The following is a 72,089-nucleotide window of genomic DNA, read 5'->3' on the forward strand; positions in this document are numbered from 1 at the left end:
ACTGGAGCAGTCCACAGATCAGGCTGCACTGAGAACTTGGAGGAAAGTTCAATGAACTGAAACCTTGACCCTGAAATTTCAGGCTGGCAGTGCTCTCGATTATGGGCCAAAAAGTACAGCCATGGAACCCAAGACTAGATTTTGCAGTCCTCGGGCAATTAATTCCTGCAACCATGGCTTCAACCTCTTCAAGGCAATTGTCACACCCCAAGAATTGCTGGAAACTCAAGGATCTGCAGCAATTCAGTTCCAGCAGCGCCACCAAGATGGCCACTGCTGGTATTGCAGCAGTTCCCAAACCAGCAACAATGGAGGAAATCTTGGGTTAAATAGGGCCATGGATTTCTGATGCAGATCTGACAGGCCCCAGCAAGGGAAGTAGGGAGGGTCCACTGCAAGGTCATTGAGCAGGTTTTTGATCACATAAACAAAGGAATGTCTGATCTGGAGGGTAACCCACGACTAGGGTCCTAGCAAGACTACCAGGTTTCACTGTCTTTAAGTGGCTATTAACCAGCCTAAGGATAAGTGAGCAACCAAAATGTCAAACACAGCAGGAAGGCATAATACTTGCCATTCCATCTGGTCTTCCATACTTGTCCCCTATTCCCTGCTTCCCTGTTGCTTATGGGGAGGTATGAAGTTCTGACCTGGTTCTCTCTCACAAAGGTGCCCAATTGGTTGAGTCTTTCCAGCATTTTCTGTTGTTTCTTTATTGTTTTTGATTCATAGCACCTATCGCAGACTTTGTTGTTGTTGCAGCACAGTTTTTTTGCTTTTGTATTAAATGGCCTCAAAAACTGAGCTCAAATTCTCAAACTACCCGGTACAATTTGAAGTCATGCTGCCAGATACTAGACCAATAACATGTTCATTACACTCCATATCCCATCCCTTGGAAGACATAATTTCTTCATGTTTCTCACAAAGCTAATCGACAGCTACAAACTTTGGCTCCAGCCATAATCCTTCTTCATCTATTGATTGTTTTGATCTCACTATCCCCTCTGATCTCAGGAGCAATTTTTATATTTCCTCAATCATGTTAGCTGCCTCCAGAAAGCTTGTTCTGATGAAAATTTGCTCTCAAAACATTGACCTTTCTATTTACAAATGCTGGGTAATATACTGCCAGCATTTCATTCTTTTTAATTCCATGAAGCTTGGTTTGCTCTCAAGATAAACATTTATTTTCCTGACACCAACCCTTCATTTTCTGGCAATTCAGGGAGGGTGAGAGGATTGAGGCAAGATTTTAACCCTTGCCATATACCTTCATTGCTCACAATCCTTTCTCTGAAAATTGTCTGTCCGTGAAAGACAGTGCAGGTCCTGCAGGTTGCCAAATGTTTGTTAAGTGTGGTATTAAAACTGTGGCAGCTGCAGGATCATTTGATTAAAATAAACACAAAGTGTTTGTGAGCTTAAATGTGCTGGGGATTTTATGCCATGATATCTGAAACCTGAGAAAAGTTTTGAAGCCATTTTTCTTCTCGCATTTTGTTTTTTTAAAGATGCACATTATAAACATTCCTCACAAGGGGACCTCTGCAGGGCTATTGGGAAAGAGTTAGGGAGTGGATTCTCAGTAAGAGAGAAGCCTCTAGTCTGGATTGATTATGTGAAACAAGAGGTATTAGACATTGCACTAGACAGCTGTTTTGAGCATGTAACATGTACATTTCTGTTGAAGATTCTCATTCAGATGTAAGGAGAAAGCAGCCTTGAAAATGTTGTGCAGATATGCACACCTCGAGTAACTCCAGACCGTAAGACCATGAGACCATGAGACATAGGAGCAGGATTAGGCCATTTGGCCCAGTGTCTTACTCCACCATTTTATCATAGCTGATATATTTCTGAACCCCTTTCTCATGTCTTCTCCCCAATAACCCTGATCCTCTTACTAATCAAGAACCTATCTATCTGTGTCTTAAATATACTCAATGACCACACCTCCACAGCCCTTTGCGGCAATGGGTTCCACAGATTCACCATCCTCTGGCTAAGGAAATTCCTCCACATCTCAATTCCAAAGAATCATCCCTTCACTCTAAGACTGTGGTCTTGGTTCCTAGTCTCTACTCATGGGAATATCTTCTTTGCATTCTATCCACGGCTCCCAGTATTCTATTAGTCTCAATCAGAACTCTGCCTCATCCTTCTTAGCTCCATATAGTACAGACCCAAAGTCCTCAACTGCTTCTCATATGGCAATCATTCTTGTAAACCTCCTGTGGGCTCCCTGCAAGGCAAGGCCAGACCAAGGCTGGACTGCCGCAGATGTCAGATTGGCCTTCTTGAGAGTGAACCCACAGAAAGCAGCTGGCACAGCTAGGGTCCCTGGCCGTGCACTCAGATCCTGTGTGGACCAGCTTGTGGAAGTATCTGTGGACATCTTTAACCCCTTCTTACTCTGTTATGAGGTCCCGACTGGCTTCAAGGCTACTAATATCTTGGTGGAAAAGGAGAAACATGCATTAATGACAACGGCCCATGGCTCTGACATCCATCATTATGAAGTGCTTCAAGGGGTTAGTAATGATACATATCAACTCCAGCTTTCCAATTTGCCTTGATCCATTACAACTCACTTACCATCACAATAGTTCCACAGTAGACGCACCTCCTGGCCTTACACTTATCCTTGGAACATCTGGATAATAAGGACACTGATGTCAAACTCCTATTTATTGACTATAGCTTCACCTGTAACACCATAATTCCAACCAAAATCATTTCCTAACTCTGGCACCTAGGTCTCTGCTCCCCCCTATGCAACTGGATCCTTGACTTCCTGACCCACAGACCGTAATCAGGATGTATAGGCCACAACATCTCCGCCTCAGTAATCCTCAACACCAGTGCCCTGCAAGGCTGCATTCTCAGCTCCTTACTATAATCCTTATACACTCCTGGGAGAATGTGAGGACTGCAGATGCTGGAGATCAGAGTTGAGATTGTGGTGCTGGAAAAGCACAGCAGGTCAGGCAGCATCCAAGGAGCAGGAGAATTGACCACACCCCTCCCATTTATCTCGCCACCCTCTTGGCTCGCAAGCCTCATTCCTGATGAAGGGCTCTTCCCCAAAATGTCGACTCTCCTGCTCCTGAGACGCTGCCTGACCTGCTGTGCTTTTCCAGTATCACACTCTTGACTAATGCACTCAAGACTGTGTGGTCAAATTCAGCTCAAACTCCATTTACAAATGTGATAGTGACATCATTGTAGTGGCTGGATCTCAAACAATGACAAGACTGAGTATAGGAAGGAGATGGAGATGGTTTAAAGGCAACAATTACTTCCTCCGTGTCAGTAAAACAAGGAGCTGGTCATCCACTTTGGGAAACGCCGTGGAGGACACACACTTGTCAGTATTAATGGTGCTGAGATGGAGCTGGTTGAGAGCTTCAAGTTCCTAGGAGTAAATATCACCAGCAATCTGGCCTGGTCCATCGATGCTACAGTCAAGAAAGCATGCCAATACCTTTAATTCCTCAGAAGGCTCAGGAAATATAGCATATCCACATGACTCTAACCAATTTTTTCAGATGCACAATTGAAAACATTCTATCTGGATGCATCACAACTTGATATGGCAACTGTTCTGCCCAGGACTGCAAGAAATTACAGAGAGTTGTCAACATAGCCCAATCCATCACAAAAGTCAGCCTTCTTTCCATTGACCTCATTAACACTTCCTGCTGTTTCAGGAAAAGTAGCTAACATAATTAAAGACCCCTTGCACCCCAGTTATACTCACTGCCATTATCTTCCATTGGGCAGAAGATACAAAAGTTTGAAAACACATACCAGCAGATTTCAGAACATCTTCTTCCCTGCTGCTATTAGAGGGGACCTCACACATATTAGAGTTGGTCTTTCTCTGCACCTTCTCGGTAGCTGTAACACTACATTCTGCATTCTATTCTAATACCCTGATGTACTTATGTAAGGTAGGATTTGTCTGGATAGCACACAAAACAATACTTTTCATTGTATCTCAGTCCATGTGACAATAATAAACCAAATCAAGAAAAGTTATTTCATCGAACAGTAACCAGAACTGGGTTAAAGCTCAAGGCAAAGCATGATGACAGGGAGGAAAAAGTAACACCCAAAGTCAGGACCTAATGTTAAAGTGGATGCAAGATGTACAGTTGAACAAGGATAACTCCAAAGGCATGATAGGGCATTAGAAGACTTTGGGTAGGCTGAGGAAAGAAACAGGAAGACTCGAAATGCAGCCAAGGACTTCAAGAAAACAAATAAAAGCTAGAAAAGAAAACTCCAAAGGCAGGACAAAAACAAAAACACCCTGGAAGTCTTTCATTACAGTGCAATAGAGCAGGAAAACTCCAAAGGTCAAGATAAAGAACCTCAGAAGACTTTAAAACCTCGCAACAATCTGACAATACTCTGGTGAGGACAAAACACAGAATTGACTGTGAGAAAGCAGAGCCAAATGACTTCCCAGGTCTGTTCGGCTCAGTAGTCTGTAGGAATGGCAGCTCTGGTGGACACTTTATTGTCTCAACCGTTTGACATCATGGAAGGCCAACAATGAAACCAAGATTAACATCTCTAGAAGCAGTAGTTTCGGGGCTATAGATTAAATACAAAGGAGCACCACCATCAAGTCAGTATGTTTCTATATACTGTAGGTCCAATAGCTGATAATGTTTTGGTGAGATAAAATATGAAAGAAAGTACTACGAGGTATGCATTCATTAAAACAATTGATGTGTACCTTACACTCACAACCAATTTATGACTGGAATGGCAAAATCAATCAGTGACCTCAGCATTTGAAAGAATCAATAGAAGTCTTTTTATTGGATTTGTATCATCAAGAAGGATGTTGTGGGTATGGAACTTTGAAGGGTGATTTAATTGGAACCTAATGATAGTCTGTGCAAACTTTGAGAAGTTTTCTGACTTTCTCCAATCCAAGGAGGAATTAAAATTGAAACAGAAAATCCAATCTGGATGCTGGCAGAAATCAGAATTCAAAATCGGTTGGTTCAGTGATGAAACACTGGGGACTCATCTGACATGGTCAGAAGGATCGGTCCCAAGATGGCATTATCACTCTTCAGAAAGGCAGCACAAATTCCAATAAAACAGGAAACAGCATCATGAATGATATTTGTTTAAATAAAGCAAGCAAACTGATGGAGCTGCAAGCTGACAATTCTCTGGGTTTAGATGAATTTCATCCGAGCATCATAAAACAGGTTGCTAATGAGGTAGCAGATGCATTAGTTGTGATTTTCCAGAAATGTTCTAATTCTGTAGATTCCTAGTTATATTTTATACCTTTCAGACTGATGGAACATTTCCAGAAATTAGAATGTTTCTAGAAAGGGTGGGTCCAGCAGACTGAAAAGTAGTAAATAAAACTGCTACTCAAGACAGGGGGGAAGCAGAAAAAAGGAAACTAAGCCAGTTTATTTGGTATCTGTCATAGAAAAGGTGTTAGAATTGATCATTAAAGAGACTACAGCAAGATATTTAGGGACAGCCAGCATGGTTTTATCAATGGCAAATCATATTTAACAAATGTGTTGGAGTTTTGTTGATGGAATAATGTGCTTGGATAGAGGGGTGCCTGTAGATGTACCATAGCTGGATTTAAAGAAAGTACTTTATAAGGTGCCATATCAAAGGATATTGAGGAAAAATAAAAGCTCATGGAATTGGGGTGGTATGAATAGAAGGTTAGCTGGCTGACAAGGAAGAGAGAATATGTATAAAAGATCTTCATCTGATTGACAGAAAGTAAAGACTAGATTCCCAAGTAGATCTGTGCTCATGCTTCAACTTATACAATTTACATTAGTGGCCCAGGTAAGGGGAGCGAAGGTATGGTAGCTAAATGTATGGATAAAGCCAAGATGGGTAAGAAACTATGCTGTGAAGAAGGCATAAAGAAGTTGCAGACAGATATAAATAGGCCGAGTGAATGTGCAAAAATCTGCCAGATGGAGCATAATGTGAGAAAACGCAAAGTTAGTCATTCTGGCAGGACGAATAAAAAAAGCGGAGGGTTATGTAAATCAGGAGCAACTGCAGAATTCTGAACTGCAGAGTGTCCTGCTGTATGAGTCATAAAAACGTTAGTGTGTAGATACAATCTATAATTTATCATGTCACGAAAGTGCTGCTATTCCCATGTAACTGCAGTTGTTGCCCTTCTCGATGGAAACAACCGTGGGTTTATAAGGTACTAAGGATCTTTAGTGATTTTCTACATGCATCTTGTAGGTAGTGCACACTGTGCTACTGAGTGTGAGTGGTGGAGGGAATGGGTGCTTGTGGATGCAGTACCAATTAAGCTTCGCCCTAGATGGTATCAAGCTTCTTGAGTGTTGTTGGAGCTGCAGGCAAATGGGGAGTATTCAATCACATTCCCGACCTGTGCCTTGACATTTGGGAAGTCACCAGGTGAGTTCCTCACTGCAGTATTCCTAGCCTCTGGTCTGCTCTTGTAGCCATCGGATTTATACAGCTAGTTCAATTCAGTTTCTGGTCTTTCTTGATGATACAAAAATTTTTAGCAGAATTTACCTGAGATAGGAGCAGCTGTATGAATACTGGCAGAAAGCTTGCCATGGTTGAAACCTGTGACACTCAGAGCTGCTAACCTAAGCCTCCATAACGCAGGAGGTACAGATCTTCAGGTTCATGAGCAAAACACTGCAAAGTTTAGTCATGGAAGATGACATGCCAGTGAAATCTTACGAATACTGAGGAATCAGAATAATGCATTGTTTGAGTGGAAATACATGTATTGATCAATGTCTCTTAGAGAGTGTGGATACTCTCAGAATAAAGATTGGAAAGAATTTTGGCAAGAGTTCCCAAATCTATCCAAAGGTTTAGGGATATGAAACAAGAGCATCATAATACTCTGCAAGAAGACTTTGAACCCATCTGCTTGAATACTCCCAGCGTAATTCTGCATTTGTTGATGGGAAAAGTTAAGTCACAATTAGATCGCTTGATTGAAACGTGGGGTGGGGGTGGGGTGGGGGCAGGGGGGCAGTTTGTGTCATATCCCCAGTGACAAAACCAACACAATGGTGCTTACAGCTGGTATCAGTTCCAAGACAATGGGGAACTAACATTGTGTGCAGTTCTCACTTAGCTCAACAAAGGATTAGGAAGGGAAATCCATCCTATTTGATGAACTGTTTTGACCAAATTTTCAACAATCTTTTCACAAAGCTGAATGCCAACAATCCATTTTGGCAGGTATCCTAAGGTGTACATTTATTACAATATTCAGGTGACATTGCTTCAACTATTTACTATTTAGGAACTGCTCTGCACAAGAGATTTTACAAAGGCCAATGTCGAGAATGCTGGAAGAGAAACAGGGAATCATTTGGGTTATATTAGAGGGCAGGAGGAAGCAAAGAAGGAATCTGGCAGGAGAGTCAGGTGAGGTGTTGAAGGCACTACAGAGTCCAACACTTACAGTAAATGTGAAATGTCAATTCCCCTGAATGAGGCTACATTTCTAGGTCACGTTATCCAGTAGTAAGGTATCATGGTTAATTCGAGTGCATAAACAACGCACCTCCTAAATTTGGTGAATTAAATGAGAAAATTTACCTCCCAGTTAACCATCAAACCCATAAGACAGCTTTGGGAAAAAAAACCTCCAGTGATGGAATTGAAGTCAAGAACAGATGCAGCCTTTGAAAAGATGAAAATAAATTCCTTTTAGTCATTTGCAGTACCGTACTTGAGTGTTGCTGCAAAAAGACACATTTTGTCAAAGCTGTTTGCCATGTACTCATCTTTTTGGCAAGAACACAAATTCAAGGGGAAAACCCAAATTAAGAGGGGAGTTTTGATTGTTTGGCAAGTGGACCCTGATTGGTAGAGCTATTAGCATGCCCAATGCAGCCATTAAATCTGATAGTTTGTAAGCAGGTAGGTTTTGTTTAAATTTTAAACCAATCAGGTTGACTTTGATTAGTTAGGGCATTGCCCTGAGAAATGAACCAGCGAGTCACTCTTATGTACTGACATGATAAAGGAGTATTACAGGAAATATGGAGTTGAAGAATTTAAATAGAGATAAGGTGCCAACAGCCTCAGGGACAGTGTATGTGCAGAGACTTACAGCCAGTGATATACCAGTCTGGTATCTCAATGTGCAGGCAGTAGTACTGACTGAAAAAGCAAGGTAAGAATCGCTCTACAACACCAACCAAGGAGCAATACAATTTGCATATATTCCTTTATGACAAGGCAGTCCAACTAATCAGGTTTGCATCACAACACAACAGTAAAAATAAAGCAAAATGAGGTTGCTGATACATCTAGGAGAAAGTGAGGACTGCAGATGCTGGGGATCAGAGCTTAAAAATGTGTTGCTGGAAAAGCGCAGCAAATCAGGCAGCATCAAAGGAGAAGGAGAATCGACGTTTTGGGCATCAGCCCTTCTTCAGAAAATTCCTGAAGAAGGGCTTATGCCCGAAACATTGATTCTCCTTCTCCTTTGATGCTGCCTGACCTGCTGCGCTTTTCCAGCAACACATTTTTAAGTTGCTGATACATCTAACCTGACTATTCCTTTCTAAAGTTCAGATGGAACTGAAAATATCTTTGGAGCACACACACAGCAACATGAACAGAAAGTGATTCCATCCCTTACTGTGCAGAGAGGATTCTCTGTGGCAATGTCCAGTGTGCAGGAAATACAATACTTCACCCTCCAACATTAGGGCCTTCCTGACATGTTGAAGATCAGAAATCAGTTCCACAGACATAAACAATAAGGCATAACCCCATAACCTGTAGCCAATGACCCCAACAAGATCATTTTGGATACTAGCAGAAATGTGCTATGTTGGGTTTGTTGATTGACAAGACCAACATTTTATTTTGAGAACTCATTTGTTTCCTGGCTTTCTGAGGTGGTATTTTCAGTCTGTTCCAGATTGCATGTCCGTCCTATTGGTAGCTTGTTTGCCTTCCAAAGTTGCACTATTCAGGTGGTTATTTTTTGACATGTCTGAGGAGGAAGCCGAATTACTATGGATCCAACAGAACAGATCATCAGGATGGTATACGCTCAAAGGTTGGAATCGTACTGACTGCTGTAAGGTGTATCAAAAAGAGAATTCCTGTGCCCACTTTGCTGACAACAATCCGACCTCCTCCTTCAACATGCAGCTCCTTGAATGCACCTTCTCCCATTGAAGCTGTGGGTAATAACCAGCTTCTTAGTCAATGAGACAGCAGTGTGATTGTTTAGATTATTGCAAGTTTTCCACTACATATCCCATCACGTGAGAAGACATCAACCTCTTTGTTTTGATGTGACTGAGCCAGTAACATTCACTCGAGTGAACAAATCATATCAAATTATTGAACCTTTCATTTATAACTGTAATCTCCGTGATTAGCAAGCTGTCATGTCAATGTGCAGTCTATTCTAATACAATAATTGTAAAGTGCAAACATAGTAAAATGGAACAGTTAATGACCTGGATAAATTTTCAAATTATCACCTAAGTCTACAGGCTTACATTTTTAATTTGGATTTACTTATTTTCATTAACAACATCCTTTCTCTGTGAGACATTCCTAACTGTCCTGGCATTTGGGGATAAAGATTCTTACTGATATACTCCGATATTTAAATGTCAGGTGTACAATGGGGATGAAGTTGATCCCTTCTGGTATTACAAAATAGGTTCACTGCAAATCAAAAACAGTTTTTCACTATTGTAAATATTAGGCAGTACCCTAAGGACATCTGTCAAGTTGGTTATCATTAAAGCTCTTTTGCATACTCAGTACTGGCAACAAAATGTGTTTCTCTAAGAAGAGAAGAGTTATGCACTACTTGTCATCAGTGAGGTCACGCAACTGTGACACATTTTAACCAACCCACACTATAGGGCAACGTTTTATCATAGAATCCCTGCAGTGAGGAAGCAGGCTATTCAGCCCATCGATTCCGCACCACGCTTCTGAAAAATATCCCTCTCAGACCCACCCCATCTCTGTAACCCTGCAATTCCCATGGATAATCCACCTAGTTTGCACATAGTTGGCTTGTGAGAGGAAACCCACACAGACAGGGGGCGAATGTGCAAACTCCTCACAGGCAGTCGCTCAAGGGTGGGATCAAACCCCTGGCGCTGTGAGGCAGCAGTGCTAACATTGAGCCGCCATCCCGCCTGAATAAAAATCCTGTCAATGGTTTTTTTTTCATGAGCAGCATCGGTGTAAGACAAACTTCTCTTCAGAACGTTATGTATTAACTGAAGAAACCTCCACTCAACCTGCTCCTTCCACTTTGCATCTTTTCTTAAAGTAAACAGTTCGAGTTTTGTAGTTCCTTTCCCAATCTCAGAATGCCCCAAAGTGCTTTACAGCCAATGAAGTGGTTTGAATGTGTCCTCATTTTTTTAATGTAATGTAGAAACACTTTATTTAATCTGTGACAGCAAGGCCCCACAAGTAATAATGAGATAATGACAAGTTAATGTGTTTTAGTACTGACGGCTGAGGGATAAATGTGTGCCAAGACACAACAAAAACCAAGATAAATGTAATGCCTAAATGTGGTAAAACCTCCCAAGGCACTTCACAGGAACATTATCAAACAGAATTTGAAACCAAGCCACACAAGGAGAAATTAAATGCTATTGATATATTTGATGGAAAGGTAGGTTTTAAGGAATGTCAGCCTGAATTTTCTACTGGCAGTACAGTTGATATTCCAGTGTGAATGGGAGTTGTGAGTGAGGACCCTGAGGACTCCCCATTGTAGAACACGCTGAAAGAAATGCCCTGGAAATGGAAACTACTGCTGGGCAATTCCCCAGTAGCTGGAACCTCTGAAAGTCTCTATTTAAATCAGAGAATCTGGAGGACTTTGATGAAATTAATATAAAGTAGCTATGAAAAGTTAGACAGTTACACACATCGTGTAACTTCTGAATAACCATGACACTGACCCCATATGTAGCTCACCCACTTGTAACTACATGTTCCCAGAGCACCTAACCCTGGCCTGACATACCCTGTCCGTCATGACCAGACCCTGTCCCCACCATCACACCAGACTAGACCTGACTAAACCCCAGCCAAACCACCCCACCATCACACCAGACTAGACCTGACTAAACCCCAGCCAAACCACCCCAGCCATCTGCCAGGCTAGACCAGACTCCCCTGCTGTCAGACTCAACATGACATTCTCCTGTCCCTAATCCAATATCCTTCTTCCCTTCTCGATACAACACAACCCTCCATACTGGATGAACCAGAGCCACATGCAGGTAAATGTTTAGGCAATTAGTTTAGAATGGCATCATGGTCAGCACAGACATGTAGGCCAAAATGCCTGTTCCTGCGCTGTACTATTCTATGTATAGACCATGTTATATGTGTTGGCATTATATTCCCAGGGTCTGTGAGTCTCGTGTGAGTAGGATAGCCACATTCTAATCTAACTTTAATATACTTTATTGCATTTCTGCAATTATTGCATTTGCATGTTACAAGAATATGATATACATTACTAAAGAGGCAGTCTTGTCTTTGGCCTGACTCCTTCATGTTCCTTAGATAACTTGTTCACTGGTCCTTATGGCATCATCCACAGTAGTGGTGCTATGACTCTCAATTAGTCTTAACCTTTTCAGACAGTTGCAGACCGATATCTCTCCCCCACTGATACCCTGTCCCACATTCTCATTTCTTATTACAGTATTGTGACACCTCTGGTTAGAAAAATAGAGTATGCCATTCAGTCCTTCAAATATACTCTGCTTTCAATATAGTCATGATTGATCATCCAGCACTATACCGTGTTCCCACATTCTCCCCATATCCTTTATTCCTTTAAGTCTGAAAAATTCTCTCAACATCTTTCTTGGAAGTCTTCAATATTTCACTCTCAAACATTTGCAGTGCTTTCCACAGGCTCACCTGGTTGAAGAAATTCCTCCTCAACTCTGTCTTAGTTATCCTTAGTTTATGACTCCAAGATCTGGTCTCTCCAGTCATCATGGAAATTCTTCCTGCATCTACTCGGTCTAATCCTGTTAAAATTTTCTATGAGAGCTCCCCCTCATTCTAAACTCAAATGAATATAATCCTAAGTGATCCAGTCTCCTCTGTACATCAATTGTGCCATCCAAGGAATCAGTCTCATAAGCATTCTTGACATTAATTGTCTCGTAAGACTTCAGAACATCCTTCCTCAGATAAGGAGACCAAAACTTCACATAATGTTTGCTTTTAGAATTGTAGAATCCCTACATAACAGCCCATCGAGTCCTTAAACTCCCCTATTTTGTGAATGGGATTGTGATCAGTACACACGTTGTCACTCAGGAATGAGAATTCCTGATTGTCATAGAAATCTATAACATGGAGACAGACCCTTTGGCCCAACTGGTCCATGCCAACCAAAATGTCTGTCCACACTAACCCTATTTCCCTGAACTTGGTCTATATCCTTCTAATCCTTTCCGATCGTGTACTTGTCCAAATGCCTTTTAAATATTGTTACTGTCCGCCTCAACCACTTCCACTGGCAGCTCATTCCATATGCAAACCACCCTCTGTGTAAAAAAAGATGCATCTCGGGTTTTCTTTTATTCTTTCCCCTCTAACCTTAAACTGATGCCCTGTAGTCCTCGGTTCCCCAACCCTGGAAAAAAGACTGAATGCATTCACCCTATCAAAGCCTCCCATAATTTTATATACCTCTATCAGACCCACCCTAAGTCTCCGATGCTCCAAAGAAAAAAATCCTAGCTTGTCCAACCTCTCCTTATAACTCAGACCCTTGAGGCCAGGTAACATGTTTGTCAATTCCTTCTGCACTCTTTCCAGTTTAATAACATCCTTCCTATAACAAGGTGACGAAAACTGAACACAATACTCCAAGTGCGGCCTCACCAACATCCTGTATAACTGCAACATAACTTCCCAATTTCTGTACTCAATGCCCTGGCTGATGAAGTGTGCTAAAAGCCTTCTTCACTGCCCTGTCTACCTGTGATTTTACTTTCAGAGAACTGTGAACCTGAACTCCAAGATCATTCTGTTTCACTACACTCCTTAAGGCCCTACCATTCACTATGAAATTCCAATCTGATTTGACTTTCCAAAATGCAAGACTTCACACTTATCTATATTAAACCCCATAGGCAATTTCGCAGCCCACTTCCCCAGCTGATCAAGGTCCTGCTGAAATTTCTGATAACCTTCCTCACTGTCCACGATACAGTATCATCTACAAACCTACCAATCATGCCTTGTACATTCTCATTCAAATCATTGATATTGATAACAAACCGCAACGGGCACTGACCCCTGAGGCACTCCACTAGTCACAGGCCTCCAGTCTGACAAGCTTCCTTCCACTATTACCCTCTGTTTCATATCATCAAGCTAATTTTGTATCCAATTTGCCAGCTCGCCCCAGATTCCCTGCAATCTAACCTTCCATAACAGCCTATCATGTGGAACCTTGTCAAAGGGCTTACTGAAAACCATATAGACTGTGTTTACTGCCCTGCCTTTGTCAACCTTCCTAGTCACTTCATCAAAGACCTCGAACAAATTTGTGACACATGATCTCCCATTCACAAAACCATGCTGACTACTTCTAACCAAACCTTATCTTTCCAAAATGCATGTATATTTTATCTCTCTGAATCTTCTCAAGTGACTTACCAACACAAATGTTAAGCTTACTGGTCTATAGTTGCCAGATTTTCTTTGCAGCTTTTCTTGAATAATGGCACAACATTCACTACCCTCCAGTCTTCCAGGATCTCACCCGTGGCTAATGATGATGCAAAAATATCAGCCAAGGCCCTCACAATTTATATTCTAACCTCTTACAGTGTTCTTGAATATATCTGGTCAGGACCAGAAGATTTATTCATCTTCATACATTTTAATAGATCCAACAACTCATCAACTGCGACTATCTCAAAGATATCACTACTAACTTCTCCATGTTCTCAAGTCTTCATGTCTTTCTTCATGGTAAACACGTGAATTACATATATTTCTTTCTGTTACAGTATTTAGTATCCCAGAGATGGGGAGCTGCTTGTGTGTGCTTTGCCATTTGGATGCTGTGTCCCCTGGGTGTTATAGTTACACTACCATTGGCTAATGATATTTTTTTCTCAACCAAAGCTAACTCTCTGACAATACTTTGACACACACTGAGGGGTGTAACTTGAAAATCATGAAATGCCCTTTGGTATAAATATCAGCTCGCCAAAATGTCGGGTCTGAATCATTTATTTCCGATAGAAAAGATTTGCTTTTATTTTCTACTGGGATATGCTTTACCTCTTTATGCAGGTAGTTCTTAGATCTTTTGATTTTAAGTAGCTACGCCCTGCTTCACACATTTTCTGGAAGTGTTTTATTGATCTACATGAAAATCATTTGGTTTGAATAGCTGTGAACTATTTGCACCTGGGAGGTTTTTATTTGCTTTGTTGTATTATATGGTTCTCCTTTTAGGGTTAGTCTGCATTTATTCCAGAGCACCATTTTACATAATATAAATGGCTTTCTTTTCTGGAGTTAGACCTTCTTTGAGCTGTAATAAATTTGACAAAAACTCATCAGTCATGCTTACAACACTTTGGTATTTTTATGTACTCACATCTCTGCAATGGTCATAGGGTCATATACCATAGAAAAAGGCTTTTGGTCCATTGTGTCTACACCACCTAACAAACACTAAACTACACTGATCACCTTTAACTTCACATTTACCACAGTCTACAATGCCCTGGTATTTTAAATGTCGGTGATCTGTAGAGATTATTATTAAAATTATCCATGTTGTTTTTGGATGTTGAATGGTTCTTGTTCTTTACAGACTGCTATTAATTCTTTGTTTGAAATAATTTTTAAAGCTTTTCAGTATCATTTTCAATGGATCTGTTGCTTCCTTTATACCTTGTGAGCAATGGCATCATCTACTGACTTCCCAGTTATGTATAGAAATGCATTTAATTGTCCAGTTTCTGATTTACATTCAGGTTAGAAGCCACAATGTACATCAACTGTTGTTTTCTCCAAGATGTCCAATTTCATGTTATATTTGGCCTAAAGTGACAGGACAGGTAGATACGTTGGTAAAGAAGTCATATGTGATGTTTTCATTGGTGAAATGTTGAATAATAGAGGAAGGACATAATGCTGGAACTTACAGGATGTTTCTGAAATACAGAAGAGTTTTGGAAGAACTCAGCAAAACCCAACTTTATTCCACTCCAATCTAATGGATGGGATAGCTAAATCAGTCTGTCATATCCATTTCTGGCCACACTCCAAGGAGGAAAAATGAGGACTATAACAGGGAAATGGCCAGATAAGACAAAGAAAGAATATTTTTCTCATTGATGTGTGGGTGTGGGTGTGCAAGACAGTTGATGCAGAAATTTGTGGGGAACTGATGGTCAAAGTCTAAATTATTGGAGTTGTAAAAGTGCCACTATAATTGAAATGGAAGGATTGTGGTTGACTCTTTCTTCTGAAATGGCGAAGTGAACTATTCAGTTGGTGTTACACTTATGCAAGAGGAATTCGGAACTTGCCAATGATGCCCAAAGCCCCTGTCTAAATAAATGCAAGGAATTCAATTGGGAATGAGGGACAATAGGGGCAATTCTTGAGATAATGTTATTAATTGCATGGTGGGAAAAAGTTAATGTAGGTAAGGTGGAGTCAGCAGGAAGCATTGACAAATTGTTCTCAATGTTGGGAGAAGTGTGGAAGCTACTTGAAGAGTTGAGTATTGAGGAAACATTGATGGAGGCACTTTCATGGGAACGAAGATTCAGAAAGTGCTGCAGTATAGAAAAAAGGTAGAGAAGGTAAAAATTACTATGAAATCCAGAAATGGCGGTGAAATATATTTCTGTCTGGAAGAATGAAACTCTGACCAAGAACCATTCTGAAGCACAATTTGAAGAATATGTAGTCCAGTCTCAGTCTGTGTAAACAGCAAAGGCCATCTGATCAAATTTACTTTAAAATTTTAACAACTAAGGTTACCATCAGAAATACACTAACTGAGTCCTATAGAAATGTTCAGATTGCCCAGTGCTGAAGCAAAGTCTTGGTGTCTAGAAGTGACACGGAATTTGAAAGCCAAACTTGAGAACAGAGCTGGTTTTCACTGAGGAAGCAGAGAGTCAATGTATTCACAGGATCAGCAATGATGTCTTAATCTAGAAATTCAATAATAGTTAGGGCTGGAGTAGAGAGCTGGAGCAACCTAAACAGTTCAAGAGAGGAAACTGAGAGAGAAAATGCAAGAGAGAGACAACAATTGAGATTCACATTAAGAAGGTACCTAGGCAACTGACCAGTCTTTCATCTGCTTAGAAACAGTGTCTTGGGAACTTTAGTTTTTTTCTTGAAGAACATTGGGAGAATGGAGCCTTGGTTTAACATCTCACTCAAAAGCTGATACCCATGTCAGTGCAACACGCCTTCATTACTGCATACAACTACCAGCCTAGACTTGATGTACAAGATTTTTGAGTGCCATTTAAACTCATGACTCTTGTACAAAGTTTGGAGTGAAAGCATAGATCACAGCTGACAATTAAAAAGAGTTGTTCCAAGCATAGGATTATACAAGTCAGCAACAAGTAGGCCATTCAAACCTTTGATCCTGCTCTGTCATTTAATAAGGTCATCGCTGATCTGCTTGTATTCTGAATTTCATGTTGCCTTCTGCTCCCGATAACCTTTAATTCCCTTGCCATCCGCCTTAAAAATCTATGGCCTAGAATTTCAGCGTTTTACTTTCAACACATGTATAACTGATAAATGATCATGAGCGCGTAAAATGTTATTAACATTGGTTTGATGTATATCTAACCTGTTCTGCCTACCCAACTAGCCCTGCCCCTGGTGGAAACAAGGAATATGGACAAGAGGGTCAAGGGTTAGAGGGGGGTAGGCAGGAAAGTGGAGAGACAGCCACTATCAGATTAGCTCTGATCATATTGAATGGTGGAACAGGCTCAAGGGTCTTAATAGATTCCTATTGCTCCTTTTTTATATATTTTAATTTGTTCTGATTTGAAAAGGCATCTTCATTGTTTTCAGCAAGTTTTGAAAGTGTGACACATTGAACCAAACAAATTAACTAAGAAACTGAGTCTTGTACACTGATGAAAATAGCAAATGGGTCACTGTATATTTTTACAACATTTTCTGTGATAAATATTTTTCAGTGATAGTGTTAAACATGCAGCAGGTTACCAATCTCAGCTATGTCAGTAAAGAGCTTACAGTGAAAAAAAAATTGCATTGTAGCTCATAAAAACATTCTACGTTGTGATTAAGTGAACCAACTTGAGTAAAGATTTGAACCAAATGTCGGTTCAGGAGAAACAGCACAATGCCAAATGCAATTTTGACAAAATGTGATAATGGCACCCAAAGCAGAAGCTCTATCCATAAAATACCAATGTGCATCAAAAGTTCAATATCCTCCTCTCACCAATTCAATATCAGGCCCCAAAGAGAACATACACAACAGTAGACTTTGCATAGAATTATGGTTGATATTTATTTAGGCTGGAGATTCAATGTAATATTGATATGGATGCTTGAATTCCGCATATAGTTCTATTGCAACTGTTCATGTATTATTCATATATGCACTTTATTGATTTTTATGAACTGTATCTTACCAGTCTATTGTTCATTTTGCAGAACAGAACCAATTCACTAATTGCTTTTGCTTTTTTTCATTATTTCATGTCCCCTTCATAATATTAAATCTCTAACACCAGCAACGTGATTATAATTATTTTTCTAATCAGGATTAATTGACTATGTTCATTGCATCTTCAAATCATGGTAGAACAATGTATAAGGGCGTGACATTCACCTCAGATGATGAGAGAGGTAGGAAGAAGAGAAAATAATGGGATGAGTTGACCCAGGAGAGAAACTCAACCCATTCTTGCCGTCTCCCAAGTTCTAGGTGAGAAGGTCTTTAAGAGAGCTTTTTGAAATGCCACCAATTAAAGATAATAAGTGTTCAATTCTTGCCCATTAAGGACCTCAAACCACTACGTTCACGATCACCTGTCTCTTTGATGTGTGAAAAAGCTTGCCAGTTTGCTGGGAAACCATGGTGATTTACTTTCTCAACTCAACTGGATCAGTGGAATTTGGGACTTAGAAGCTGCCAATCTCTGATTTGCCAGCAGCTTCTGGAGACTCGGGACACTAGTCCTGAAGTCTGCGTTCTGTCAAGTAAATCACCTCTACTCTGCCTGTCATCTCTTATAAAGCTGACTGGTGGGCGATCAGCAAACTCTCTTTGGTGTTGGGGGGTAGTGTGTTGATCACTTCCACACTTAAAAAGCAGCAGAAAATTACACCTCAAATCTCTTGAGAACATTTAACCTAAATATATTGCATATCTAATTAATTGAACATGACAACTTTTGATTATCCATGTAAATTAATTTTGCACAATCTAATATATAACAGTTGTCAACCATTTAAATGCCAAAGCAGTATAAAAATACAAAAAAATGCAAAATTGTAATAAATGATAAGTTATATTTCCTTTCAAAATGTCTCTACTAATCAACACTGCCTTGATGTGCTAGTTTTACTCTGACAGCTAACAGGAGGCAGTTGCAGTCACTTTCTGCAATGCGCATAATTTGACAACTGAATATGGCATTCAGTCATGAGGTGTTAAAGCTAACGGTCAGATAACAATTTTCACACTGCCTAGTAATATCATGCATGCACTTAAAATAACAATTTAAAAGCCTGTCAACTTCAGGAAATTGTCATAGGTTTGTCAGAATGTTGAGAGTTTGGAGTTGAGTTCACTCCATTCTAATATCCAACAGGGCAATGAAAGGTAACAGCAACAAAAAAACTTAATTTTGGTTATTATATAACAGAAAGTCGACAAGCCAAAAAAAGGGACAGAGACTGCATGTGATATGGAAGTGTTTAGTTTTAATTGGTTTGGCAAAGGATTCACACAGTGATTATGAGACAGTGTAATCCATCTTGCGAAATTCAATGACCAAAATCAACATGCGCTTGTGTTCTGTGCTGAGCTCATTAGCTTTCCTCTCAAGAATCCTCACTCATTCCAACAGCATTCCATTGAATGAGACACAAGGAGCCCCAGCCAAGCTGGAATCAATAGATATTGGGGCAAACTCTCTAATGGTTAGAGTCATACCTGGCACATGGGAAGATGGTCGTGTTTTTGGAGTCGAGAGTGTGGTGCTGGAAAAGCACAGCTGGTCAGGCAGCATCTGAGGAACAGGAGAATCAATGTTTCGGGCATGAGCCCTTCATCAGGAAACATCCTGATGAAGGGCTTATGCCCGAAACATCAATTCTCCTGCTCCTTGGATGCTGCCTGACCAGCTGTGCTTTTCTAACACCACACTCTCAACTCTCATCTACACCATCTGCAATCCTCACTTCCTCCGTGTTTGTTGGAGGTCAGTCATCTCATCTCCAGGACATTTCTGCAGGTGTTCCTCAGGGTATTGCCTTAGCTTCAACCATTTCAGCTGCTTCATCAATGATGCTCCCTCCATCATAAGATTGGAAGTGGTGATTGCCAATGATTGCACATGTTCAGCAATCATTAGCGACTCATCAGATACTGAAGCAGTTCATGTTCAGATGCAACAAGAACTGGACAATGTCCAGGCTTGGGCTGACAAGTGGCAAATAACATTTGCACGAAACAAATACCAGGCTATGACCATCAACAATAAGAGACAATCTAACCACCACCCCTTGACATTAAATGGTGTTGCCGTCACTGTATCCCTACTATCAACATCTGGGGGTTATCATTGATTAGATATCAACTGGACTCACTACATAAACACAATGGCCACAAGAACAGGTCAGAAGCTAGGAATACTGCAGTGAGTATCTCACCCCCTGACTCCCTGAAGCCTGTCCACCATCTACAAGGCACAAATCACGGTGGCACAGTGGTTAGCACTGCTGCCTCACAGCGCCAGAGACCCGGGTTCAATTCCCGTCTCAGGCGACTGACTGTGTGGAGTTTGCACGTTCTCCCCGTGTCTGTGTGGGTTTCCTCCGGGTGCTCCAGTTTCCTCCCACAGTCCAAAGATGTGCAGGTTAGGTGAATTGGCCATGCTAAATTTCCCGTAGTGTTAGGTAAGGGGTAAATGTAGGGTTATGGGTGGGTTGCGCTTCGGCGCGTCGGTGTGGACTTGTTGGGCCGAAGGCCTGTTTCCACACTGTAATCTAATCTAATCTAAAAAATCAGGAGTGTGATGGAATCCCACTTGTCTGGTTAAGTGCCACGCCAACAACACTCAAGAAGCTTGACACCATTCAGAAGAATGTAGCCCACCCACATGACTGGCATCACATCTACAAGCATCTCCTCTTTCCCCCACCGACGCTTAGTAGCAGCAGTGTGTACTATCTATAAGATGCACTACAGAATTCACCAAAGATCCTCAGACAGCATCTTCTAAACACATGACCACCTCCATCTAGAAGGATAAGGCCAAATTGCCCATAGTGTTCAGGAATATTTACATTACATGCATTAATCAGGGGTAAATATAGGATAACAGGGTAGGGGAATGGGTCTGGGTGGGTTACTCTTCAGAGGGTCAGTGTGGACATTTTTGGGCCGAAGGGCCTGTTTCCATACTGTAGGGATCCTATGATTCTATGATAGCAGATACACAAGAAAACTACAGCCTTCAATCTTCTCTTCAAGCCACTCACCATCTTGATTTGGATGTGCATTACTGTTTTTTTTCACTGTGAGTCAGAACCCTGAAATTAGGTGGTCTGCAACAATTCAAGAAAGCAGCTCACCACCACCTTCTTAAGGGCAACTATGGATGGGCAGCAAATGCTGACCAGCCAGTGATGCCCACATCCCACGAAAGAATATAAAAAGGTGATTGCAGGAGTTTGTGTATGGATTATTTAGCTGTTGGAAGCCTACTTTACTACAAATTGCTCTGCTTGTGTCTCCTGTTTATGGTTCACCTTTATGGTAAATTCACTGTAAATCATGAGTGTTTTGGGGAAGAATGACTGAAGCAACATTACAATATTGTATTTCCTGCACAGGTAGTGGCTGCTAAAGTTTCAGAGGTGACTATGGGTGATTAGTGGTTTGATTACATATGCAAGAATCCCAGATCAACAGACTCCAGAATCATTTCATTCTGTATTATTTTTATTCTATAAAAATAACCACCATTGGCCAGAACTTGTTTTATTTTTTCAGAGTGAATTTCTGCAGATGGAGAAATTGGTTTTCTTTTCACTTTACCTGAGGTGTGCAAAATGTGTTTTTGCATGTGTTTTTGTGTTATGAAGATAGGCACATCTAGAGATAAGAACAAGGTGCAGAAGTACATGTTTTGCTTCCTTGAGTTGACTTCATTAATCAATAAACGAGGGGTACGTCGGCTTCCAAGAGATCAATTGTGTCAGGGGATTCTGTAGTCAGAGGTACAGACAGACGTTTCTGTGGCCAGCAGAGAAAAAGCAGAATGGTGTGTTGTTTCCCTGGTGCCAGGATCAAGGATGTCTCAGAGAGGGTACAGAATGATCTCATGAGGGAGAGGGGCCAGCAGGAGGTCATTGTCCAATTAATCTAATTGTAACCTCAAATCCACATTCTTATCTAGCCACAATATCTTGGCTCATCAAGAATCTATCTCCTCGCAATCCAAAATGGAGGACGGGAAAACTTTCTGGCTGTAACAGCTACTCCTTTTTTGAGATCTTTTAGGTGCGGGAGGTGATTTCCTTGAGTTCCAGGAGCAGCAATTACTATATCATATGCCATTGCATTGTTTTGGAACTTTGGAAAAAAAAGTCAAAATAACAACAGTTTTAAAAGGGAGAAGAACAGAAAAAGGAAGCACATGGTGAGGTTATTGCATGAGAGAGAGAGAGAGAGAACCTGCACAGTTACTACCTTTGCTGTTTGAATTCATGTATCATTGGACATTGGAGTGCATCTGGGAAAATTAACAAACAGCGAAATTCACAACTGATCTTGAAGGAACTATTGGGTGAAGTTCACAGCACAGAATCAGATCAGTTAATCGTTGTTTTAAGTGTGGCCTACAGAGAATCTGCAGTAGTGAGTAGAGTGGGGTCTTTGTTGATTATGTGTTTTTGGAGATATGTCACTTGATTAAACTTAAAATATAAGCTATAACTATTAATTTAACCTGGAGCAGTGTTTGTAGAGGAATAAGATAGTGTTAATTTCTGGGTTTGTAGATTGTGAAGGAGCAAAAATGGCCTTTAATAGAGTGATATGTACTTCTTGTCAGATGTGGGAGTTTAAAGAAAGTTTAAGGGTTACCGCGGATTATATCTGCCATAAATGCTGTTCGATGCGAATCTTATCAGATCGAATGGATCTGTTGGAGAGACAGTTAGAAACAATGAGGAATTTGTAACAGCAACAGTATGTGATGTGATGGAAGGAGGAAAGGTCTCAGATACAGTCACATAGATGGGTTAACTCCAGGAAAGGTAAGAGAGGTAGGCACCTAGGGCAGGAGTCTTTTGTGGATATACCCATTTCAAACAGGTACGCTGTTTTGGAAAATGTAGGGGGTGATGGATTCTCAGGGGAATGTAGCATGAACAGCCAAGTTTCTGACATTGAGACTGGCTCTAATGCAACGAGGGGTACATCGGCTTCCAAGAGATCAATTGTGTCAGGGGATTCTGTAGTCAGAGGTACAGACAGACGTTTCTGTGGCCAGCAGAGAAAAAGCAGAATGGTGGGTTGCTTCCCTGATGCCAGGATCAAGGATGTCTCAGAGAGGGTGCAGAATGTTCTCACGGGGGAGAGGGGCCAGTAGGAGGTCATTATCCACTTTGGAACCAACAACATAGGAAGGGAAAAGGTTGAGATTCTGAAGGGAGATTACAGAGAGTTAGGAAGGAATTTAAAAAGGAGGTCCTCGAGAGTATTAATATCTGTATTACTCCCAGCGCTATGAGCTAGTGAGGGCAGGAATAGGAGGGTAGAGCAGATGAATGCATGGCTGAGAGCTGGTGTATGGGAGAAAGATTCACATTTTTGGATCATTAGAATCTCTTTTGAAGTACAAGTGGCTTGTACTTGAAGGACAGATTGCACCTAAATTGGAAGGGGACGAATATACTGGAAGGGAAATTTGCTAGAACTGCTTGGGAGGATTTAAACTAGTAAGGTGGGGGGGGGGGGGCGGGGGGGGGTTGGGGGGGGGGTGGGGGGGGTGGTGGGGGGGGTGGTGGGTGGGACCCAGGGAGATAGTGAGGAAAGAGATCGATCTGAGACTGGTACAGGTGAGAACAGAAGTTAGTCAAACAGTCAGGGCAGGCAGGGACAAGGTAGGACTGATAAATTAAACTGCATTTATTTCAATGTAAGGGGCCTAACAGGGAAGGCAGATGAACTCAGGGCATGGTTAGGAACATGGGACTGGGATATCATAGCAATTACAGAAACATGACTCAGGGATGGGCAGGACTGGCAGCTTAATGCTCCAGGATACAAATGCTACAGGAAGGATAGAAAGGGAGGCAAAAGAGGAGGGGGAGTGGCATTTTTGATGAGGGATAGCATTACAGCTATTCTGGGAGAATATTCCCAGAAATACATTCAAGGAAGTTATTTGGGTGGAACTGAGAAATAAGAAAAGGATGATAATCTTATTGAGATTGTATTATAGACCCCCTAATAGACAGAGGGAAATTGAGAAACAAACTTGTAAGGAGATCTCGGCTATCTGTAAGAATAATAGGGTGGTTACAGTCGGGGATTTTAACTTTCCAAACATAGACTGGCACTGCCATAGTGATAAGGGTTTAGATGGAGAGGAATTTGTTAAGTGTGTACTCGACAATTTTCTGATTCAGTATATGTGGATTTATCAACTAGAGACAGTGCAAAACTTGACCTACTCTTGGGAAATAAGGTAGGGCAGGTGACTGAGGTGTCAGTGGGGGAGCACTTTGGGGCCAGTGACCATAATTCTATTAGATTTAAAATAGTGATGTAAAAGGATAGACCAGATCTAAAAGTTGAAGTTGTAAATTGAAAAAAGGCCAATTTTGATGGTATTAGGCAAGAACTTTCAAAAGCTGATTGGAGGCAGATGTTCACAGGTAAAGGGACGGCTGGAAAATGGGAAGCCTTCAGAAATGAGATAACGAGAATCCAGAAAAAGTATATTCCTGTCAGGGTGAAAGGAAAGGCTGGTAGCTATAGAGAATGCTGGATGACTAAAGAAATTGAGGGTTTGGTGAAGAAAAAGAAGGAAGCATATGACAGGTACAGACAGGATCGATCGAGTGAATCCTTAGAAGAGTATAAAGAAAGTAGGTGTATACTTAAGAGGGAAATCAGGAGGGCAAAAAGGGGACATGAGATAGTTTTGGCAAATAGAATTAAGGAGAATCTGAAGAGTTTTTACAAATACATTAAGGACAAAAGAGTAATGAGGGACAGAATAACACCCCTCAAAGATCAGCAAGGCGGCCTTTGTGTGGAGCCACAGAAAATGGGGGAGATACTAAATTAATATTTTGCATCAGTATTTACTGTGGAAAAGGATATGGAAGATATAGACTGTACGGAAATAGATAGAGACACCTTGCAAAATGTCCAGATTACAGAGGAGGAAGTGCTGGATGTCTTGAAATGGGTAATGGTGGATAAATCCCCAGGACCTGATCAGGTGTACCCGAGAACTCTGTGGGAAGTTAGGGAAGTGATTGCTGGGCCTCTTGCTGAGATATTTGTATCATCGATAATCACAGGTGAGGTGCCAGAAGACTGGAGGTTGGTAAACGTGGTGCCACCATTTAAGAAGGGTGGTAAGGACAAGCCAGGGGACTATAGACCAGTGAGCCTGACCTCAGTGGTGGGCAAGTTGTTGGAGGGAATCCTGAGGGACAGGATGTACATATATTTGGAAAGGCAAGGACTGATTAGGGATGGTCAACATGGCTTTGTGCATGGGAAATCATGTCTCACAAACTTGATTGAGTTTTTTGAGGAAGTAACAAAGAGGATTGATGAGGGCAGAGTGGTAGATGTCATCTATATGGACTTCAGTAACGCATTCGACAAAGTTCCCCATGGGAGACTGATTAGCAAGGTTAGAACTCATGGAATACAGGGAGAACCAGCCATTTGGATACAGACCTGGCTCAAAGGTAGAAGACAGAGGGTGGTGGTGGAGGGTTGTTTTTCAGACTGGCGGCCTGTGACTAGTGGAGTGCCACAAGGATTGGTGCTGGGTCCTCTACTTTTTGTCATTTACGTAAATGATTTGGATGCGAGCATAAGAGGTACCGTGAGTAAGTTTGCAGATGACACCAAAATTGGAGGTGCAGTGGACAGTGAAGAGGGTTACCTCAGATTACAACAGGATCTGTACCAGATGGGCCAATGGGCTGAGAAGTGGCAGATGGAGTTTAATTCAGATAAATGTGAAGTGCTGCATTTTGGGAAAGCAAATCTTAGCAGGACTGATACACTTAATGGTAAGGTCCTAGGGAGTGTTGCTGAACAAAGAGACCTTGGAGTGCAGCTTCATAGTTCTTTGAAAGTGGAGTCGCAGGTAGATAGGATAGTGAAGAAGGCATTTGGTATGTTTTCCTTTATTGGTCAGAGTATTGAGTACAGGATTTGGGAGGTCATGTTGCGGTTGTACAGGACATTGGTTAGGCCACTGTTGGAATATTGCATGCAATTGTGGTCTCCTTCCTATCAGAAAGATGTTGTAAAACTTGAAAGAGTTCAGAAAAGATTACAAGGATGTTGCGAGGGTTGGAGGATTTGAGCTATAGGAAGAGGCTAAACAGGCTGGGGCTGTTTTCCCTGGAGCATCAGAGGCTGAGGGATGACCTTATAGAGGTTTACAAAATTATGAGGGGCATGGATAGGGTAAATAGGCAAAGTCTTTTCCCTGGGGACAGGGAGTCCAGAACTAGAGAGCAGAGGTTTAGGGTGAGAGGGGAAAGATATAAAAGAGACCTAAGGGGCAACTTTTTCACACAGAGGGTGGTTTTGTGTATGGAATGAGCTGCCAGAGGCAGTGGTGGCGGCTGGTACAATTGCAACATTTAAGAGGCATTTGGATGGGTATATTAATAGGAAGGGTTTGGAGGGATATGGGCCGGGTGCTGGCAGGTGGGACTAGATTGGGTTGGGATATCTGGTTGGCATCGACGGGTTGGACTGAAGGGTCTGTTTCCATGCTGAACATCTCTATGACTAAATGACTAGATTACTTACAGTGTGGAAACAGGCCCTTCGGCCCAACAAGTCCACACCGACCCGCTGAAGTGCACCCACCCATACCCATTCCCCTACATTTACCACTATGGGCAATTTAGCGTGGCCAATTCACCTAACCTGCACATTTTTGGACTGTGGGAGGAAACCGGAGCACCCGGAGGAAATCCACACAGACACAGGGAGAATGTGCAAACTCCACACAGTCAGTCGCCTGAGGCAGGAATTGAACCTGGGTCTCTGGCACTGTGAGGCAGCAGTGCTAACCACTGTGCTACCGTGCCACCCACTCTTAAAACTATTTGAAGACTCTGCTTCCACAACCTTTCTATGAAGAAAATTCCAAAGACTCAAGACACTATGAGAAAAGAATTTCATCACGTCTCCGTTTTAAATGGGTGACATCTGATTTTGAAACAGGAACCATTAGCTGTTGATTCTTCTATAACTTGAAACATTCTTTTCACATCCAGCCTGTCAGAACCCCTCAGGATTGTATATCCCTCAATCACATTGTCTCCTGCTGTTCTAATTTCCGACAAATATAAACCTAGCCTTTCCAACACTTCCTAATAAGGCAAGCCATCAATTCCAGGTATGAATCTGGTAAACATTCTATGAACTGTTTCAAATACATTCACATCCTTTCTGACATGAGGTGATCCATACTGTGCACGTTATACCAGGTGTGAGCTCACCATTACCTCATACAGCTGAGGCAGAACCTCCCAAATTGTTAAGTTCTTTACCCTCATTTTGTTAAATAAATTTGTGCTGTAACAGCATATTGACTTTTACAAATTCACACGCTAGGACAGACAAATCCCTCTTCACCTCAGAGCTCTGAAATCTCTTGCCATTTAGACACACACTTCTGTTTTAATCTTCCTGCCAAAATAGGCAATTTCATTTCTTTCCCCTTTATTTGCTAGCTCTTTGTCCACATATTTAACCATCAATGTATTTTTTGAGCCACCTTATCTCCTCTTCACAACTTATTTTCGAGGCTAACTTTGTGCTATTGACAAATTTTTGACAACCATTTCTTCTGTCCTTTTAGCTTAGTCACTTATATAAATTGTAAACAGCTAAAGGCCTGACACTGATCTCTGCTGCACATCATTCTGACATTGTGAGTGCAGCCCCATAGTTTATACATGAGCGAGGATACTGAAGGGATTTATGACAGGATATAAACTCTCTCTATTAATTGCATTGTTTAATAGTTTAATCACTGCAAGGTTTGTGAAGGTTTGTAGTTTAATCACCAGTAAGTTGTGTTTAGTTTTTACAGATTGGAACAGGTTAGTACTGTTGAAGATGGACTGGCTAAAGGCTTCATAATTTGCCAATATAGGATTAAAATGATTGGCTAAGCTGCATTTACAGGTTTTGAGATATATTTTGATGCTTGAAGGGACTGTGATTGTGACACATGGATGAGTATTAATTTCTTTGTATTCATGAACTTTGAATAGCATTGAAATACTGAAGTCAGTCTCTTGAAAATTACATTCAATGGATTTTGGCCTTGCATTTGCATATGTGCTAATGGCTTACATTTTGAACATTACATTGGACTTTCATTCTTGATTTGTGAGAGTTACTGTAGAAAACACACTAACATCAATAAATGGAATATCTGGCATTGCGAGAGAACATCATTTCTTAGTTACAGAGGTTAGTCTATGCAGTGAATAAATTAACATTGGTGAAATAAAATAAATCGATTGAAAACCATTACCCTATATTAGCTCTACATTAAATAACATGGATATTTCCAACATATTCTTGCAGTGAACCATGTACAGAGTAGGGTTGCACTTAAGGATCAGAAACTGAATGTGTCTAGTCCCATATTCTCTTCCTACTGATGCTGCGATGCCCAGTAGATGTGCCTTCAGCCTCTAAGTTGCCAGGCAGTTGTCTGATACATTGGCTGGTACGAGAATGAATCCAGGCGGATCAGTCACTGCTGGGGCAGAAATGGGGCCTGAATCGTAATCAGAGATTGGATCTTGTTATGATTGACCTCAACATAAATATTTTGTATTTGGGAAGCCTGAGTAATGCAGTTAGCAGTGCTCCGAGCTCTGAGTGACAAAGCCCTACTTCCATTTACTGGAAACTGAAGAGCCCAATGTTGATTTTAGGAGCTTTGTGATCACAGTTACCTAATATAGTCAATGGGTTATTGCAATTTTCTGACAGCTTATGGAGAAGCAGTAGTTTAAATGTTAATTAGTTAACTAGGCAAAGAAAGGTTAAAACAAAAGGTTATGATAGATGACAATACTTTACCAATGCTGGTGCCAAACTGTAGCATGGAGAAGTACAGGTAATGCATTCCCTGATCCCAGTGTTCCAACATCCTCTTGTGGTTGTCTCTGGTGGAATATTATGTTCTCAGTACCAATAATCTTTGTTTTTCCCTCGGGTTAGTGTCGTAAAGATTCCTGGCCTTTCCTCAGGGAGATAGTGCAGCTCACCTCCCTGGAGCATGCCCTGGGGCAGAATGGTGATTGGCACTACTACCTCACAGCACCATCGACCCGGGTTCGATTTCAGTCTCAGGTGACAGTATGTGTGAAGTTTACACATTCTCCCCATGTCGGCATGGGTTTCCCCCCACAAACAAAAGATGTGCAGGTTGAGCAGATTAGCCTTGTTAAATTGCTCACAAAATATGCCCAGGAGTGCACAGGCTGGGTGGGTTAGCCATTGGAATGCAAGGTTACAGGGATAGGGTTGGTCTGGGTGGGATGATCTTCAGACGTCTGGTGTGGACTCAATGGGCTGAATGGCCTGTTTTCCCACTGCAAGAATCCTGTAATTCCCCTTGCCAGTTGCCCCCTCCTGTCCCTGTTAGTATTCCTTATTTTGGTGGTCAACCATGTCCATCCCATGTTTAACCTCTCGGCCAAAATCCATGGGACAACCACTCAGAAGTCAACAACTATTGTCTGCTTGCCCATCTTCATTTGAACGTTAGTTTATCATTCTTCCTGACAACAACCGTGTTTCATCTTTGTTCACAATATTGATAATGGAGTAGGGTGGTGCGTAAGTTAAGGCCTTAATGAATCTTAAGACTTTTCCCCAGTTTTCATATTGAGATTAATGTACAATTACAGAAGGATAGCTAGTAATGTGATGTAGCTGGGTGAGATCTCATGCTGCTCAGGAAATAATAATAGAGAATGCTGAGTTAACACAGACTTAATTGTCAACACCAACTATTGGAGCAGGGATGCTTTCATGAGGAACTAGACTTGCATGACACTCATTTTGTATGCCTGAAAATACAACTCCAGTATGACCAGGATGGTCATTTCCAAATGTTTTTGGTTTTACACTGTTTAGTTCTCACTGATTGGTCAGTCCCCAGCCTGGAAAAATGGGGAGGTCTAATGGCAGGAAGGGCATCTGGCTATAACAGCACCTGTTAAATTGTTTCAGAACATGGCTAATGCAAAGGTGTGATCTATCAGCATTGTGATGACCCCCATTAACATGGGATAAGTGGAAAGAGAAAGGAGGAATGGAGTTGAGTTGTACTTGTGGTATTGCGATGGGGAGGACCTTGTGGCATTCCCAGTCTGGCATGTTTTGGCTGGTGTAAGCAGGCTCCCAATTACTGTAATAGACATTTTGCGGTACGTAAAACCAGAATTATCTCCTGAAGCATTTATACCCAAGTGTCTATAAAGCATGAATAATTAAATACTAATTGTTGAAAACAATGGACTTACTAGAGCAATAACTAATTTGGTTATTTAGTTAAGTGTACAGATTTTTAATTGGTTTAATTATAAACATCCCTGCACTGCTGTATTGTACTGCTAATTGCCCAATTAAAACATCTTATTTCATCTAATGTGTTTTTCCTTCCGCTTATGAAATTGACGAATTCCATTTTAGTTTAATAGAAATAGCAAGAATGAAACAAGAATGACTCAAACCTACATTCACAATGCAAGAATGGGCTGAGTCTATATTTTCTGGTAATATTTTGGTTTAAATAAAGTTAGTTGATTATGGATTTAACAATTCAATAGGACACAGTAATGCCAATGTATTCTAAAAGTAACATGACATTTATTCTAAATATTGCTGTTTGTGGAGACAAAATATTCAAATTTAAGAGTTATTGAAGTTTGCCATTGCAGCTGGAATTTCAGATAAGCTGTGTGCAGTTTATTTCAAGTTTTTGTTTTAGTATATTAAGATTTTTCTTACTAATACGCAAATTTGCAAAGATGTGTGCTCATATATATCTTAACTTTGCTGGTAGTTATCCCACTATATTCCTCTGCTGGTAACAAAGGAATGATTATCTAACCAGGTAAACTCTGTAACAATTAAAGATGGAATATGGTTTATTTATAATAACCAGTCGAATACTGTTTCCTGAAGTGACATATTTAGGATTTACTTTCAATCCACAGATGATTTGGCAATTTTGCAATCTCTTTAATGGATGTGGATTTGACTGATATTTCCCAAATCATCCAGTTTAGTATAACCCCTCTTGAGAGCCTATTCACGATGTCGTACCTAATTAGGCAGCATCCAAGGAGCAGAAAAATCAACGTTTCGGGCAAGCTTTTGCCCGAAATATAGATTTTTCCCACTCCTTGGATGCTGCCTGACCTGTTGTGCTTTTTCAGCACCACACTCAGGACTGTAATCTCCAGCATCTGCAGTACTCACATTCACTAACCTAATTAGCCTGTGATATCTTAAGAATTTTGCCAATGTGTCTTACAAGGCATTTCAGGCCAATATATTTTATAATGTTGTTATTGAGTTAAATTTATCCTACAAGGAGATAGCTCCCAACATCACACACAAAAATTACTGGACATCAGAAGGTGACTGTCCATCCAGTTTGCTTTCTATTATAACGTAATCAAAGGATACAGTGATAATGGGGTTGTAGATTAATAATGCCAAAGAATCTTTACCAATTAGTTCACAACAAACTGAGGCATGAAGCAAGAAATGCACCATTAGCCAGAGTTTTGAAAAGTCTTTTATGTTATTCCATAGACTTCATAAAGATAATGTACCTTTAAAACAGTTAAATAACATGTGACATTCCTGTAGAAATTTCCTTGATCACCTTCAGCATTCCGAGTACAATGGAGGTAATGCAATGAACTGTATTGTCATTGCAGTCAGCCACATCCTGTATTAATGTAGCCTTAGCATTAAGGATAGAACCCAGACTATCTATAAGTCTGAGATCTTATAACAGTGTAAATAGTTATTAGTGTTAATAAGCTTAAAGACAGTTGCCTCAACAAGTTCACAATCTTCATGGTATATGCTACATGAGCTAATACACAGGGAAGCTCTCAGACTGCGTTGTAGTGGCTGTGATGTTTGTCACAGGAAACCACACTAAAGTCTAAAGTTATGTTGTTTTGCAAGCTACACTGATAATATGTCATGTCCCAAATTATGCACACAAGCTTGTAAAAATGTGTTTGAAAGTTGTCTTTCATATATTTGATATATCTCAAATTGCTAATTAGTTCAGTAAGCTGGGAGCAGAATAAGCGGCTAACAGTATTCTGTTTCTCGAACATTATTGCAGTTTAGAAAAAGTGTTTCCAAGATATCTGTAATGAAAAAATACCTACAACAGAAATCTAGGCTCAACAAAGACAAATCACTTGAGGGGAGTGTTAGAGGTTAGAATTGTCTCTCTGGAGAAGATGACCTGCAGGGAGCTTTAGTTTGAAACAGACAGGGAATTAGAAATCCTTTTAAATGAACCATCAGCACTTAGTCCACCAAATACTGATTAATAAAGTGAAACGAGACTCAATAGGCTATGTTTGCTTAACATATTATTTTGATGTAACAAGGCACAATAGAAATTGGAGTGAACATCACCTTTGCCGGAAAAATGTATGCTGTTTCATAATGCGACTCACACAAAATAAACAAGTATGTTGATATTGTCTACTCCAACCTCTTGACTGGTGATCAGATATGGGAAATGCATGCTGTACATACTAGATCATGGAACCCTAACATTCCAGAATTTATTTTTCAATGACACCCAAGTCATGTTATTGTATAAATACACATTGATAAATAAAGATCATAAAGAACGCAAAGTGTGCTTACAGAAATGACAGGTCATCCTGAACCAATAAAAATGTCGGATACACCAAATTTGGAACACAATTCAACCAAATGAAATGTATAGGTAGCAAACCATGTAAAACAGCAAAATATCATTGACACTGTCAATTTGTAAAATGTTTTAATCGTCGAATGAGATGTGTACTGTTATTTTTCCTATATTTAAGAAGTTTTACCATAGACTTTGTTAGTTTCAGGGACGAAGATTAGCTGTCCTGCTGTCTGAGATACGGTGTGCATAATTGATCTCAGTCAATGAAGTATCTTCTGTAAGCAATTGGCAGCTAAATTTATGGAGTATCTGTATATTTTTTGAAGAACTATAGATGTTTCAGCCAAATCAAAATATTTATCCAATTAAGAGTCTCATATCACTGAAAAGCACTAATATTTTGCAGTAATCATCTAAACCACTAAAATTGGATCACTCTCTCAAAGCCATTGAAAGCTATCTATTCTTGTCTATAAAATAATGCAAATTATAAGCAATTTTCTTTGCCATTGTATTGTGGTGCTTTCCTTTTTATTACTGTTCAGTATTGTCCGTCACCAGAGGTCACTGGAGGTATTTATGTTTAATGGCAAAAGATCTGAAGATACAGTCATGTATAATTTGCAGTTTTAGCTACAGTTACATGAGACGAAAAAAAACATAAAGTAAAATGGAAGGGATTCACTTGAAATGCAAAACCTCACATTCATCTATTCAAATAAATAGCTTGTGCCTATTCTGCAAAATGATTTGTTTACATGAGTTACGGAAAATTCCATCGTCTTGGTGACAGTTTTCTTGGTTTCACCACTGGAGAATGGGTTTACCAACTTCTGAGATGCTACAGATTGCATCTAATAAAACCTTTGTTCTCTAAATTATATAGATTCAGGAATTTGTGGTTTTGCATTCAACTTGGCTGCTTGTTGCAATTCTATAATTCAGTTTTCAGGAGATAAGCAGGCTATTGATGGAAGCACAGATGTTTCACATATAAAACCACATCTCACACACTTGTAAACAATTCCTAATTCAAGCATAACTTATAAATGCTTTTGATTCAAGTATCAAATGTTTTCCAATTATCATGTTGTTCTGCTCTCTGCACCGAATCTAATCAGTCTCTGGCACATGTCTGGAGACAAGATATAATTTAAAATGTTCCATGATTTTTTCTCTCTCTGCAAATAGGTTTCAATTTCACTGATATTTGATTCCAAAAAATTGTAAAACTTCAGGACAGAAACTAGAGTACAGAAATTTAGAGATAATTCATTTTTTTATTTAGAACTGACAATAGTTCTGAATATGAATTCAGGATTCAGTGTCAGAATGTGTGATGTTAAAAGAAGAAATTGGTGGCTTTACGTTTGGATTGCTAACAATGCTGTGAACACCAGCAAAGCTGTAAGTATCTGAAGTGATAATTATTGAAAAACCTGCATCCTGAAATTAGTTTTCATACAAAAACTAATACTTGAGTTTTCATTATTGTAAGGTTTACAGAAAATTTTAGTTCAGCACAGGCACAATTTTGATTTGAGTCTGACTACATTAATTCTTTCATGAAAGGTGCAATGCAGTTTATTTGAACTTAACCTGCCACGTGTGAAACTGAAGGGATTGAATACAATGCTGGTTTCATACTGTTCCAAAGTTACTCTTTGTTGCGGTCAATGGACAGTAATGTTAAGGCAGGTGTAAATCAAACATTCTGTCTAATCTTATTGGTTTACAAATCGCTTCTATCCCCTTTGTGACACATGATTCTTCACAGTGAATTTGTATGTTAGTTAGCTATAGATCCATTATTAACAATCCCTCACCTAGAATCCTGCCTTAGGTGGGGTTTGCTGAAGAGTGGACAGGAGGTGATAATCACAATGATTGTTCACAAAAATAAATGCACAATAAATTACACACATCACAAAGCAGCTTAAAACTTTGGTTGTAATAAATTCATGTTGTGGTGCCAAGTGTAAAATATCATTGTATTTGTTAAAAGCACTAATCAATGAAACTTAATTGCTGTGTTTTGCTTCCAGCAAGGTGTCTTTAATTAATACAACAATACAGGGCAACCGCCATATCCGGGGAGTTGGTTTCCACGGTTTCAGTTACCTGCAGTTTACCGCAGCCTGAATATTTTACATGGAACATTCCAGAATCATGGACCAGGGCTGCTAGGGGAGGTAAATTTCCCATTTAAATGAATGGATTTGCTTCTATCCATAGTTTTGGGCTTCCGTGCTAGATCCCCCGCAGGTACAGGGGAGCTACTATACTTAGGTTATCCCATATAGCATTGGAAACTTTGGTGTGAATAATGTGGTATTGATGAATCCAGTAGAATATTTATTATTGTTCATTGTTGGATACAATTATGACATTAGCAGACACATCCATATCTGAGCTAACATTATGCTTCAGGTGGTCCCAGGTAAGATGGAGTCTGCTACCTTTATATCCTCTGGTCGCACGCACTAATGATATCATTAGTCTCTTTCATAAAGGTATGCTCCATATTTACCTAAAGATATAATGCAACACTGATGCCACTCCACCCATGATGTAGCACAGCAGTTACAGGGATCATTTGATGCTGTAATTCATACAGATCCACTGCAGTGCCCATCCATTTGTTGTTACTTTAACAAATGTTACAGTAAACAAATAAACAAAAATCTGAAATTTGGAAATTTTGCATCTGAAACCTAAACCTGAACTTCTTAAACTTAAACTAACTTGAGTAAATATTACCTTCCTAATGCTGGAAAAGATAACAACCCAGGGAGAGTTGTACAAAAGGTAATTGGGCATTAATCATTTAAGTATTGGAAATCCAATCCTCTTCATGCTTTTAATGGAGGCAGACTAGGGAATGAGCACTTCATCTGCTCTCTGAGGTGAGTTCCTCATTTATGTATTTCAGTGAAGTTGAATGTAGCAGATTTTATCTGTGCTTTGTGATGGGAAATGGCTGAGGCATTGAACAAGTGTTTTGTATCAGTCGTCACAGTGGAAGACACAAATACTGCACCAATAATTGATGACAAGGAGGCTATGACAGATGAGGACCTAGAAACTATCATTATCACTAAAGAGGTCATGTTCTGCAAGCTAATGGGACTAAAGTTAGATAAGTCTCCTGGTCCTGATGGAATGCATCCTTGGGTACGAAAAGAGATGGCAAGGGAAATAGCAAATGCTCTTGTGGGAATTTACCAAAATTCACTGGACTCTCTACAGATTAGAAAACAACAAATGTGATGCCACTGCTTAAAAAGAAAGTAGACAAATGACAGGTGACTATAGGCCTGTTCGTTTAACATCTGTAGTAGGGAAAGCACTTGAATTCATAATCAAGGAAGAAATAGTAAGACATCTGGATAGAAATTGTCCCATCAGGCAGACACAGCATAGGTTCACGAAAGGCAGGTTATGTTTAACTAATTTACTGGAATTCTTTGAGGGCATTAGGAGTGCTGTGGACAACAGGGCGGATGTGGTGTATCTGGATTTCCAGAAGAAATTTGACAAAGTAGTGCACAAAAGAATGCTGCATAAGATAAAGGTGCATGGTGCTATGAGTAATGTATTAGCACAGATAGGAGGTTAAAAATCTCGCAACCACCTGATGAAGGAGCAGCACTCCGAAAGCTAGTACTTCCAATTAAACCTGTTGGACTATAACCTGGTGTTGTGTGATTGTTAACTTTGTGCACTCCAGTCCAACGCCGTCATCTCCAAATCACAGATAGAAGATTGGTTAACTAACGGAAGACAAAGTGTGGGGATATATGGGTGTTTTCCTGGATTGATGTCAGTGGCTGGTGCTGTGCCTCAGGGATCCTTGATGGGACCAAAATTGTTTATAACTTACATAGACAATGTAGAGTTGGGGACCAAGTGTAGTGTGTCAAACTTCATGGATGACACGAAGGTGTACAGTAAAGTGTGCAGAGAATCCTAAAAGTTTTACAAATAGGTCAAGTGAGTGGGCAAGGGTCTGGCAGATGGAGTACAGTGTTGGTAAAGGTGAGGTCATCCATTTTAGTAGGAATAACAGCAAAATTGACTATTATTTAAATGGTGAAAGATTGCAGCATTCTGTTGTGCAGAAGAACCTGGGTGTCCTTGTGTATGATCACAAAAGGATGGTCCACAGGTGCAGCAGGTAATTAAGAAGGAAAATAGAATATTGTCCTCCATTGCTAGAGGGACAGAGTTTCAAAATAGGGAGGTTATGCTACAGCCGTATAGGGCGCTGGTGAGGCTACACCAGGAGTACTGTGTACAGTTTTGGTCTTCCTGCTTGAGAATGAATGTACTGGCAATGGAGGGAGTACAGAGGAGCTTCATTAGATTGAATTGAGAGGGCTGTCTTATGAGGAGAGATTGAGTAGTTTGAGACTATACTTATTGGAATTTAGAAGATTGAGGGGAGATCTTTAAGAAACATACAAAATTATCAAGAGAATAGATAAGATAGAAACAGGGAGGTTGTTTCCACCAGTGGGTGAAACTAGAACTACAGGACATAGCCTCAAAATAAGGGGGAGCAGATTTAGGACAGAGTTGAACAGGAACTTCTTCACCTAAAAGTTTGTGAATTGGTGGAATTCCCTGCCCAGTGAAACAGTTAAGTCGACTTCATTGAAAGTTTTTCAGGCAATGATAGATTTTTGAGCAGTAAAAGAATTAAAGATCATGGTGAGCAAATAGGTAAGTGGAACTGAGGCTATGAAAAGATCAGTCAGGTTTATTGCTGGCCACCTGGGTGTCCCATTCCACAGGAAGTCTGAAAACTGATCAGAGACAGGAGTGATCAAACCACTGGAAAGAGTCAATGTGGGAGAATCTGTTCCTGTTGGTGAACAATCAACAGCCTATGGACTTAATGTAATTGGCAAAAAGGGAAAATGACAAAGTGAGCAAAAACTATTTTTACACAATGTATGGTTAGGATGTGGGATCCATTGTCTGAGCACATAGTATAGGTAAATTCCACCCTTCAGAAAAAAAATGACAGAAGTATCTGAGACAGAAAGTCATGCAAGGCTAAGGGGAAAAGATGGTTGATGAACAAGTTTCAAGGGGATGAATCAAACTGGCCATACCTGTAGAGTTCCATCACAAATATATTAGGTTGAATGGCTTCCATTCCATTCCTTCCATTCTGTAACATTTTTATAACTGTTTGATTTCTATATGGGTCAATAGTAACTCCCTACAATTAATCAAATAAGTTTGTTGACTCTGCCTTGACTGAATCACAATGATCAGACCTCTCTCCACAAGGTCAGTTGACACACATTCCAAATCCAATGGGACATCCTCATCCCCATCTCACATCACCATTGATCCAAGTGAACTATCTGACCCGTCTCCACTCACGTTACTCCTCCACTCTTCCTGACTGCTTTCCGATGCTGAAGGTGTAACCCTCAGTCAGCTTCTCAATCTGACTGCCTGCAAACAGATTCAAAAAATGTTCGTAAGACCCTGCACCAAATTCCCTACTCCCTCTCTGTAGCTAAAAAGGCATTAATGTCAAAAATTTAGATACGTGGTTTTTGGTCGTAGCATTAGTCTTCCATCGAGTAGACTGCGGTAATATACATAAACGTGTCCTGTTTGGAAATATATATTATAAATTAAGAGCTTCATTTTCATATATAACTATTAAGATAATGCTAGTCCATGTTGTTTTTACTTGACATACAGTATGTTATACAAACAGATCTCCCTTGATACTGCAAATAATTTGCAGTACTTGCTGTGTTAGGAACCACAGAACCATAACATGTACATTTCAACTCATCAATGTACCTTCACGCTTATGCTTCTTGCCTGAGGATAGCATAGAAATTTGTATACATAACAATGTAAAATATAATGATGACTGTTCTAGATTAGGTAGAGGGTAGAGCAGTGGATGTAGTGTACATGGATTTTAGTAAGGCATTTGATAAGGTTCCCCATGGTAGGCTTATGCAGAAAGTCAGGAGGCATGGGATAGAGGGAAATTTGGCCAATTGGATAGAAAACTGGCTAACCGGTCGAAGGCAGAGAGTGGTGGTAGATGGTAAATATTCAGCCTGGAGCCCAGTTACAAGTGGAGTTCCGCAGGGTTCAGTTCTGGGTCCTCTGCTGTTTGTAATTTTTATTAATGACTTAGATGAGGGAGTCGAAGGGTGGGTCAGTAAATTTGCAGATGATACGAAGATAGGTGGAGTTGTGGACAGTGAGGAGGGCTGTTGTCGGCTGCAGAGGGACTTAGATATGATGCAGAGCTGGGCTGAGGAGTGGCAGATGGAGTTCAACCCTGCCAAGTGTGAGGTTGTCCATTTTGGAAGGACAAATAAGAATGCGGAATACAGGGTTAATGGTAGGGTTCTTAGTCAGGTGGAGGAACAGAGGGATCTTGGGGTCTATGTGCATAGATCTTTGAAGGTTGCCACTCAGGTGGATAGAGTTTGTAAGAAGGCCTATGGAGTATTATCGTTCATTAGCAGAGGGATTGAATTCAAGAGTTGTGAAGTGATGTTGCAGCTGTACAGGACTTTGGTTAGGCCACAGTTGGAGTACTGTGTGCAGTTCTGGTCGCCTCACTTTAGGAAAGATGTGGAAGCTTTGGAGAGGGTGCAGAGAAGATTTACCAGGATGTTGCCTGGAATGGAGAGTAGGTCGTACGAGGATAGGTTGAGAGTTCTCAGCCTTTTCTCGTTGGAACGGCGAAGGATGAGGGGTGACTTGATAGAGGTTTATAAGATGATCAGAGGAATAGATAGAGTAGACAGTCAGAAACTTTTTCCCCGGGTACAACACAGTGTTACAAGGGGACATAAATTTAAGGTGAAGGGTGGAAGGTACAGGGGAGATGTCAGGGGTGGGTTCTTTACCCAGAGAGTGGTGGGGGCATGGAATGCGCTGCCCGTGGGAGTGGTAGAGTCAGAATCATTGGCGACCTTTAAGCGGCATTTGGATAGGTACATGGATGGGTGCTTAATCTAGGTTAGAAGTTCGGCACAACATCGTGGGCCGAAGGGCCTGTTCTGTGCTGTATTGTTCTATGTTCTATGTTCTATTAGATTATGGTCCAGATTTTTCAACTACCATCAGATCAACTCTGACCAACAGTAGTCCTCCAAAAAATTGTGTATCTATCTCATTTGCCTATGATTTCTTTTCGCCTGATGTCTGAATCTGGTCTGCTCTGGATGCTTCTATTCTTGGACAGAAGCTGGGAATTCCATTCAGCACCTTCATCTCTTTTTTACAGCAGTAGTTGCTGTATTCCAAGAAGTAAAATGTTTTAAGGTCCCACTGCTAATTTGATGAAGAGACAATAAGTGGGAGAGGGAGTAGGCTGTCTGTAGCCTGGGTTTCAGTGTCTGTGGTGAGGGGTCTGCATGCCTTGGTCAGTGTGAGGAATTGCAGATCATTTTCATAATTTTCCGGGATTTAGGCAGTTTTTGATCCATCATCTTTTCCTGACTAAGTATTAAGTAGGTTAAAACCTTCCAAAATTACTGACTCTAACAGAGTTGGTGATTTTTCTCGGACGTTTCTGAATGCTAGATAATTTTCCATCAGAAATGTAAACTTTCTGGGTAATTACTGTGTAGTCAATGTGTTGGGATTTCTGAGAGGTCCTTACGCAAATCCTTCAGGGTATTTCCAGTCTTCAATTATCTGCTGGCTTTGACAGAGCACTTGTGAACATGGGCAAACAGGCTATCTCTGAATTTTAGTTCTTGCTTTAACATAATAAGACAGTAGGCACCATATGCCATAGTGCTGTGGAAGTACCAGAGGTGTTGGATGGGTCCCTGCACTTAGAGAGAGTGCTTGATATGGGAAAGTCAATGGGAAGGAATGTGTAATGGGGTGGGGGCAGATCCCAGTCAGACAGGGGAAGAACCAGAGTCAGTACAGGGGCCTCACCATTTCTCATCTCACAGGATTGGCTGACGTCTGCTGAATGCAATTCCGGAAATCTGTATCATTGCAGTTTGGAGATTGGGCCATCATCTCTCCTGGAAGTCAAAAGAATTCTGTCAGGGGTTCTAAAGAAGAATCACATGAGATTCAAAATGTTAACACTGTTCTCTCTCCATCTATGAGGCCAGACATGCTGAGTTTCTCCATCAATACCTGTTTTCATTATGAAAGCCATCTGGGCCTTGTTTGACAGCCCACTGGGGTACTGGCTGTTGCAAAAGGACCACTATCAGTCAGTGTTATCCTGCCAGGTCAATCTGGATGATGGGTCACAGGCAATCCAGGGGTATGGGACACATAATCTGGGAATTTCTCAGCAGGCAATCCATGTCATGGATTTGATCAACTCAACTGAGAATTTGCACTGTTTTATTTGATCACTGAGGGAATGGTTACAGTGATAGGACTGGTTCAAATACCGGGGTGGGTCCTGTAGTGCGTCAGAAGGGTGTCAAAGCAAGTCAAGCTCACTCTGGTCACAATATGGGGAAGACAACAAGGTGATGGTAGTGGATGTAATCAGTGAGCAGCACTGTTTGGTTGTCCTGCTGTGTGCAGGTCTAGATAACAGTTTGGAGAAGCACTGATTGACACTGGAGATGTACCAGCTTGCACCACAATCAATCGGGTGAGGTTGATGCATACACTTTAGATGCCGCCCTGATCCGAAAGGCCACGTGCAGCTTATGCATCATGACCCCCACATCCTGCCAGCTCAATTTCCAGCCCTCAGGATTTCTTTTGTTCTTTTTGAGTTGTGGTGATGCAACCGGGAAAGACAGGATTCATTCCCATCTGTCCCAGCAAGCAGTTTGAGAGAGAGGTTCACCACAAATATCAAAAATGATTGGATTAGCACTGGTTTATAACTGAGTAAGATTTCTGATCCATAAAAAAAACACAGCTATAAAGAGATGAGGCATGCCGCATTCTCCAAACTCAATGCTTGTTCTTTCCTACTGTGGAGGGTATTTAGGCAGTCATAGAGTTATACAGCATGGAAGCTAACTCGTCGGTCTGTCTCATCCATGCTGACCAGATATCCTAACTTAACCTCGTCCCCTTTGCCAACATTTGGCCCAAATCAGTGTAAACACTTCTTATTCATATACCCATCCAGATGCCTTTTAAATGTTGTCATTGCATCAGCCTGCATCATTTCCTCTGGCTGCTGATTCCATACACGGACCATCCTCTGCTTGAAAATGTTGCCCATTAGGTCCTTTTAAAATCTTTTCCCTTTCATCTTAAATCCAGGCTCTTTATTTTTGCACACCTAACGCCAGGGAAAATACCTTGTCTATTTATCCTATCCATGTCCCTCATGATTTTATAAACCTCTATAAGGTCACCCCTGAGCCCCAGCGCTCCAGTGAAAATAGCTCCAGCCTATTCAGCCTCTTCCTGTAGCTCAAACCCTTCAACCCTGGTAACATCCTTGCAAATATTTCTGAACTCTTGCAAGTTTCACAACAAGATGTGTTTGGCTCTTGATAAGTGAACCAGCCTGGTGACAAAAATATTCTGTAAAAGATTTGAATCAAAGCCTTCCTGCTCCATTTTTCCCAATGTCAGAGAGTTATGTTCTCTTGCATAAAGCAAAATAAAAGTAATGCTAATAAAACTTTATTGGTTTAATGCTTGTTGCTAATTTATTTGAACCTTAAAACCAAGCAGGTTTATATTCCATTGCTTCATCCAGTCAGAATCCCAATTTTAACACCTCAACCTAGTGACCCATGTTACTACAGGAACGTTTCTTGGACGAGATCATCTAAACGATGAAAATATTATGGCTGTGGCCTGAGGAGTAGCTTTGTTACTGCCTGTAAGTTCCCACCCACCTTTACTGTCAGATAGGAGTCAAAATCTAATGGCCTCACCACCCTCCATCTTTTATTTATCAATGTGTCATTATAAAGCCAGGGACATGCATCAGAAACTGCACTAAAGAATTTAATAACTGCAAAATGATATCATTTATCTTGGAAATACTGAACGGTACATTTCCCACATGGTGCCAAAAACAATCTAGTAGTCAGTTGGATTAAATTTAAGTCTAAATCATTCCATATCTTTACTGTAAAACCTTCAGGCACGTAAAATTGCTGTGTTGCCCTTCACAAACTAGATTTTGAAACCACGAACTTTCTTGCTTCAGTAGCATTCTGTCACTTACCCAAGGCTGGGAGGCTCCACTTATCATCCAGCACGGAGGGTGTCTTCCAGCTTTGCTGATCTGAACAAAGTGACAAATGGCATCATTTTGCTTCTCTCAATCTCCTTTCTCTCCTTGTGTATTTTAGTATCAAGCTACTCGTCTGCATTACAGGTACATTATGTTCATGATTCACCATTTGTTTTTCTCTGGCTCAAGTTTACTTAACAACTGCTATTCTGACCGCAAAACAATAATCTCAGTGCTGACCAGTTTTGGAGAATGCATTCCAAGCTATTGCTTAAGGGCTTATTTCCCTTGAGACTCATTAGTTCAACCAATTTACAGTTTGGCTGATAACAAGAAATTTAATTTTGGCTTCTCACATGAAGTGTGAGATGGTTACATCTTCCTATTCTTTCCTGGGGAGCTAGTTAGCTGACGTATGGCTTTGTTGCAGCAGGGGCAAAGTAGGTGTGTTGGTTACAGGGATGGGAATGTAACTGGCAGTTTGAGTCATTTTTGTTTATGAATTCAGTTAAAGAGGTTTTTTTTGCCTTTGTTTGGAGCTTATGTTCTTTTGGTAAGTTAAAACACATAGTTTGAAAATGTAGGAACTAGGAAGTTCTGTTTAGTTTACCCTTGCACATTGATAATATTTTAATGCAATAAGTGCCAAATATCACCATTACATGGAAACACAACGCATCGAGTTATAGACTGAATTTTGAAATCAAGACAACTATAAAAGTATTTTTAAAGCTTTAATTTCTGCTCAAATACAAAGCATAAATTAAGATGAATTACATTACGTTCAAACCTGGACAAAAGCACTGAATTCCAGGGGTAAGCTGAAAGTAATTACTCTTGACATCAAGGCCATGTGACAGGGTGTGACATCAAGAAGCTAAAGCGTCTTCAGCTGCTTCATCAATGACGTACCCTCCATCATAAAGTCTAAAGTGAGGATGTTCATTGTGCAGTTATCAATGCTCAGTGCCATTTGCAGCTCTTAAGATACTGAAACAGTCTATATCCAAATACATCGAGAACTGAACAATATCCAGTTTTGGACCGATGGGAAACATTTGCTCCAGACAAGTGCAAGGCAATTACTATTTCCAGCAAGAAAGAATCTAACCATTAGTCCTTGACATTCAATGGCATTACGATCACTGAAACTGTCATTAACATTGGTTTTTACATTGACTAGAAACAGAATTGGATTAGCCACAGGTCAGAGGCTAGGAATTCTACAGTGAATAACTCAGCACCTGACTCTCCAAAATCTGTCAACCATCTACAAGACACAAGTCTAGATTTTGATGGAATACTTCCCACTTCCTGAAGTGAGTGCAGCTTCAGCAACACTCAAGGTACTTGAAGTCATTCAGGACAAAACAGCCCACTTATTTAGCTTGACATGCACATTCATTCCCTTCACTACTGACACACAATAGTAGGAATGTAGATGCACTGCAGAAATTCACAAAGGCATCATAGACATCTCCATAGCCCATGATAAATGCTACCTTAGACAAGGAAAACAACGAAATGGGAACAACTCATTTGTAAGTTCCCTTCCAAGCCATTCACTATTCTAATTTGAGAAATATTTTAGAAGATTGATAACTGGAATGAAGGTATTGTCTTATGAGGAAACATTGGGCAGACTGGGTTGTTTCTACTGGAGTTTAGAAGAGTATGAAGTGAATTGATTGGAGTATATAAGATCCTAATGGTGGATATGGAAATGACACACTCTTGTGGGTGAATCCAGAATTAGAGGGCACTGATTTAAAATTAGGAGTCATTGTTTTAGGACATAGATGAAGAGAATTCTTTTCTCTCAGACAACTGTACAATATTGAAACTCTCTGCCCTAGAATGTGGAGGAAATGAGATAATGAAATATTCTGAAGGTGGAGATAGAGAGATCGTATTAGGCTAGAGGATAAACAGTTTTCAGGAGTTGATGCGAATGTGGAAAACAAAACACTTACAGATCAGCCACAAACTTGTCAAATATCCAAATGGCTTAATTCTGCTCTCACTTCGTGCTTTTCTATGTTGGTACACACCTCTACAGCACTGCATGTGGGTCAAAAGAAGGAGTAATTCCTCATAGCTCAACAATCTTACTCAATTATTCCCCTTGCAACCACTGTGATGTGTGTGTTGCTGTCTCACAATTGTATTTTATTGACTAGCATCTCCAGTGCTGCCCAAGATATATCCCTTCACCACCTCTCACCTTTGTCCCCCACAATCAGACAACCTACTCACCAATGCCACACCACCACAGTTTCTCTCTTGAATATCATTCACACATTACAATGTTTACATTACCTGAACACAGCATTCCCCAACAATAGAATCTCTAACAGCTGTTTCTCCAACATTTCCCCCCATTGCATCTTTTCCTTTGGTAAGTCTACAGATGCTGGAAACCAGATTCTGGATTAGTAGTGCTGGAAGAGCACAGCAGTTCAGGCAGCATCCAAGTAGCAGCGAAATCGACGTTTCGGGCAAAAGCCCTTCATCAGGAATAAAGGCAGTGAGCCTGAAGCGTGGAGAGATAAGCTAGAGGAGGGTGGGGGTGGAGAGAAAGTACATAGAGTACAATGGGTGAGTGGGGGAGGGGATGAAGGTGATAGGTCAAGGAGGAGAGGGTGGAGTGGATAGGTAGAAAAGGAGATAGGCAGGTAGGACAAGTCCGGACAAGTTATGGGGACAGTGCTGAGCTGGAAGTTTAGAACTAGGGTGAGGTGGGGGAAGGGGAAATGAGGAAACTGTTGAAGTCCACATTGATTCCCAGGGATTGAAGTGTTCCGAGGTGGAAGATGAGGCGTTCTTCCTCCAGGCGTCTGGTGGTGAGGGAACGGCAGTGAAGGAGGCCCAGGACCTCCATGTCCTCGGCAGAGTGGGAAGGGGAGTTGAAATGTTGGGTACGGGGCGGTGTAGTTGATTGGTGCGGGTGTCCCGGAGATGTTCCCTAAAGCGCTCTGCTAGGAGGCGCCCAGTCTCCCCAATGTAGAGGAGACCGCATCGGGAGCAACGGATACAATAAATGATATTAGTGGATGTGCAAGTAAAACTTAGATGGATGTGGAAGGCTCCTTTAGGGCCGTGGATGGAGGTGAGGGAGGAGGTGTGGGCGCATGTTTTACAGTTCCTGCGGTGGCAGGGGAAAGTGCCTGAATTGGAGGGTGGGTTGTTTGGGGGCGTGGACCTGACCAGGTAGTCATGGAGGGAATGGTCTTTGCGGAAGGCAGAAAGGGGTGGGGAGGGAAATATATCCCTGGTAGTGGGGTCTGTTTGGAGGTGGCGGAAATATCGGCGGATGATTTGGTTTATGCGAAGGTTGGTAGGGTGGAAGGTGAGCACCAGGGGCGTTCTGTCCTTGTTACGGTTGGAGGGGTGGGGTCTGAGTGCGGAGGTGCGGGATGTAGATGAGATGCGTTGGAGGGCATCTTTAACCACGTGGGAAGGGAAATTGCGGTCTTTAAAGAAGGAGGCCATCTGGTGTGTTCTGTAGTGGAACTGGTCCTCCTGGGATCAGATCCAGCGGAGGCGGAGAAATTGGGAATACGGGATGACATTTTTGCAAGAGGTAGGGTGGGAAGAGGTGTAATCCAGGTAGCTGTGGGGGTTGGTGGGTTTGTAAAAAATGTCAGTGTCAAGTCGGTCGTCATTAATGGAGATGGAGGGGTCCAGGAAGGGGAGGGAGGTGTCAGAGATGGTCCAGGTAAATTTAAGGTCAGGGTGGAATGTGCTGGTGAAGTTGATGAATTGCTCAACCTCCTCGCGGGAGCACAAGGTGGCGCCAATGCAGTCATCAATGTAGTGGAGGAAGAGGTGGGGAGTGGTGCCGGTGTAATTACGGAAGATCAACTGCTCTACGTAGCCAACAAAGAGACAGGCATAGCTGGGGCCCATACGTGTGCCCATGGCTACCCCTTTGGTCTGGAGGAAGTGGGAGGATTCAAAGGAGAAATTGTTAAGGGTGAGGACCAGTTCGGCCAAACGAATGAGAGTGTCGGTGGAAGGGTACTGTTGGGGACATCTGGAGAGGAATAAAACAGAGGGCTTGGAGGCCCTGGTCATGGCGGATGGAAGTGTAGAGGGATTGGATATCCATGGTGAAAATGAGGCATTGGGAGCCAGGGAAACGGAAGTCTTGGAGGAGGTGGTGGGCGTGGGTGGTGTCTCGAACGTCTGTGGGGAGTTCCTGGACTAGGGGGGATAGGACAGTGTTGAGGTAGGTAGAGATGAGTTCAGTGGGGCAGGAGCATGCTGAGACAATGGGTCGGCCAGGGTGGTCAGGCTTGTGGATCTTGGGAAGGAGGTAGAACCGGGCAGTGCGGGGTTCCCGGACTATGAGGTTGGAAGCTGTGGGTGGGAGATCTCCTGAGGTGATGAGGTTCTGTATGGTCTGGGAGATGATGGTTTGGTGATGGGGGGTGGGGTCATGGTCGACGGGGCAGTAGGAAGAGGTGTCCTCGAGTTGACGTTTGGCTTCAGTGGTGTAGAGGTCAGTGCGCCAGACTACCACTGTGCCCCCTTTATCCGCTGGCTTGATGGTGAGGTTGGGATTGGAGCAGAGGGATTGGAGGGCTGCGTGTTGTGAGGGTGAGAGGTTGGAGTGGGGGAGGGAGGTTGACAGGTTGAGGAGGTTAATGTCCCGGCGGCAGTTGGAAATGAAGTGGTCGAGGGCAGGTAATAGGCCAGACTGGTAAATCCAAACCAAACTAGAAAAAAGCTGAGCTGGGAGAAGTGGCTTCTCCCCTTTCATTCTACAATTTTTTTTAACTTGAAAGCTTTTTGCCTGAGACAGTATCTATTAGCTATAATCAAATTGGCCTTAAAACCCATCCAAGCCAGACTTTCCGGAATCAATGCTTTTCCAACCTCTCTGAAAAGAAAAGCCAAGGACATCATTACCTTGTTAAAAGAACAGCATTATCACACTTTCCCTCTTACAAAAAATGAACCATCAATATCGAAAGATGGATTTATTTTAAAACCTTTAATCCTAAATTGTTAGTACACTACAACTCCCATATACATTACATTGACAATAACCATGCAAACATGCTTCAATCTGTTTTACTACTGCCAACGAATGCCTTCGTTTCTCATTGAAGTCTCCACATTGCAATGGGAATCATGTTTTCTTATCCTGCCAAATGCACAATTTTCAGATTGAATGGCTGTAACAACAAGCTCCATCTAACAGTCTGACATTTTTTTCCTGAACCAATCTTCGATCAGCTTGTACATTCTGGTGCAGCTTTCTAGCCTCCACTGTGCTTTCTGTTACCACTCCAACAAAAGTTACTGACTTATCCTGCTTTCCTACATCTTGTTTTCTTGTGCTTTTCCTAACCCACCAACACTGTGACTTCATGTGGCCTATTTTATTGCAGTGAAAACACAAGAGCTTTTTAACTTCTCTTTCCCCTTCAAGAGTTTCCTTTTTATTCTGTGGTAAGTTATCCTTATGATCTTCACTGATATCTACCTTTCCCTTTCTACCCGTGAATTTCTTTTTTCCCCCAATTTCTATCCCTCATGACATTGACTTTCGAAGTCAAACTTTGTTTTTTGGACGAACTCATGATCATCAGCCATTTCAGCTGCTAATCTTGCCATTTTAACTCTCTGCTCTTCAACATGAGGTCTCACTACTTCAGGAAGCAAATTTCTGAACTCACGTTTACGTGCTAATTTCTGAAGTTCAAACTCCCTCTCTTTTTCCTTTTCTCTCTCTTCTGCTTTTAATCGTAATTCAAACTGATTCACTTCTGTTGTCCTTTCCTTGTCTTTTGCCTCTAACTCAAAGCTGCTTCATTTTCAATTGAATACCAGCCATCTTTAAAGATTATGATGGTGTTTCCACCAAATTTAAATGCTGAGCTTTTGCTCGACTTAGAACATAGAACATAAAACAATACTTCACAGTACAGGCCCTTTGGCCCATAAAGCTGCACGGACCTGTGGAACCAATCTGAAGCCCATCTAACCTACACTATTCCATTTTCATCCATATGTTTATCCAATAACCATTTAAATCCCTTAACGTTGGCGAGTCTACTACTGCTGCAGACAGAGCATTCCACACCCCTATTATTCCTTGAGTAAAGAAACTACCTCTGACTTATATCTATAACCCCTCTATTTAAAGCTATGTCCCTTCATGCTAGCCTCACCATCCGAGGAAAAAGTGTCTCACTATCCACCCTATCTAACCCTCTGGTTATCATATATGTATCAATTAAGTCACCTCTCAACCTTCTTGTCTCTAATGAAAACAGCCTCAAGTTCCTCAGCCTTTCCTCATAAGACCTACTCTCCATTTAGGCAACATCCTAGTAAATCTCCTCTGAAACCTTTCCAAAGCTTTCACATGTTTCCTATAATGCGGTGACCAGAACTATACACAATACTCCAAGTGCGGCTGCACCAGAGTTTTGTACAGCTGCAGCATGACCTCGTGGTTCTGAAACACAATTCCTTTACCAATAAAAACAAACACACCGTATGCCTTCTTAACAACCCTATCAATGTGGGTGACAACGTGCAAGGATCTATGTACATGGATACCGAGATCTCATTTCCTCAGGAAGGAGACAGCTCCAGTTCCAACTTGTCTGCTAATTCCAGCAGCTTGGCATTAATCACCTTTTTACAAAACCCCCAAAGTCACTTCTTCCATCCCCAGAAAGCAGTTAGTGACTGGAAGAGCTATTGCTATCCCAAGCACGATTTAAATCAACCAAATTCAACAACCAAAATAAAAGACACTAACACCTTTGAGTCTAGCAACCCTAATCCCAAATCAAAACTATAGAACAAATCCCAGACGAGCTCCCAGTCTGTTATGAACCATGCCAGACCCCGTCAAAGCATTGCAAGAAAGTAGCCCAAATCCTAAATTTGCTAAGCAGGTGTTAATGGATATTTCAGGAGTGATGCAGCTAATCAAACTACTTAGTTTTAAAGAAAACATAATTTATTTACAAGGTTACTGAATGCAACACAAACAAAAGAGAACAGAATACAGAATAACTCAACCTATCCAAAAGCCCAACAGATTATATTAACTTAATGATGCTTTTTCTAAATACTTGCAACTATCCCCTTGGCACAAAAGGTAAAATCAAACACAGGGTCTTACAGGGGAGAGAGAGAGAGAGAGAGATGGTATCATGGAATACCCTTTTCCATGGAACCGTTTCTTGGACCAGCAGTCTCAATCTGACTGACTGCTTTCAGTGAATTACCAGACTGCCAAAACCAGAGAAAAGCTGAGCTCGGAGAACTGGCCACTCCCCTTTCATTGTACAAGTTTGTTTTTTACTTGAAAGTTTTTTGCCTGAGGCAGTATCTTTTAGCTATAATCAAATTGGCCCGAAAACCCATCCAAGCCAGACTTTTCGGATTCACTGCTTTTACAAGCTCTCTGATAAAAGAAGGACAACATAGGCTTGTTAAAGGAACAGCATCATCACACAACTTATCAATCACCATACCTTATTTGTGGTATCTCACATGAAGCCCCTGGGATTTCAGTGTCTGACCTAATACATGCCGTAAGCACAAAGAATATTGCTGAGTTTTACTGCACTGCAATATAGGTCCACTTCTCTTCACTCTTCGATATTTCCTCTTGAAATGTAAAATGTTTCAAATTCAGCATAAAGCCATCTCTTGACACGTGGGGAGACAGTCTCCTAGTGGTAATAACAATAATCGCGAATCCAGAGCCACAGCTATTGTTCTGGGGAAACAGTTTCAAATCTCAGGTCGTGTAATTGAATTAAGTATGTTGAAAATTAAATATACTTTAATTGAAAGCTTGTAAACTGTCATTAAAAACCCATTTAGGATTCAGAACTCTTCCATCTTTACCTGGTCTGTTCTACATATGATTCCAGATCCACAGCAATATTGTTGATATTCAGAAACCTTTCGAGATGATTTAATAAGCTACTCAGTTGTATCAAAAATCTACAAAGAATAAAGACAGATTAACATTTACCTAGGCACCAAAAAGAACCAAAACAACAGCAAACCCAGCCCTGCAAAGTCCTCTTTACTTGCATCTGGAGTTTGTACCAAATGTTTAACATCATCCAAGACAAAACATCTTACTTGATGGGCTATATAATACCTTCAATTTTCAGCCCCTTTACTGCTAATGCACAGTGGCAGCAAAGTGTACCAACAACAAGATGATTGCAGTAACTCACCAAATTTCCTTCCACAGCATCTTCAAAGCCCATAACCCCAACCACCAGAAGGACAAGCAGATGCATGGGAAAACTTTCACTTCCAGCCATTTTGACTTGGAACTGTGTTATTCTTCCTTCACTGTTGCTTGGTCAAAGTCATGGAATTCCCTTCCTAACCATTTTGCAAATGCTCCGACTCACCTAGGACTGTGGTGGTTCAGAGACAGCTCACTAGCAGTTCCTCCATAGTATTAGGAATGACCAAGAAATGCTGACCCAGGTAACGATGCACACATCACATGAATGAATGATAAAAATCAATGTTGAATGTCAGTAAGGAGTTTTATAAACAGTGGAGTCTATTTTCTTCGCAAGCGAGCTAATGTACTGTCAAAATTTGCACATCATTGCTGCAGTCATTATCATGTTCAGTATTCTCCAGTCTACGAAGTCTCTGAGCAAATATGTTCCATAATTCCTCCTCTTATACATTAAGTGCTTCATTAGATGTGCCTTCAGCTCTGCTATACATGGATTGCAGGCTTCTGCTCAGAACAATATGAGTTGATTGACAAAAAAATTAAACAGGTACTACTAAGAAGTTAAAGTTGGAGTATGCTTTCCACAGGCATTAGACATTGCAACGTACAATGCTTTGCAAGATGATGTCTACAAGAAGCAAGTGAATCATTTTTTATGCTCAATTCCACTTTTGTATTCCAATAGTTAATCAGCATTCAATCTAGCCAATAATTCTTCTGACACTGTTATTTTTGTCATCTTGCCTCGACTACAATCAGTTTTAAGTGTCCTCATTAGCTCCCCATATGCCACAAGTGCACCAAATTACTTGGTGCATTAGTTTTAATAATGGTCTTTGGCGAGTCAACTCCGACAAACATCTAACTTTGAGAACTGCTGATAGAATGAATCCAACAATCTAAATAATTGTCAGGCATACCGGAACATAATGAGATTTGCATGTCCACAATATCATTTACTTTAAATCTCAGACTTTTTATTCATAAATGACTCGATGTACAGAGTAGTAGATATGTGATTGACCTGATCTAGGATTGTCTCTCACTGTTGTTGCTTAACTAAATGGTTCGAGGTTCCCTTTCAAGCAGTCAATTACTTTTTGAGACAGCATTCCTTAATTTCCATTGCTCCCTCCATCACCACACAAATATATTCAATGTAAGGCATAACTCAAATTATATTAGGTTTGAAATGTTAAAACTTTCCACAGATGTTGTCAGAACTACTGAGTTTCTCTCTGTTTTTCAGTTTTCAAACATCCACAGTATTTTCCTTTTACTTATTGATTGCACAAATTGCTCGAAGCACAGAAACAATATTGGGCCACTCAGCACATCAATCCTGCACTACTATTCATTCAGAACATTGTTGATTATCCACCTCAATGCCACTTGCCTGATTCAGTCCACTTATCTTGATGTCATTGGTCACTCGAAATCTATTGCTCTTTGAATATATTGAATGGTTGAGCTTTCAAAGTTCTCTGGGAAAGAGAACTCCAAATATTCAACATCCTTGAGGGAATAAATTCTTCCATATCTCAATCTTGAGTGGTTTACCCCTTTTTCAGAGATTATGTATGCTGGTTTCAAACTCACCAGCCAGGCAACTATTTTATCGACATGCATCTTGTTGTATCCTGTAAAAATTTCAAGTTTCAATTAGGTCACCCTTCTTCTTTAAAGCTCTAGAAGATGTATATAATTTTCTAGATCACTCCTTTGCCAACAATCCCATCAGCACAGGAATTAACCTCTTCCTTTTCTACTACGGCAGTATATCTACTAGATATAGTGATTAAAACTGTACAGAATACCCAGACTCTCACCAAGACTCTATGTAATTGCAGCAAGATGTTTTTATTCCTTTATTCAAAAATTCTTGAGAGATAGGTTAAAATGCCACATCCTTCTTAATTGCTTGGTGCACCTGCATGCTAAATTTTAGTGACTCACGATCAAACACTGCCAGGTCCCTTTAGATACCTGCACTTGTCAACCTGCTGTCCTTTAATACAAACTCTGCCTTTCTGTTTTTTTTTACCAAAGTGAAAACATTTGCATCAATTCATGTTATGTTCTAACCCATTCACTTGGCCTGTCCAAGTCTTTTGCTGCTTCTTTGCATCATCCTTACAACATGCATTCCCAATCATTTTGTCTCATCAGCAAATTGGGAAATATCTCAATTGGTCCTCGCATTTAAATTAATTATGTAGGTAATGAACAGTTCCTTTCCACCTATCTGCTCCACCCTTCCCACTGACTTATCACAATCACTTCCTACCTGCATCCACCTATCGCCTTCTCACCTACCTTCCCTTCATCCCCACCCCCCACCCCACTATTTATCCCTCAGCCCCCTTCCCTCTCCACATTCCTGATGAAGGGTTTATGCCCAAAACGTCGATTTTCCTGCTCTTCGGATGCTGCTTGACATGCTGTGCTTTTTCCAGTGCCACACCTTTTCCCTATCAAAATTTGTAGACCTAGCAATGACCCTTATGGTACCTAACTACTGAGAATTATCTGTTTATTCCTAGTCTCTCATTCTCAGTTTATACTTGCATTTTTGTCCCAATCCCATGCATTCCAATTTTATTTACTGACATCCAATGTGGGGCCATATCAAAAGTCTTCTGAAAATTCAATAAAGCGTAGCCACTGTTCTCCTTTCTCAAAACTATAAGTATCATCCTTAAAAACTTCAAATAGTTTCCCTTTCATATATCCATGTTGTGCAGGTGCTAATATTGGACTGGAGTGGTCAAGGTCAGAAGTCACATGGAAGACACTTCTCCTGAAGAAGAAGCAGTGCTCCGAAAGCTTGTGATTTTAAATTAACTTGTTGGACTATAACCTGGTGTTGTGTAACTTCTGACTATATCCATGTCATTGTGCCTTTTCCAATTCCTGACTCACTCCTGATGAAAGGTTTTTGCTCAAAACGTCGATTTTCCTGCTCCTCGGATGCTGCCTGACCTGCTGTGCTTTTCCAGCACCAGTCTAATCCAGACCTTTTTTCCAATTGTCTAGTTATCACTGCTTATAATAGATTTTCACATTTTCTTTTCTACTCCAACCAAATTAACAAGTCAACAGTTTTCCATTCCAACCTCTGCTCTTAAATAGTGAGGTTACATTTTTTACTTTCCAATCCACAGGAACCTTTCCAGAATCTAGAGAATTTTCATAGATATCCAACAATGTGTCCATTATCTCTGTAGCCATCCCCTTCAACACTATGGGGTGAAGCTCATCTGATCCAGGAGATTTATCAACTTTCAATCCAGTTAACATTTCAAGCACTCTTTCGTTTACTAATACCAATTTATTCTACTTCCTTGATTACACAATTTCCTTGGTCACCTAATATGTTAGGTTACTTCAGATTTTCTACATCATCTTCCACAAAGAGTTTCCTTGCCATTTTCCAGCTCTTCACTATAAATTCTCCTGTTCCCATCTTTAATGGGGCCACATTTTGATCAAGGTAACTATTTCTTTTCATATAACTAAAAGCAGCTTTGGAATCTCCTTTTTTTTGCCAGCTTGCATTCATATTCTCTTTACCTTTTCTTAAATGGCTTCTAGACCATCCATTTCTGGGTCCTAAATTCCTCCCAATCTTTAGGCGTATCACCTTTTCTGGTAGACTTATAAGCTACTTCCTTTGAGTTAAAGCCATATTCACATATTTTCATTGTACATCCCTTTTGGATATTTGTCCCTCAGAGGAATGTATATCTGTTGTAGTTATGTCATCTTCTTAAATACTGTTGGACTAGACTAAACCCCTTCAAAATATATTATAAAAATAGACCAGATCTCAATTGTTTTCTTAATTTTAAAAGCAATTGTAAGGCGTTGTGGTCCGGATGCAATTGGATTGGTCAAACTACCAGGCTTGAAGCAAAACACAATTTACTTTTAAACTCCGGTTAAAATACAGGCAAAATAAGAATAGGAAAAAAAGTGAGCTGAACTGTACCTCTGTTAAAATACCTTAAAAAGTTAATATATATGTTAACTATCATTGATTAGTTGTTCCAAGATAGCAACAACCCATATCCACACCCTTGGCAAATTCAGTAAAATCGATTGTCTCGTGTGCAACTTTCCAGTCTATGAGGGAAAAAAACATCAAAAGAAAATTCTGAGAAAGAGAGAGACAACTCAAGTGTTTTTTGCTGTATCAGGGAGAGATGTATAACAGCTTTCAAACCCCAAAGCTCCTGAAAGTTAAGCAAAACTTTGGTTCTGTGGGAGCTTGACCCCACCCTTTATGTTGCTCCCATTGTTCCAACTTTTAAAAAAAGCCCTCACAAATTGTTTACATTATTGGCTTAGAACAGATCACTCATCACCTTTGTCTCAACCTCTCTTCATAAAAAAATGACAAAATACACTGTTTAAAGCTACAGTGCCATCACACCATTGCCCATCTGCTATCAAATCTTTTATTATATCTTCTCTCCAATATCGCCAAATTCCCCATTATAACTTTAGAGATTCCTTTTCTTCAGTTTTAAGATCCTAGTTTCAGCATGAACCATATCATAATCAAACGTAATGGAAAATTCTACCATATCATGGCCTCTGTTTTTCAAAGTCTCCCCAAAGTTTATTAATTAACCCCTTTCATTATACAACATAACATCCAAATAATCTTTTTCATATGTAGTTCCTCAATATATTGCTGCAGAAAACCATCTTGTACACATTTCAGGAATTCATCATCCACAATATTAATGATGATTTAATGACCTAGTCTGTGAAAATTGAAGTTGCCCATTATTGTGTTTTGCATTTCTAATTTCTTTATTCATACCTTTCCCAACTTTACCAAGACAGTTTGGTAGCCTATAAACAACACCCACCAAATGCTTTCTGCCCCTGTCTAATTCTCAGCTCTACCCAAACTATATTTTGATCCTTTGATCTAAAGGCTTCTTTTCTTAATAACAACAAAAACAGAAAATTGAGAAACTGAGCAGGTCTTGCAGTATCTGGAGGGAGAACAGACATAACGCTATTGTTCTTGTGACCTTTTGTCAAAACTGAAAGCAGCTGAGAAAGGCTGGTATTTGTGCTGATGAGGGGTTGAGCATGTCGAGTTGGTGAGGGGGAATTAGATTAGATTACATACAGTGTGGAAACAGCCCCTTAGGCCCAACAAGTCCACACTGACCCGCCGAAGCTTAATCCACCCAGACCCATTCCCCTACATTTACCCCTTCACCTAACACTACGGGCAATTTAGCGTGGCCAATTCACCTAAGGTGGTCCTGATGAAGGAGCAGTGCATCAAAAGCTAGTGCTTCCAAATAAACTTGTTGGACTATGACCTGGTGTTTTGTGATTTTTAACAGAATACAAGGAGATAGTGCTGAGAGAGAAAGAAAAAAAAAAGAGACAAACAAATGGTTTGTTGATGAGAAGCCAAATGCTAAATGGGCACCACAGGGAAGTGTGAATACTTGAAAATGGGTTGGCTTTGCTGGGAATAACCCATAACTAAACAGAATCTCTGGATGCAGGGGGTTAATGAACATAGAGAAGGGTTTCATTTTCTAAAATTATTAAAAACGTAGTGTTGAGTCATAAAGGCTGTAAGGTGCCCAGAAGAAAGATGAGATGTAGTTCATTCAGCTCATGTTGAGCTTTGCAGAAGGCAGAAAGCCGGAGGAAGAAACGTTGATGTGGGAACATGGTGATGTGTTGCTGTAGGAGGCAACTGGATGCTCAGGGTCATTCTTAAGAATGGTGCATGGATGTATTGCAAGGTAGTCATCAAGTCTGCATTTCATCTTCCCAGTGTAGAAGAGATCACATTGCAGGCAGTAGACAAGTTTGAATTAAGAGCAAATAACTTGCTGCTTCAACTAGAAGGAGTGTCTGGGACTGTGGATATTGAAGAGGGAAGGGTTAACTGAGCAAATGTTGCACTTTCTGTGATTACATGGGAAGTTGCTCTGGATCTGAGTGCGTGGTACTCGGAGAAGTGGAGGAGTGGAACGGGGTTTATTTATATTCTGTTCTTATCCCTTATTAAGAGTGCTATCACTTTTGTCTACTGTTTTTGCCCTTTTCCTCCTAAATGATGAATATCCCTGATTTTTCAGTTTCCAATCACGTTGTCCCTGCAGCCATGCTTCTGGAAAGGCAACTGAATTATGCCATTTACCTCAATTTGTGCATTCAAGTCATCAAGTGTCCCTATTTCTCAGAATTTTCAAGACCTACCTGCTCTGGAGGTCTGTACTAACATCTCTGAACAGGTTGATAAGAAAATATTTACAACTAAGCAACTCTTTGTTGAACAAGACAATCTAACTTACTCAATTTTTGTTCATTCTATGTCCGTGCTTGACTCTTAACCTATACTTAAACCTTAAAAAGACTTACTGGATCTTGCCACGTCAAGCTAATTCATCACTCACTTGCTCTCCATCCCTCTCAGGTATCGTCTCCTGCCTGCCTGCCCTTTTTCTGATGCATAAAACTGCATTGAGTGATTTGACAGCATCCTCCATCCTGGTTTGCCTTTGCACCAAACCATGTGACTCATATTCTAATGCCAAAGTGCTTGAACAATTTTCAGTTTATCTACTGAGTAACAACACATTTATGGACTAAGGGGGAATCAAATCACCAGAGTTATTCAGTTCACCGCTAGAAAATTCCATGGAAATGCAACTGTGCAAATATTTAGCAGGTTTCTCCCCACCCCTAAAGATTCAGTGGAGCTGTCAGTAAGTGTTTTTATGACACAGCAGAAATCCCAGCATCATTTCTATACTGCTACTTGTAGCTTGATTTGTTGCCTGGACATTGCAATTTTGCATAAAACAGCCTAACGCAGATAAAAAATATTGATTTCTGAGAGGTTTCAGACCACACTTCACTCCTGCAACAAATCACCAGTTTTCCTCAGTGACAATACCTTCCCTGGACATCCATTGAAGCAGACAGAGTCAGGCTGCAGTGGAGCATGGAGCACTTGATCAGCAATAATAACAGCTAAATAGGAACAAGGAAACCAAAGGATAAATTCACATGTTATTTGGATGCTCTGTGAAGGTAGCTTATCTGAGAGTTTCTTGAGTCAACTAATTTTCATACACAAGGATTGGTGCAAATTATATGAAAATTGGGTATCATTTTCTGGATGCTTGAATTTGCCAGCTCTCCTGTGAAATACATTAGTCACTTCATAGATGTCTGCCGTATAGCAACTTTTCTGATAAGGTAGTAATCCTGTGTGTCTGCCTTAAACCCTAACAGCAGTGTGCCCCAAAGAGAGCAATAGATTTGATAGGTGTGGTTACAAAGTTTTTGTATAAGAATACTTCTATTGATACAGCAATCTTTGTCTACATCTCAGTTAGGTCCTGTTCTGCTTGTATAATCTAGAGTTGGGGGGTACATATTGTCCCACAATTAGTTTGTCAATGTGTCTTTAACAGATTTGTTTGTGATATTGTCACTACATCATAGCATGTGATCTACAGATATAAATATCTCTGACTCCATTTTAACACTTGAGTGGAACATTATGGGTGGAGCTGAGAAATAAGAAGGGTGCAGTTACATTGTTGAGGCTGTATTACAGGCCTCCCAACAGTGAGTGTGAGGTAGAAGAACAAATAGGTAAACAGATTATGGAAAGGTGTAGAGGCAATAGGGTAGTGATGATGGGAGATTTTATATTTCCTAACATTGACTGGGATACACTCAGTGTCAGAGGTCTGGATGGGGCAGAATTTGTAAGAAGTGTCCAGGAGAGTTTTCTAGAGCAGTATGTCAATAGCCTGATGAGGGAAAGGGTTGTATTGGACCTGGTGTTGGGGAAATGAGCCAGGCCAGCTAGTAGAGGTTGCGATTGGGGATTTCTTTGGGAGCAGTGACCACAATTCCGTAAGTTTTAGAATACTCATAGACAAAAAGGGAAGTGTACTAAACTGGACCAAGGCCAATTATATCAAGATTAGGTAGGAGCTGGGAAATGTGGTTTGGACACAGCTATTTGAAGGGAAGTCCACATTTGATATGTGGGAGGCTTTCAAAGATAAGCTAAAGATAGTGCAGGATAGGCATGTCCCGTTGAAGGCAAAGGATAGGAAAGGCAAGATTCGTGAACCGTGGATGACTGCAGAAATCGTACGACTAGCCAAGAGGAAAAAGGAAGCATATATAAGGTCCAGGCAGTTAAGAACAAAATGGGCCCTGGAGGAATATTGGAAGAGCTTAAATGAGGGATCAAATGGGCTAAAAGGGGTTATGAAATAGCTTTAGTGAGCAGAATTAAGAAGAATCCCAAAGCCTTTTATTCTTATATAAGAAGCAAGCGGGTAACTAGAGAAAGGATTGGTCCACTAAAGGATAATGAAGGAAGGCTGTGTGTCGAACTGAAAGAATGGGTGAGATTCTGAATGATTACTTTGCATCAGTGTTCATTGTGGAGAGGAACATGATGAATCTTGAGATTAGAGATAGAAGTTTGATTAGTCTGGATCACGTTGGCATAAGTAGGGAAGATGTGTTGGGTAGGCTAGAGGTTATTAAGGTGGACAAATCCCCAGGACCAGATGAGATCTATCCCAGGTTGCTGAGGGAGACGAGAGAGGAAATAGCTGGGGCCCTGACAGATATCTTTGTGGCATCCTTAAATACAGGTGAGGTGCCGGAGGTCTGGCGAGTTGCTCATGTTGTCCCCTTGTACAAGAAGGGTGTAGGGATATTTCGGGTAACTACAGACCAGTAAGCCTGATGTCTGTGGTGGGAAAGTTGCTAGAGAAGGTACTGAGGGGTAGGATCTATTTATATTTAGAAAATAATAGGCTTATCAATGATAGGAAACATGATTTTGTGAGAGGCAGATCATGCCTTACCAACTTAATAGAGTTCTTTGAGGAAGTGACCAAGTTAATAGCTGAAGGAAGGGCTGTAGATGTCATATGTATGGACTTTAGTAAGGAATTTGATAAGGTTCCCCATGGTAAACTAATAGAGAAAGTGAAGTCACATGGTGTGCAGGGTGTTCTAGCTAGGTGGATTAAGAACTGGTTGAGCAACAGGAGGCAGAGAGTAGTAGCTGAAGGGAGTTTCTCGAACTGGAGAAAGGTGACCAGTGGTGCTTCATAGGGATCAGTGCAGGGGCCACTGTTGTTTGTGAAATACATAACTCAGCTGGAAGACGGCACTGTTGGTATGATCAGCAAGTTTGCAGATGACACAAAGATTGATGGAGTAGCAGAAAGCATAAGGGACTGTCAAAGAATACAGGAGGGTATAGATAGACTGGAGAGTTAGGTTGAGTTCAATCCAGGCAAATGTGAGGTGATACATTTTGGAAGTCTAATTCTAGAGTGAATTATACAGTGAACGGAAGAGCTTTGGGAAAAGTTGATGGGCAGAGAGATCTGGGAGTGCAGGTCCATTGTACCCTGAAGATTGCTACCCAGTTGGATAGAGTGGTCAAGAAGTCATATGGTATGCTTGCCTTAATCGGACGGGGTATTGAGTATAAGAGCTGGCAGGTCATGTTAAAATTGTACATGACGTTGGTTTGGCCACATTTAGAATACACCGTACAGTTCTGGTCGCCACATTACCAAAAGAATGTGGACACTTTGGAGAGGGTGCAGAGAAGGTTTATGAGGATGTTGCCTTATATGAAAGGTGCTGGCTATGAAGAGAGGTTGAGTAGGTTAGGTTTGTTTTCATTTGGAAAAGAGGAGAATGAGGGGGTACGTGATTGAGGTCTACAAAATCATGAAGGGTATAGACAGGGTAGAGAGAGACAAGCTTTTTCCCAGGGTGAAGGATTCAATAGCGAGGAGTCATGCTTTCAAGGTGAGAGGTGAAAAGTTTAAGAGGGATACATGCTGCAAGTACTTTACACAGAGGGTGGTAGACGTCTGGAACGCATTGCCAGCAGAGGTAGTAGAGGCAGGCACTGTAGATTTATTTAAGATGCGTATGGGCAAATGCATGAGTAGATGGGATACAAATGCTTAAGGATTGGGCGACAGGTTTAAATAGTGGGTTTGGATCGGCTCAGGCTTGGAGGGCCAAAGGGCCTGTTCCTATGCTGTAAATTTTCTTTGTTCTTTGTTCTTTTGAAGCATGACATGCTGATAAAATATGCTATTCCTTTTAACTAAGTAGCTTAATGTTGTCCCAAGCACTGACATATCAATGAAAATACTATGTGTATATATTGGTGAGCTGTAATTATTGTTTGTTAGTTCTTTAAATACCACATTACCCAAGATCTAGTTTCTTATGTTACAAGGGATAACATAAACATTGTTGTACAGGTAAAGATATGCTGCTCGAGGCAAAATGGTGGTCAGGTAATTTTTTATAGGTTACATCCTCCATAACAGTTGCCTGCATTTTTCTGCAGTGCTTCTCCTTCATGAGTGTAGGATGCAAGTGTATGTTCATAGCTAGAACCAGAGATGTTCCAGAATGAGAGAGCCTCATTGGGGATTGTCATCTCCCAGTGACATGTAAGAAGTGGCCACACGTGAAAGCAAGATGATAAAAGAAAATACCTGTGAGAAACACAGAATTGTCAGGCTCAGATTGACCTTGACTCTGCCTGTTTCAGCTTCTGATAATCTTTTCATTCTTTGTCTAAGTCAGCCCAAGTATGTTGCAAAGTGGGAAACCTGCAGCTATGTGGCAAACTGATCCTGCTGTCAGTATAGTTACCTTAGAATATCAGGACCTGATAAGTGAATAGATGGATGTACCAAACAAAATGAGGCAACAATGGAAACAGGAACGCTATCAGAATAAAGATGTCAATGACTTCTGCTTAATGTTCTTTCTGTAGCAATGTATTTTCTCCCACTAAACATGGAAAAACTGTAGTAAGAAACTCATCCCACCCTCCCAAAAAATTTCTATCGCCTCATTTTTCTTGGGAGTTTTACTTGCTAGATTTGTTTTTAAAAGCTGTAGAATACACCACCATGTTCCTTGGTCGACATCTCTGTCTCAGGTTTGTTGCAGTGCTCCAGCAAAGCTCAGCACAAGCTGAAAGAACTGCACCTCAATTTTCACTTCGGATCTCTGCAGCCTTCTGGAATTAATATTGAGTTCAGCAATTTCAGAGCTTGAGGCCTTGTCCTTACCCTAACCCCCATACGACAGGCCTTGTCATCACATGGGTTACTAACACAAACAGGAGGAGAAAGTGAGGACTGCAGATGCTGGAGATCAGAGCTGAAAATGTGTTGCTGGAAAAGCGCAGCAGGTCAGGCAGCATCCAAGGAGCAGGAGAATCGACGTTTCGGGCATGAGCCCTTCTTCCTTAAGAAACGTCGATTCTCCTGCTCCTTGGATGCTGCCTGACCTGCTGCACTTTTCCAGCAACACATTTTCAGCTACTAACACAAACAACCTATAGTCAGCCACTAATAGCCCCATTCCCCTAGACTGAACTTTAACCACTCCTTTGTCTATCCAATAGTGTTTTTCTGTCTCTTTGGGCTCTATCTCCACCTTTCATTCACTCTCCTCCCTCCATCCACTCCATCTTCTGTATAAAAAAATCATCCTTATCCAAGCTACCATCACCTCTGAGGAAGGGTCACTGGAGCCGAAACATTAACTCTGATTTCTCTCCACAGGTGCTGCCAGACCTGCTGAGCTTTACACCATTTTTTGGTTTCTGTTTTTGTTTTTGGTTTCTAGCATTTTATGTTTTTTTAGAACAATATAGGTATGAGATATTTTGAAAATGTTGTGCAGTACCAGTGTAGTAATGAGTCTAAGCATTGGATCTTTGAGTGGTGTAGCAGTGCAAAAGATTTGAAAGACGGAAATGAAAACATACTCGAGATAAAGTGTATCCACATTAACAATATTCAACACATAAATTTGCAAATGTAAATGCATAAAATATTTCCTATAATAACTGTCTAGAGTTAACACTTTTAATGTATTATTCATTTAAATTACACTTAATTCAAAGCTGTGATGGAAAACTTGCATCATTTGATCATTATTTAGATGTAACCATTCTTTTCTTCATTTCCTTAACATTCATTTATTCCTTTCACAAGGCAGTTAATTGAGAAATGCATTGATGCATGATGTATAGGAACTGAATTGTTCCATGTTTTAAATTTTGTTTTATTATTTAAGGAGAGAGACAGAAAGAAAAAACTATAGGCCAGTTAGCTTATTATCTGTCCTGGATGAAATGCTAGAAATCATTATGGAGGAAGTAATAACAAGACATGGAAAATCATAACACAATCAGGCAGAATCAGTGCAGTTTTGCAAAAGGGGAAGCACGGTTGTTAAATTTATTTAAGTTCTTTGAGGGAGTAAGAAGCAGGGAACCAGCAGATTTTTATTTTTAACTTCATGTCATACAGTGGTCCAGAATTTATTACCCAGAGGGCAATTAAGAGTCAACCACATTGCAGTAGGTCTGGAGTCACAAGTAGTCCAGACCAGGTAAGAATGGCAGATTTTCTAAAGGCTATTAGTGAATCAAATAGCATTTTCCAACAATCAACAGTTCCATGGTCACAATTAGAAAACCTTCATGTTTCAGTTTGTTTTTACTAAATTCAAATTTTACCATCTGCCATGGTGGGATTCATGGTGGGAGCATTAGCATGGGGTTCTGGGTCCAGTAGTATTACCATTACATCACTGTGAGAAAGTGGAGACTGCAGAATCTGGAGGTCAGAACCAAAAAGTGTGGTACTGGAAAAGCACAGTTGGTCAGGCAGCATCTGAGGAGCAGGAGAGTCGACATTTTGTGCATAAGCTCTTCAACAGGAATGAAGAGCTGGTGAAAAGCTTATACTTGAAATATCGACTTTCCTGCTCCTCAGATGCTGCCTGACCAACTGTGCTTTTCCAGCGCCACACTATTCGATTCATTATATCACTGTCTCAACATTTCCAGAAGACATTTGATAACGTGCCACATCAAAGGAGCTAATGGTACAAGTAGTAACAGATAGAGGATTGGTTAGCTAGCAGAAAACAGAGGGTAGGGATAAATGCATCATTTTTGGTAGGAAAACAACAATCAATGACAGGGATAATGTCTGGGGCCCTAACAATTTATGCTTTACATTAATGATTTGGACGGAGGATCGATACAATATGCAAAGTTTAGATATACAACTTAAAAGCAGGAGTGAGCCCCTCAGGCTTACTCCACCATGCAAGTACACGTAGATAATTTTTTATCTGAAAAGCTCCAAAATCTAAAGTTTCTTTTCTGAAGTGCTTTTCCCATTAACAAGTTTGTTTGGTGTGCAAACAGTTAACGCAACTCCACACCCACTCAACACACGTCACTCAGATGTGATGTAGCAGTGCAGCCCAGCACTGTTAAGCATCAATTCTGTCTCAGTGCTCGTAATAATCACAGGAGGGTCTGCTGTTCGGTAATTTATTTTGTATTTTACTTTGAAAATGTCATTTAATCCTTTATCAAAAAATTTCTAAATCTGAAAGACAGCTGGTCCTGAGGGTTTCAGATAAAGGATTGTCTACCTGTATATCATGGCTGATCTGGTTACTTTATATTTCACATAGCAACTAATAATCATAGAATCATAGAATTCCTAATCTCTCATTCTCAAATGTATACCACATCTATAACAGCTAAATTTGCTGATGACATAAAGTTAAATAGGAACTAAGTTGTGAGGAGGATATAAAGAGCAACAAAGGGATTTAGATAAAGTAAGTGAATGCACGAACAATCAGAACATACAGTGGATGATGAAGTATATTGTCGTAGGACTTCTGCCTGCAAGTCTTGATGGCAGCCGATAGTGCTGAGTAGGGAACTTGTTGGCCCCTGTCAGTTATTGAATGGTGGAGCAGCTCCAAGAAACAGTTCACCTTTAATTCTTGTGTTCCTGTGTTAAGAAGATAACTTTCAATCCAGCAAGAACTCTCAACTCAGATACGTTTTTTTTACAGGAAATGTTATAAAAGCTAAGCTGGGTTGGAATATCCCATTCCCCAGGTGGCAAGAATAATGGTGAGTATAATGACGTAATCAGACAATGATCTCAAAAATTAGATTCTTGTCATCAAGGTAAACTTTTGCAATTAAGTCCTCCCTCCGTAGATGGTTAGATGACTTCCTCACCTTCAGAGAGCAAAAAGACAACCAAACGCATTTATGTCTCATTAATTGCACAATTCACTAGAATTAACTTCCCCTTCCAAACTAACCACTGAGCAATCAAGCTCTTTCACAAACTCAACTGCATAAACCAAGCATGGACCTATCAACATTGGTTTTCTGCTTTCAGTCCAGTTAACTGCCTGTGGCCAAACCTTCTTAATTGTCTTTCTCTACAGGCTCACTGTCATCTCTTGAGTCCCTTGCCCATCGTGGAACACAACCGGAGAATGTCAACCCACCGGCTTCTGCTTTGCAGGTGGCCGCTTAGTGCACTGTGTCAGGCAGCAGTTTTCTGTCAGAAGGGCATGTTAGCACAGGAGGCAAGCAGACAGCTTATGGCAGAGAGGGACTCTAATGGAGAAGGCAAGGCAAGAGCCCTTGGCTGGAGAAAACAGTGAATCATCAATGAGAAGGTAGGGAGTGGGGTTGCCCAGATCACTGAAAGACACAGAGCTGTATCAATATCAGTGATGGTACGTGTGCCTGCAGCATGTATGATTAACAGGTAGCACCTGCATGGGTTTGTGTGGAATTGAAAGGAGGTTATGCTAATTAGGGTGGGAGTGGAATCCAGACACTCAGAGGATACTGTGGCAATGGGTCAAGAGGCTGGCTCCTTCCACACCAGGGAGATTGGCCATAGAATGTAAGGCAATTGGCCTGATTCAAACCTTGGAAGTCAAACAAAATCAGTCCCGTCAGTCAGTCACTGTCATCTTGTAAAATCAATCCCAGGAATGGCCTGCAGTCAGTTAGGAGGTAAGTTGTACTGTTGTGACAGTAAACTAGATATATTCTTCTAAACTGTTGCCATTTAAGGAGACAGATGAACTCAACACATGAGATTTTTAGAATTTGTTTTAATCCAGGTACTTATAAATAGTCCAGTTCAATTTTAAATCATCGCTTAACTTACTCTTAATTAGGAAAGAAGATCATAAACCTAAACATGAAATATTAAAAAGTGGCAACAATTCTGATGAATATAATTGTCACCCCAACCCTACACTTAGACCAATATTGATGTTACAGAGTCGATTTAACCAGAATATATGTTGCCTTGAAGAGTTTCATCACAAACATAATTGTTGCCTTTTATTTCTTGTTTGTAAAGAAAATACCAACCAATTTTGCCCAGAACAAAATGAGTAATTTAACCTTTTCAGCAGAGAAGTGTCATGAGGTTAACAAGTTCACAAAGAGGACAAAATATGCCAAAAGATTATTCAGAACAACTTGATATTTTGGCTCATCATGAAAGAGCACTTGATAAATGGTGTAAATTGAAACCAGCATGAAATTCAAAGACATCAAAATTATAAGATTGCTAGCTGAGCTGGTAGATTTCTGCTCAGACGTTTCATCACCATGCTAGGTAGCATCATCAGTGGCCCTCCGATGAAGTGCTGGTGTTCTATCCCACTTGCTATTTGTGTGTCTTGGTCTGTTATGGTGGGTGATATCACTTCCGGTTCTTTATCTGGGTGCAAATCAATGTGTTTGTTAATGGAGTTCTGATTTGAATGCCAGGCCTCGAGGAATTCTTGCGCGTGCCTTTGTTTAGCCTGTCCCGGGATGGATGTATTGTCTTAGTTGAGCTGATGTCCCTCTTTGTCCGTGTGCATGGATACTAGTGATAGTTGGTCATGTCTTTTGGTGGCTAGTTGATGCTCATGTATCCTGGTGGCTAGTTTCCTGCCCGTCTGTCCAATGTAGTGTTTGTTGCCATCTTTGCAGAGTATTTTGTAGAAAACACTTGTTCTGCTGGTTGTTGGTACAGGGTCCTTTAAGTTTATGAGGAGCTGTTTCAGTGTGATGGTATGTTTGTGGACTAACATGATACCTAGGGGCTGGAGTAGTCTGGTCGTCATCTCCAAGATGCCTTTAATGTATGGCAGGATGGCTAAAGTCACTGAGCGTGTTGTGTCTTCTTTTTAGGTCTGTTGTGCAGGAATCGGCAGACCGCATTTATTGGTTTCCCATTGTTCCTGAATACATTGTAAAGGTGTTTTTTCCTTGGCTTCCATCCTGGGATAATACATCCATCCTGGGACAGGCTAAACAAAGCTCGCATGGGAATTCCTAGAGGCCTGGCATTCAGACTGGAACTCCATTAACAAACTCATCGATTTGCACCCCATTTACCAACCTCTCAGATAAGGAACTGGAAGTGATATCACCCATCACAACAGACCAAAACAGACAAATAGCAAGTGGGACAGAATACCAGCGCTTCATCGGAGGGTCACTGATGATGTTTCCTAGCATAGTGATGAAATGTCTGAGAACAAATCCACCAGCACAGCGAGCAAACTTACAACCTGATCCACAATCTGAGCTACAAATCTTCTCTAAAATCACAAACATCAAAATCAATTCCTTCATCGTGAATTTGTCAGTCTCAAAAATCTCATGGCAGTAGTTTACAATACTTTCCTGGATTGACTTAAAGACCAATGCACTTTAATGACTGTTATTAACTATGAAACGTCTACCTGGTATAGCTACCTCTACACCCAGTTGTACCTGCTCAGCTTTGGGAACAGAAGGATTTGATCCAACTCAATTCTTAATGATAGATTGCTGAGAAATATAAAATCTCATGTTTTTAAACAGAGACTAAATGGATCTTGACCACCACATATTCAATACTCATTGCACGTTTTTCGCCATTTGCCTTTGAGGGATCTTTGATTCTAAAAGATGCAGAGAACTCAGTCAAACTAGAATATGTGCTGGGGTTACCTGAATAATAAGGCTACACACTGGTAAGAAATGACAAGGCATTTTGTTTCATTTTGCAAAAGCAATATGAGCCCAGTTTTGTCTATTGTTTTCCTAATTTCAGTAACTCATGCTGAAGTTCATCAGTTCTCTCATCTCATTGAATAACCAAGACCCCAGACAATCAATGTCAATGGCAGTTCTTAAGAGTTGTGAGTTTGCTGACAATTTATTGATATTGCTCTGTTGTGTTAATAAGCATCATTTATAAAGACTTGAGGGAGAATGAGGACAATTCTCTCCTTCTTCCACTTTTAACAATCGAACACAATAAAACAGCAAAATCAATATTTTTTAATTAAATCACCAAGTATCCTTGATGCTGCAACCAACTATCTGCCCATCAGAGAAACTTGTCTTTACACACTGAGAGAGAAGCTGATAAAACCTAAAAGCCAATGAAGGATTGCAATATGAGACCATTCCAGATCTGTTCAATTCAATGAGTGAATTGAAACTTGCTTTGCCTGGTTTGAATGAGTGCTGCATGTATCCAATGCTGCCTGCACTTTACATTGATTGCTAATATCAACAAATGGAGGTGGCTATCGCTAATTAAAGGTGAGGAAAATATGACAATTCCTTATGAGCAAGAAAATTGTGGCAGAAAATGAAAGTGAGCATGCACCATGGTTTTCTGATAACATGGCTTTTTGTTGCAGTCCTTCATCCATGTTGGATAGGAGTTGCTTTGGTTCTTTTACTAATCACCTTAAGCATATGATATTGCAGTTGAAATATTTGGTAGATTTAGCCTGCTTCACCATTCAATAATGTCATAATTGACTTCTGCCTTAACCTCACCTTATCCTGTAATCCCCATGCTAACTCATCAACCACAGTCTTGAACACATTCAATGACTAAACATTCATAGCTCCTTGAGAAAGAGAAATCTAAGGTTCATGATTCTTTGGATGAAGACATCTCTCCTCATCTCAGTGTTAAATGGGCTGGCCCATCGTTCAGAGACTGAGGCCCCATGTTCTAGACGCCTCTGCTATCGAAAATATTCTTTCAGCATCTTTGCCATGAAGCCCCTTAACTATCTAGGAAAGTGAATAATCCCAAAATATGAGTTCTAAAGAGGTGAATTTCTGTGCTTTGCACTTTCAAGCAGAGATAGTTGAGTACATCAGCAGCCCACTAATATCAACAAAATCCATAGAGAACTGTGATGGGATCTAAGATATCATACTGTCATGGTTCACTGTTGTCCAGTGTTGTGAAAAGATGAGTCATTGAGTAGCAACAGAAATAAGTTTGGTAATAAGACCATAGGTTATGGGGCAGAAGTAGCCAATTTGTGTCAAGTCTCTTCCACCATTCAATGTTTGTGACTGCACTGATAATCCTCAATGCTATTTTCTTGTCTTATCTCCCTAACAATTCATTCCCTTACTAATTAAACATCAACCTGTGTCTTAAGATAATCTGATTTTCAGAACGGAATAGTTCTTTAAAAACAGTTGAATGACTGCCAAGACTTTAGTAGTCAAACCATAATAAATTCTAGCGAGCAAAAAGTAGAAAATGCAGAAACATTGACAATTAACTCTTGTTTCTTCCTTTCATTCATGGGATATTGTTGACTTGGCCAACATTTATTGCCCAATCCTAATTGCCTTTGAGAAGGTGGTGGTGAATACTTATGCGATGGTCACATCATGACCATCCCCAATCTGATATTATGACGAATGGATGGTCATTAATGAAACAGTCAAAGATGGTTGGGCCTAGGACACTACTCTAAGGAACTCCTAAAATCAGAATCAGCTTCCCTTGTGGCAGGTCCTCATATATATATTTGTATATGGTTTATGGTATGTTTCCATATGGCATATGGCCCTATACATGTGAATTTGTTCCTTAGCATTTGGTAACTGGTTGATATCTCCACTAACTTGAATAAAGGAAAGTTCTTTGGTAAAACATATAGCTCATCAGGTTCTCTTTTAGGGTCAACAGATCCAATGTACCAAAGGTGCAAACTTAAGCAGCCAGTTGCTCAATTAATTCAAATGGCAGGGTTTTTAATCATGAGTCCTACATTAGGATTGCCTTGACCTTATTTCCTGACAGTATGCATCATCGCCTTAGCTATCTGATGGGAAACCGCGTATTCAAAACACTGACAAACAGTACATAACACTGGAAATAGCCTGTCTGTCACCAGCTGGAAGATATATCATATTTTGTGTAGATTGCAGCATATCGGTCAACTTTGACGCTTTTAAAAATGTTTCCAAAATAAAAGATGCTGAGTTTAAATCTGATCTTCTGGTGTTGGTGCAGGTCGACCCATTTCTGTTCAGCCATCACCACACATGGCCTGTTTATGTGGACTTCTTCTAAACTCTCATATATCTTATTAGTAAAATGGCTGCCATTATCAGCTTGATCCTATGCATGACCGTAAGATGAATATAACTTCAAACTTGCTTTTGAGCTGAAAACGTGAATACCACTCATAATGTAATTATAGCTATAAACACGCATTTGAATATTGAAACAATGGAGTCATCTCATTCACTATAAATGACAGAAGGATATGTCTGAAGCATAATATGATTTCCCATGTGCTTTCAGACCTGATGATTAATACCTACATTTTTGTTTTTTATTGCAGATTCCTATCTTCTGCAGTTTTCAAGTTTTTATTTGAACACACGTCTGTGCGTCGTTGACTGAAGGGGATAGATTAGCCAATGAATAGCTCTGAAGTTCTATTATCTGTTTAGTAACAAGGGATAGCTTTAGAAAAACAGGGTTTTGTACATGTAGTGTGATGAATACGCTCTTTATAACAGAACACTTTATAAACCATTGTCAGGTTTAATTGCCCTATTGATATGAATTTTAGTTATTTTAGTGAAGTAAGAACTTTGATAGATTTTTATTCCTACTTAATTATTCTTAGCAGCAGAACATGGTGGAAATGTGGATGAAAATAAAGCTTGTTTTGTTATGACTGTACCATACTCTCCCACCACAGTTTCTTCTCTGTATTGTGCACAGACAAAGCTTAATAGATTAAAAATTGATCCACCATTGCTGCATTCCCATCTTAGACTGAACTTCAGCCAAGTTTTTCCCAGGGATGATATGTTTAGACAGAACTCTTTTTTTTCCCTCAGTGCAGCTACTGTCATCAGAAGTGTCGATAGTAATTTTCAGATTTTTGAGCGTGTTGTGAGGGAACTTATGGAACTGGGGAAGGTTATTCAGAAAGGTTATTAATATCACTTATTGCATAAATATTTATGAATGATTAATTACTTCATTGAGAAGAAGGAATGGAGAAATGGAATAATTGGAGAGTTCTTTCAAAGAGCTAGCAGAAATATGACAGGCTGAATGGCTGTAGGATGTTAGGATTTGATCTTAATAAATATTTTGAATATCTCAAAATAGAGGAACAATCAATAATTGGCAAAACTGCTTCGATTTTTGTGCAGTCACATCTCTGACTAAATTACAATAATGATAAACTAATATATTAAATTGTCAGTAACCTTTGATAAATATTTAAAGCAAAGGGCAAACACACACTTCAAACTACATAGGTTGTCCTTTCCTGACAATTTGTGCATAAAGGTGCTTTGTTGTATTGACAGTGACACATGCCTGAGTGTCGGGGGATGGAGCTGGGCTGAGTGGGAGCTCAGTGACTGATTGCTGCTGCCAAAGCAGGCGGAGAGCCACTCAGAGTGGGGAAATGATAGATGCTAAATCTAATTTTAAACCAGGTGAACTAAATTCTACCAGGCAGCTGCCGCAATAGAAAGGCCACGGGTACATCTGCTAATGCCAACCATCAGCTCTGTCTATACCTTTGTAAAGAAAGCCTAACCATTCAAAAAAAAACCCGCTTTTGAACTGTATCGATGCCCTTGTGATGCACAATTATCAAACCCGTTGCCATAGACAACAAGATAGAAGCAGGCTTTTGAGGATCAGCTTCAACATCGCTATCAATAAACATTTTAGAACATAGAACATTACAGTGCAGTACAGTCCCTTTGGCCCTTAATGTTTCGCTGACCTGTGGAACCAATCTGAAGCCCATCTATCCTACACTATTCCATTTTCATCCATATGTTTATCCAATGATGATTTAAATGCCCTGAAAGATGACAAGTCTAACACTGTTGCAGGCAGAGTATTCC

Source organism: Chiloscyllium punctatum, chromosome 37 (assembly GCF_047496795.1).
Source record: "Chiloscyllium punctatum isolate Juve2018m chromosome 37, sChiPun1.3, whole genome shotgun sequence".
NCBI classification, from domain to species: domain Eukaryota; kingdom Metazoa; phylum Chordata; class Chondrichthyes; order Orectolobiformes; family Hemiscylliidae; genus Chiloscyllium; species Chiloscyllium punctatum.